Consider the following 61,014-nt stretch of genomic DNA (forward strand, 5'->3'; position numbering starts at 1 on the left):
CCAGAAACAAACAGCACGGTGATAATTTCCTACAGGCTTAAAATGGATTAATGCAAAAATCTTTAAATTAAAAAAAAATCTGATGATGACCCCCTCCCCCAACTTCCCCACAAAGTTACAGAAACAAAACATGACCTGAAGGGGTGATGCCCCCGCCCGGGACCCACACAGCCCCTATCTCCACCTGCAGCTCTGCCCCAAAATCTACCACAGGCTCTTTCAGCAGATCACGTCATTTCACCAAAGACAGCAAGAGTCCCATGAGATACGTTTCCAAACTCAAAATCTAGCTCTGTGCTCTGCTAGAACGTAATTCTCAGAAACGCCCTACAAATAAGAGCTGGCGCTCGGGCAGGCATTCCCCCATGGACGTCAGCTCTGCAGACAACAGTCTCCACAGCCCTAAGGGCTCCTTGTATTCAGTCTTGGTTCTGACAGTTCCTGCTCATCAACCGTGGAGCACAGCTTATTTCATAACAGAATTCATTGTGAAACTCAGTTACAATTAGAGCCACTTTCTAGAACGTGTTTATTAAATAAGGTTGCCTGTTACACCATAAATTATTTTCTTTAATCGCCCTAAAGAGCTGCTTTCTTGTACGTTAGGCAGAAAAATGCAACATTCTCTTTACCTCAAGACAGTTGATGAAAAAGGAGACACCTGACTGATTGACACGTGAAGGGTGTGGATGAACCTGTCTTTTTAGGACGTTTCGGGCCCTGAAGACAGCAGAGAGGGGCTCACAGGGCACGCGGCGGGGAGGTGGGCCGCGCGTCTCGGGGGCTGCCAGGGAACAGCGCCAGGGTCTTCTTGAGCTCCTTGTAGCTCCAGTGCAGGTGCTCCACCTCCGCCTGGTGCTGCGCCCGCACCTGGTCCAGCTCCTGCAGCAGGCGCTCGTTGGTGCTGACCAGGGAGCTGGGGGCGGGGACAGCGCTCAGCCCGGAGCCACCCGGCCCCCTCGTGGCCCTGCCTCCCCTGCTGCTGCCCAGTGCCCCCCTGGGCGGGTCTCCTTGGCCCGGGGCTGGCGGGTGCCCCACTGGCCTGTGAGCTGAAGGGGTAGGGAGGGCCCTCAACACTGACAACTCTGTTCCATTTCTAAAAAAGGCTCAAAGACAGAGACCCTTCTAATTCCTGGTCAAACACAATTCTGATGTGGACACAGTAAACTCGAAGTCCTGATTCTGGGTCATTGGGGCCATCTTTAACTCTGGAGGGGTCTCAGGAGGAGGGTGGGGCTAGACACTGCCAACCCCGGCCCAACGCTGACTGAGGGCCTTCATGGCACCACGAGGAACTGATGGCACAGGGCCGTGTTCTCCACAGAGCTGCCCCCAGGGACAAACCCCGTCTGCTAGGACAGCAGAGGGCTGTGGTGCCCCGTTGGCCAGGACCTGCCTGGCCCTCCCCTCTGGGTCAGGGGCTGGGTGGGCACGGGGCCGTGGCCCTCCACCCCCACAGGGTCACGGCCTGGCTCCACTGGCCGCAGGGGAGCTGCGGAGACCTCAGCCCGACAGTGGGGAGGGGCAAGGGAGCAGAGGACGGGGGAGGGCGCCGCCCGTTTTACCCCCCGGCCGGGGTCCCCTCTCCAGACACCACCCACTCTCCCCACAGGTCTCTTCACAAAAACTGGGCCAGGGAGTGAGGTGGCATCTCCACTTTCCCAGAGAACAGTCGAGAACCACACCAGGGGCTGTGTGCAGGCTACCAGGCACCGCGCACCGCCCCAGAGGCTGCGGGGAGGGCCGCGGGCGGCACCTGTGGCTCTCCTGCAGCATCTGCGTGAGCTCCTGGATCTTGTCGTAGTGCTCCAGGTGCTGCCTGAGCTCCACAAGCTCGCCTGAGAGCCGCTTCATGCTCGCCTGGAGTCCTGATGGGACAAGGGTGGCTGTGCTCAGGGAAATCACTCACTCCTGTGCTGGGAGACGAGATGATTCTAGGGTGTCAGTGAGCCTGGGGAACGTGGGGCGAGGTCATTGGGATGGACAGCATGGCCCCCTCGTCCCACCCAGGCCCTGGGCCAGCCCTGCTGGGGGCGAAGCCCCGGACCCCACCCTCTGGACGCCCGTGAGGAGCGCATGTGCGAGGAGCAGAGGAGGGCAGAGGGGGCTGGATCTGCTGGACGGGCTGGCCTTCAGGGAGAGCCCAGAGCCAACACAGCTAGAGTGAAGGTCAGGGGGGTCGCTCACCGGGCAGGAGGGCCCAGGAGAGCCTCCGCAGTGGCCGTGCTCATGCCTGAGATGCATCTGCCCAGCGGGGCTCTGAGAGACCAGAACGGAGCAGGTGCTCAGGCAGAAGCCCCCGGGGGACCCTGCGATGCCTCACCTACCCCAGGGCAGGCTGCACCCCAACTCCAAGTCCCAAGGGCATGCCTGCAGAACTCCAAGAGAAGGAAGAGACGAAGACATCGACCTGGGTACGGATGGAGCCGTGAGCAAGGAGTGCCGGGGAGGGTCCTGCAGCCTCTAGGGGTCAGCGGGCTGGCCCCGTGCACGCCCGCCCAGATGCACTCACAGCTCCTGCCGAGCCTGGGCCCAGTGACACGGGGACGCACACACAGTGAGAGCCACGAGCTCACCGGAGATCTGCAGGTTCAATGCGGACGGAGCGTCAGCGGTCCTCACATCTTTCTTCATGCTCAACAAAAGCGACTTCAAGCTACTGCTCTCCTCCAGAGATCTGTCCAGATGCTGCCTCAGATAATCCTGGACAGAACAACGCATGCAAACAGGTCAAACTCTGCCCACCGCACTGGTACAAAGCCGGCACCCAGGTCCATTTGCCTGGATGCACAGGGGAAGGGGAAGGGGTGCCACCTGCTCATCCACCCAAGCCTCCAGATCTGTGGTCCTGCTTCCAGGCCGCTCTGCCCAGAGGGATGCCGCGGGAGCCGCCAGCGCTATATCACTGCCTTCACGCGTCCTCTAAAGCGAGGCTCTGTGTGGGGTCTCTCTTGATAAAACAGTGAGCACCAGACATTTCCAACACTTGTCTCCAGCAACCTCGTGGCTGCTGTCCCTCCTGTTCTACAAATGAGGGGACAGAGCAGAGGGTGCTCTCGCCCTGGAAGCCGCCCCCTTTAAGCGGGCAGCCCACTGCACACGCGACACACAGAAGCCATGACATGCACGCTCAGGGTGGCCTTCCGCCTGGGTACCCTTGTCAGCAGCTGTCGCGGTGTGACTCCCGGGATTGCCTGGAGTAAGTGCAGAGGACCCACACTCCCTTGAGCCTTGGAGGCGACCATAGCCCCAAGTTGCAGCCTGATGGCAACTTCAGGAGACCCCGAGTCAGCCGCGTTGGGCCCTGACCGGAGGCCACACGGGGAAGCATGTGTTGTCTGAGGTGTGGCCAGGTGGTAGCTCCCTGGGCAGCAACAGATAACCGAACACAGAGGGCTCGGCACCAGCTTCTGCCCCACAGCCCCTCCTCTCAACCACGGACAGAAACCAACAGCTGCTGCACAGCCAAGGAAACCAGCAATGAAATGCAAAGCCAGCTTATGAACTGGAAGCAAAATATCTGCAAACCATTTATCTAATAAGAGGTTAACATAAAAAATACATAAAGAACTCACACAACTCAACAGTGAAAAAACATGATTTAAAAATGGGCAGAGGATCTGAACAGACATCTTTCCAAAGCATACAGATGGCCAACACAAACATGAAAAGATGCTCAGCATCACTAATCACCAGGGAGACACAGGTCAAAACCACAGTGAGGTATCCCCACCCTTGTCAGGATGACCATCATCAAAAAGACAAGTGACAGCAAGTGTTGGTGAGGGTGTGGGGAAAGAGGCCCTCCTCTGCTGCTGGGGGGATGTAAGTTGGTACAGCTGCTATGTAAAATCGTATGGTGATTCCTCGAAAAGTTAAAAAAGAGCTACCAGAGAAAGCAATTTCATTTCTGGGTATTCATCTGAAGAAAACAAAAACACTAGTTTGAAAATATATGCACACCTCCATCTTCACAGAAGCATTACTCACTATTCCCAAGATATGGAACAACCTAAGTGCCCATTAACAGATGAATAGACAAAGATGTAGTATATAAATACAATGAAGAAAACAAACACCACGGGATCTCACTCGTATATGAAATCTAAAAGGACAAACAAACAAAAGAGCTGAAGCTCATGGGTGCAGAGAACTTGGTAACTGCCAGCGACAGAGGACAGGGCTGGGAGAAATGGGTCAATGGTTTTGGTTTTCTAGTTTAAATCAACTGAATTTTTAAAAAATGCTGCTGCAAAGAAAAGGAAGAGGTTGTTAATTAGATAAAAACAAAAGACCCAAGTGTATGCTGACTAAAAGGAACCCACCTTAAATATAAGCACTAAGGCAACACTAAGGTGGCTATGCTAACATCAGACAAAGCGGAATGAGACAGTAAGCACATGTGGGCACAGGGGGTAAGTGTGAGGGGAGCACGGCACACTCAGGGCCCTGACGGGAGTGACACAGCAGGCTGGAGTCAGGTGACAGCACCGCATGGAGGGAGAGGCAGAGAGGGGCCCGGAGGGGCGCACGCGGGACGGCAGCGCCCAGAGGACTCTCACTGCAGACCCCACGCTGAGCACACGGGTCACCACGGCAGCTTACCTGCACATGCGGGCACAGCCGCGGGCCCAGCCACATGGCGCAGGGTGACCAGACTCGCACCACCAGGCAGCCTAACTCCAGCGCCCACACACTCACCCTGACGACACCTGAGCCTGACCACAACAGCAATTATAGGATGTGAATCGAATCTTTCTTGTTATAAACCATAAATAAACCTGAACTAACAGGAGAACACTCTAGATAGTCCCCATGCCATTACACTGAACCGTAATCAGCGGAGGTGAAAGCCTCTCGCACTGACGCACGTTGGTCTCCCTTCCTACAGCACACGGTCGAGGCACCCGGTGACGTCACGTGACCTGCACGTGCACAGTGACGCCATGACCACAGTCAAGCCAGTGCACACGTCTCCTCACAGAGGAAGCATGTTTTGCTGATGAGAGCACCAGGACTCTGCTCTCAACACAGCTCCAGGGTCAACATGGTCCGACTAACGTGACCGTCAGCCATGCTCAGAGCCCTGGACTAACCCTACAGAACTGCCGCTCTGCCCACAGCGCCCACCTCCCACTGAGGGTGACCACCGGTCTACCCTCCGCTTCTGTAAACTCAACTCTTAGACCCCAGGTATGAGGTCACGGAGGTTTTTCTTGCCACGTCCGACTAACTTCACTTAGACAACGCCCTCGAGGTCCATCCAACAAGACCAACTCAATGGCCAGGAGTTTGAGCAAGCTCCGAGAGATGGTGAAAGACAGGGAAGCCTGGTGTGCTGCAATCCACGGGGTTGCAGAGTTGGACACAACTTAGTGACCGAACAGCAAGACCGCCCCACTGTAGGCTGTGTGAGGAGTCCCCATACTATTTTCCAGTGTCTGTGCCAAGTCACACTCCCGCCACAGAGCACAAGGGTTCCCCCGTCTCCACACCCTCCACGTGCTGTCTCCTTTGACGAAAGCCACTCTGCAGGTGTGCAGTGGTGTCTCGCTCTGGTTTTGACTTGCATTTCCTTGGTGATTAGTAATACTGAGCATCCTTTCCACGTGTCTGTTTGGCCACACCACGTGGCCTGTGGGATTACAGTCTCCAGCTGGGGACTGAATCCACACCCCGACAGCAGAAGCAGAGTCCTAACCACTGATTGCCAGGGAGCTCCCTCCCAGGAGTTTTATAGTTTCAAGTCTTATACTTAAATCTTTAGTCCATTCTGAGTTGGATTTTGTGCTGTTAAGACAAGGGTACAGGTTCATCTTCTGCATGTGAACATCAAGTTTTCCCAACACCATTTACCAAAGAGATCACTCTTTTACCACGGTGTGTTCCTGGTGCCTTTGCCAAAACTCAGTTGACATCTATGTGAGGGTGTATTTCTGGGCCCTCTATTCTGTTTCGGCAATCTATCCCTGTTTTTATGCCAGCACCATACTGTTTGATTACCAAAGCTTTGTAACATAATTTTAAACTAGGAAGTGTGATGCCTGAAAAATGATCTTTCTCAAGATTGCTTTGGTGATTTGGGGTCTTTGTAGAACCAGAAAACGAAGAATACAAATGATAAGAAACATACAAATTTTAGAATTGTTTTTTCTGTTTCTGTGGAAAATGCCATGGAATTTTTACAGGGATTACACTGCATCTGTAAATGTCTTTTGTTTAAGATCTTTAACCTTCTTGGTTAAGCTTATTCTTAACTGTTTTATTTTTTTGACACTATAAATGAATTGTTTCGGAATGCTCATTGCTATAAAGAAGTAAGAATGATCTCTGTTATGCTTTGTATCCTACAACTTCACTGAATTTATTCTAGTTTTCTCTCGTGGTATCTTTAATATACATCATCTATAAGCAGAGGTAACTGTACTTCTTCCTTTCCAATCTGGATGCCTTATATTTCCTTTTCTTGTCTGCTTGCCCTTGCTAGCATACCTGACCCCTGAACAATGGCGGGTGGAGAGGGTAGGGGTGCCAACTCTCCTTGCAGCCGAAAATCCACAAATAATTTATACTCAATTTATAGTCAACTTCCCTAATCTGCAGTTCCGTATCCAAAGATGCAGCCAACTCCCAACTGTACAGTATCCCTGTATCTACTGGGCTTCCCAGGGAGTGCAGTGGTGAAGGATCTGCCTGCTGATGCAGGAGACACAGGAGGCACAGGCGCTATCCCTGGGCTGGGAAGATCCCCTGGAGGAGGGAATGGCAACCCTCTCCAGTATTCTTGCCTGGACAGAGGAGCCTGGCAGGCTACAGTCCGTGGGGTCGCAAAGAGTCGGGACACAGCTGAGTGACTGAGCACAGCACATATACTATTTACTAATACAAAAAATCTGCATATAAATGAATCCATGTAGTTCAAACCCACATTGCTCAAGGGCCAACCGTCCTTCCAGCAGAAGAGACGATATAAGAGTGGACATCCTTGTCTCATACTGGATCTTAGAGGAAAAACTTTCAGTTTTCTCCACTGATCATGAGGCTGGCTGAGGGCTTCTCATAAACAGCCTTTATCATGCTGAGGAAATTTTCTTTTAAAACACCTATTTTGTTGAGCTTTTTTTAAAAATCATGAATGGATGTGGAACTCAGTCAGATGTTGCACCTGTATGAACTGGGCTGACAGTATTCTCTGTCTCTCTCTCCATGTGTTAATGTATCTGTGCACACAGCTCCCTCGGGGCGTACAGTCTTCTTGATATGCTGCTGCACGCAGGATGCCAGTCTTCTGCTGAGTCTCAGACAGCAGCAGTCTGTAGTTTCTCTTCTTGTGGAGTCTTTGCTTTGGTGTCCAGGAAATGCTGGTTTAATAAAACAGTGTGAAAGCAGGCTCCCTACTTCTATTTTTTGGGAGTTTGAGAAGGGTAAGTATTGATTTTTCTTTGAGTATCTGGTAGAATTCAGCCATGAAACCATCTGGTTCTTGCTTTCTTAAGAAGTTGGATACTGTTCCATCTTATCTGTTATTGACCTATTAAGCTTTATTTCTTCTTGACACAGCCTTAGTAGGTTGTACGATTCGAGGAATTTATCCATTTCTTCTAGGTTCTCCAAAATGCTTGTAAATAATCATTCCTTGACCTCATTTCTGAGGCATCCATTGTAATGTATCCACTTTCAATTCTGATTTTGAGTCTTCTCTCTTAGTCTACCTAAGAGTTTTTTGTGTCTTTTCAAAATCCAACTCAGTTTTGCTAATTTCTTCCTGTTGTTTTCTACTCTGCACTTATTTCTGCTCTGATCTTTATTATTTCCTTCCATTTACTTTGGGTTTAGCTTCCTCTAGTTCCTCGAGTTGTAAAGTTAGGTTGTTTATTTGCTATTTTGAGACCTTTTCTCCTCTTCAGCGTAGGCATTCATGAATGATGGTCTCATGGTGAAGTTACAGAGGACGAGGGAGTTGAGCTCCTCTGCCAGGTCCGTACCACACTGGCTCTGGCTGCCCAATGGTGCCACCTGGTGGTGGAGCTGTTGCAGGGCCAACAGGACAGCCCGGCCCCACACTGGCTGGGGCAGGCAGGACAGCAGCAGGGACCCAGGTCACCCAGGTCCCTGGAACCTCCTCACCAGGGGTCTCAGAGCCTGGGGCAGGGAACACCGAGACCAGAGAAACTCCCCCGCAAGCCCAGCCTCATCCTCCCGCCTCTCTCAGAACAGAACAAAGCCGCTTGGGGCAGGCAGAGCTGGGATTGGCAGCAATGCAGACATCTGCAGCCACTGTCATGAGGGGTCCTGGAGTGAGAGCCAGGCCGCGCTCCTCAAGGGCAGCTGGCATCCTGGATGGGGAAGCCTGGTGGAAGAGGGGGTTCATGCTCTGCAAAGGCAGGGGGGGCCCCAGGGTTGTACCCGACAGCTGTCAGGGGAAGCACAGTTGAGAAGCTACGCTCATTCTGTGATGTCAAGACTGTTTTTGCCCCTACTAGGAATAAACGGAACAAACCATCTCCTTCCGCGTATCGCTGAGTTCCAACACCACCTCAGTCATCTTCACGCCGTACTGTTGCTGCAGCTCAGTAAGGCGACTGTGCAAAGACTTATTTTCCAGAGTCAGGGAGCTAATTTCTTCATTCACAGTTGTCGAAGTGTCCTGAGTGGTTGTAAACTCTTGAACAGACGACAAAATGTGTCTTGCCTGAGCTAGAAGAGAGCATGTTAAGAGAATGAGTATAGACAAAACGTGTTCAATGCATTTTGAAAAATACAGGCTGCACACCTCAAAAACATTGACAGGTATGAAGACTAGAAAAGGGACATGTACGCCATTGAAATGGCCTTATCAGGCCTGTTTACCCCGAGGCGTGGATGGGGACGACAGGCAGACAGCAACAGCTCTAGGGACCTAGGGGAAGGAGCCAGCATTGCTGGCTGCCGATGCCTTCCAGGAAGCTGGGCACCAGGCAGGCGGGGAGGAGCAGCCACCGGCCACTGGCGCCTCCTGATCTGCTCCTCCTGAGCACCCTGACACTGTAAGCAGGGCCCTCGGGACGCCCCTGCAGCCCAGAGGGCAGTGAGGCCGGGAACGGGTCCAGCGAGGCCAGGGGACCAGGGCCCAGCAGCGGGCAGGTGCTGGCACGCAGCACCCTGGGCCAACTCACCAAGGAAGGCTTCGCTGCTGTGCAGGGACCTGCGGCCACTCCAGTGCCTGTCCACCAGGTCAAGGAGCGCTTCCAGGAGCAGCGCCTCCAGGGTGGCCTTCTTCCCGGGCAGCGCGGTGGAGTGCAGTTTGGGACATGCCTGCCCAGAGACAAACCCCCCTTGGCTCCTGTGCCCGACCCAGCAGGCGCGATGCAGTGTCAGACTGCTGCCTCGTCCGCTGCCTATGCCACGGAGGAGGGTCACACTGCACACACCTGCAGGCATGGTAGGTGGGACTCGCCTCCCTACCCCCTGCATGCCTGTCCATGTCTGTGAGGCGGGGAAACCATCCCTCAGTGGGAGGAACGGCTGAGCTGTGGCCTGTGTCAGTCAAGAGACCAGGCGGTTCTGAGCGCCGGCGTCCTGGGCCCTCCTGACCAGCCCCTGCCACTCTTGTGGGGTGGGGAAGAGACAGTCTCAGCTCAAACGCTCACTGGAGCCCGGTGGCCCGAAGTGTGACCAGCGCAAACAGGACCAGAGGGAGGGCTGGCTGGGCCGGTGCAGCAACCGGCTGCTAAGCAGAGCCTCACGGCCCCAACCATGCTGGGCCCACAGCCACTGGCATTTCCATCAGCGCTTACTTTTCTTCCCTTTAGAAATCATTTCATCAATTTTAAGGGATTACTGTAGAAAGGGAGCTGGCTCCTGCCCTCTGGCTCACTTTCTGAGTATCCAGGGAACATTTCCTGAGAAGCGGGGATTTAGCGAGTCAATACCAGGAGGGCCAGAGCTGGGATGAGGCCCGGTGTCCTCACTGTTAAGACAAAGCAAAAGTTTCCTCATAAAGAGCATCTGGTACAGCCAGCCAGACCTGGAAGGGGGTGCAGGAGCCACCGGGCCCCTCACTCCTGCCACCCCCCACCCACGGGAGCCCAGGGCACGGGGATGCACAGGCCCACGAGGGGTCATAGGGCTGGGGCAGCCGTCCCCTGGGGCTGGTTGGCGTGGGGACACTGAGGCCAACAGCTGGCCACAAGCAGCGGAGAGTGAGAGAGTCCAGGGGCACCAGCATCAGCACTTGCGTCAGAAGCTGCACCGACGCGGCCTCAGGCGCAGGAGCAGAGCCCAGTGGGGTCAGGCTTCTGCCTCCCACTTGAGGAGCTGGGGTCAAGCCCTCTCCAAGACAACCACCTGGGGCCACAGTGCTGGGAGGAGGGGCGCTGCAGGCAGCATTCCCTCGTGCAAAGTCCCAGCCCCGCAGTGAGGGGGCCCATCAGGGCGGCTCTGCCCACAGTTAACATCCTTTCGGGGACAAGAAAGCCCCAGCACAGTCCCGCAAATCTCCATTTTCACGCCTTCCCTCAGTCCAGTAAGAGACTGAAGATGCAGCCAGACCAGCCGTGGAAGCAGACCTCGGCCCATGGCCTGAGGCAGCCACCCCAGGAGCCACCCAGCACCTACGACTCCAGCGTCCCTGGTTCTGCTGGTCTCCATTCAGGACCAACCACAGGGGCTCAGCACTCCCCTGGCCCACTTTGAGCTGGTGGAACCCCCCAGGCCCTCTCAGCTGGGGTGCTCTCCCCTCCTCTGCCCACGTGGGGCGCTGTGGCAGGGCTGCCTGCTGCCCCCTGTCCGCACAGTGGTCTTTACTCGAACCCCAAACCTTTGAGAACATCTCAGTCTCCAACTTGGCCATAACAATGGCCTACGACCACTGTCTACGACCACTGTGGGACAATCTGGGGAGAACCTCCTCTTGTGAACCCGGAGAATCACAGCACACACAGCTGGGACCGCGTTCACGACAGCCCTGGGGGAGCACCAACCACGGGACGAGAGGCAGTGTGGCTGGAAGGCCCGAGCGGACACCTCAAGGCGCCCCACACCAGAAGACAGCTGGAAGTGCATTTTCTAATGGCAGCGGTGACCACACTACGGAGATGTGCACGTGAGGGCCGTGTCCACCCCAAGCACCCCCACCCCTGCTCACCTCGCTGGCGCTGGGCGGTCTTGGCTGCTCAGGCCCCGGGGTGGCTGAGAGGGAAGAGGTGGCCTGGCCCCAGCCCTCCGAACTGCTCCTCCGGCTCACACTCAGGCTCCCCTCCAGACAGCTGAGACAGGCCTCGTCCGCAGGCGCCTGGAACCTCCCACCAGGCATCCTCCGCTTCCTGTACTTCTCAGGAGCAGGTAAGGGGTTTAACATTTTTTGTGTCGACACGCTGGACTTCTGAGAAGAAGCACCTGAGTCCTCAGTCTCCGTGGAGTCTGTAACAGAGAAGCGGGCAGAGCCCTCACCATCAGGCTCCGGGGCTCAGGGACCAAGGCCGCAGTTGTGTGCACACAAATACGGGAAATTGACCAGAAAGTGAAAGACTGACCAATTACTGTGTCTTCCTGCAAAACTATGTATAACCAACTGGGTCAACTGCGTCTGTGAGCAGATGAACCACTGCTGTCTGGCTGCCTGGGTCAGAGACCACCTGGACACCAATGCCCCCGGCTCCGCGTCCGTCACCAAGTTCACCTGACCAGTGTCAGCAGGCCACCAGGACCCCCTTGCCAGGACTGGTCTGACTCACAGACTCAGAGGGACCCAGCACCCGCCTTCCACAACCCAAATGCACACCAGTCACTCTCCATGCTGCACCCCCCACTATGTGACACTGCCCCATTTCCCCCTGACCTGCAACAGCCTGGGGCTTCTGCACGAGCCCACACCCCCACAACACCCCCGCCGAGTCTGGCCACAAGGAGCCAGCAGAACAAGCCACCTGGAACTGAGGGTGACCCCACAGAAGTACAGTCTGAATGCTTCAAAGCTCCGGGAGAGAGACTACGGAAACCGAGAACGTGTTCCTGCTCACAAGCATCTGAGACGTAACATTAAGATACTCCATGTGGACTGGATGGATCCTGGACCAGAACACGCACACATGCACCCCCACGTGAATCCATGTAAAGGGACACGTGTGAGATCTCACGACACAACGTACATGCAGCGCGAGGCCGTGACTGCGGGCCATGGGCACTGGGCAGGCGCCACCACGACCTGCCCTGCCTCCAAGGCCCCACAAGCTCACCTGGATACAACTCAGGGACTAGGTTTGCTCACACTCGGGAGGTTTCTGACGCTTTTTCCACCTTCATGCAAACAACACTCTCAATTAACTTATTTATTTCCGTTGTCTTTGTGTTATTCAGTTGCAAAGTTGTATCTGACTCTTTGTGACCCAAAGGATCGCAGCATGCCAGGTTCTTCTGTCCTCCAGAGCAATCTCCCAGACATTGCTCAAATTCAGGTGCATTGAGTCAGTGATGCTATCTAATCATCTCATCCTCTGCTGCCCCCTTCTCCTTGTGGCTTCAATTTTCCCAGCATCAGGGTCTTCTCCAATGAGTCAGTTCTTCACATCAGGTGGCCAAACTACTGGAGCTTCAGCTTCAGTTCTTCCAATGAATATTTAGGGTTGATTTCCTTTAGAATGGACTGGTTTGATCTCCATACAGTCAAAGGGACTCTCAAGGGTCTTCTCCAGCAACACCATTCAAAGGTATCAATTCTTTGGTATTCACCCTTCTTTATGGGTCATACCTGAATGGTCTAATGGTTTTCCCTACTTTCTTCAATTTAAGTCCGATTTTGGCAATAAGGAGTTCATGATCTGAGCCACAGTCAGCTCCTGGTCTTATTTTTGCTGACTGTATAAAACTTCTCCATCTTTGGCTGCAAAAAATATAATCAATCTGATTTCGGTGTTGACCATCTGGTGATGTCCATGTGTACAGACTTCTCTTCTGTTGTTGGATGAGGGTATTTGCTATGACCAGTGTGTTCTCTTGGCAAAACTCTATTAGCCTTTGCCCTGCTTCATTCTGTACTCCAAGGCCAAATTTGCCTGCTACTCCAGGTATTTCTTGACTTCCTACTTTTGCATTCCAATCCCCTATAATGAAAAGGACATCTTTTTGGGTGTTAGTTCTAGAAGGTCTTCTAGGTCTTTATAGAACCGTTCAACTTCAGCTTCTTCAGTGTTACTGGTCGGAGCACAGACTTGGATTACCGGGATATTGAATGGTTTGCCTTGGAAACGAACAGAGATCATTCTGTCATTTTTGAGATTGCTTCCAAGTACTGCATTTCGTACTCTTTTGTTGACTATGAGGGCTACTCCACTTCTTCTGAGGGATTCTTGCCCACAGCAGTAGATATAATGGTCATCTAAGTTAAATTCACCCATTCCAGTCCATTTTAGTTCACTGATTCCTAAAATGTCGACATTCACTCTTGCCATCTCCTGTTTGACCACTTCCAATTTGCCTTGATTCATGGCCCTAACATTCCAGGTTCCTATGCAATACTGCTCTTTACAGCATGGGACTTTGCTTCCATCAGCAGTCACATCCACAACTGGGCACTGTTTTCACTTTGGCTCAGCCTCTTCATTCTTTCTGGAGTTATTTCTCTACTCTTCTCTAGTAGCATATTGGGCACCAACTGACTTGAGCAGTTCATCTTTCAGTGTCACATCTTTTGCCTTTTCATACTGTTCATGGGGTTCTCAAGGTGAGAATACTTAAGTGGCTTGCCATTCCCTTCTCCAGTGGACATTTTGTCAGAACTCTCCACCATGACCTGTCTGTCTTGGGTGGCACTATACAGCACGGTTCACAGTTTCACTGAGTTAGACAAGGCTGTGGTCCATGTGATCAGATTGCCTAGTTTTCTGTGACTGTGGTTTTCAGTCTGTCTGCCCTCTGATGGAGAAGGATAAGAGGCTTATGGAAGCTTCCTGATGAGAGACTAACTGAGGGGAAAACTGGGTCTTGTTCTGATGAGCATGGCCATGCTCGGTAAATCTTTAATCCAATTTTCTCTTGATGGGTAGGGCCATGTACCCTCCCTGTTATTTACCTGGGGCCAAACTAAGAAGAGGTGGCAAAAATACACAGAAGAACTGTACAAAAAAGATCTTCACGACCCAGATAATCACGATGGTGTGATCACTGACCTAGAGCCAGACATCCTAGAATGTGAAGTCAAGTGGGCCTTAGAAAGCATCACTATGAACAAAGCTAGTGGAGGTGATGGAATCCCAGTTGAGCTATTTCAAATCCTGAAAGATGATGCTGTGAAAGTGCTGCGCTCAATATGCCAATAAATTTGGAAAACTCAGCAGTGGCCACAGCACTGGAAAAGGTCAGTTTTCATTCCAATGCCAAAGAATGCTCAAACTACAGCACAATTGCACTCATCTCGCATGCTAGTAAAGTAATGCTCAAAATTCTCCAAGCCAGGCTTCAGCAATACGTGAACCGTGAACTTCCTGATGTTCAAGCTGGTTTTAGGAAAGGCAGAGGAACCAGAGATCAAATTGCCAACATCTGCTGGATGATTGAAAAACAAGAGTTCCAGAAAAACACCTATTTCTGCTTTATTGACTATGCCAAAGCCTTTGACTGTGTGGATCACAATAAACTGTGGAAAATTCTGAAAGAGATGGGAATACCAGATCACCTGACCTGCCTCTTGAGAAATTTGTATGCAGGTCAGGAAGCAACAGTTAGAACTGGACATGGAACAACAGACTGGTTCCAAATAGGAAAAGGAGTACGTCAAGGCTGTATATTGTAACCCTACTTATTTAACTTATATGCAGCGTACATCATGAGAAACGCTGGACTGGAAGAAGCACAAGCTGGAATCAAGATTGCCAAGAGAAATATCAATAGCCTCAGATATGCAGATGACACCACCCTTATGGCAGAAAGTGAAGAGGAACTAAAAAGCCTCTTGATGAAAGTGAAAGAGGAGAGTGAAAAAGTTGGCTTAAAGCTCAACATTCAGAAAACGAAGATCATGGTATCCGGTCCCATCACTTCATGGGAAATAGATGGGGAAACAGTGGAAACAGTGTCAGACTTTATTTTTTGGGGCTCCAAAATCACTGCAGATGGTGACTGCAGCCATGAAATTAAAAGACGCTTACTCCTTGGAAGGAAAGTTATGACCAACCTAGATAGCATATTCAAAAGCAGAGATACTACTTTGTCAACGAAGGTCCATCTAGTCATGGTTACGGTTTTTCCAGTGGTCATGTATGGATGTGAGAGTTGGACTGTGAAGAAAGCTGAAGGCCGAAGAATTGACGCTTTTAAACTGTGGTGTTGGAGAAGACTCTTTTGAGTTCCTTGGACTGCAAGGAGATTCAACCAGTCCATCCTAAAGGAGACCAGTCCTGGGTGTTCATTGGAAGGAATGATGCTGAGGCTGAAACTCCAATACTTTGGCCACCTCATACAAAGAGTTGACTCATTGGAAAAGACCCTGATGCTTGGAGGCATTGGGAGCAGGAGGAGAAGGGGATGACAGAAGATGAGATGGCTGGATGGCATCACTGACTCGATGCACATGAGTTTGGGTGAACTCCGGGAGTTGGTGATGGACAGGGAGGCCTGGCGTGCTGCGATTTGTGGGGTCGCGAAGAGTCGGACACGACTGAGCGACTGAACTGAACTGAACCTACAGTGGAGGTAATGAAGATAACGGCAATCTCCTCCCATGTACGCACTGCTATACGCAGTGCCCCCAACCCAGGAGTAGGCCACCACTGACCCACACCTCTGCTGGAGACTCCTGGACACTCGAGGGCAAGTCTGGGTCAGTCTCATGTGGGGTCATTGCTCCTTTCTCCTGGATCCTGGTGCGCACAAGGTTCTGTTTGTGCCCTCCAAGAGTCTGTTTCCTCAGTCCTGTGTAAGTTCTGGCAGCTCTATGGTGGGGTTAATGGTGACCTCCTCCAAGAGGGCTTATGTCACATCCAGGTCTGCTGCTCCCAGAGTCCCTGCCCCTGCGGCAGCCCCCTGCTGACCCGTACCTCCACAGGAGACACCCAAACTCAGTTCTGTCTCAGTCTCTGTGGGGGCTCTGGGTCCTGGTGTGCACAAGGTTTGAGCCCTCTGAGCTTCCCTGGTGGGTATGGGGTTTGATTCTAAACGTGATTTCATCCCTTCTACCGTCTTGCTGGGGCTTCTCCTTTGTGTAGAGTTTCCTCCTGGATTATTGGAAAAGGATGTTTGCTATGACCAGCATGTTCTCTTGACAAAACTGTTAGCCTTTCCCCTGCTTCATTTTGTACTCCTAGGCCAAATTTGCCTGTTACTCCAGGTATCTCTTGACTTCCTACTTTGCATTCCAATCCCTTATGAGGAAGAGGATGTCTTTTCTCAGTGTTAGTCCTAGAAGGTCTTGTAGGTCATCACAGAATCGGTCAACTTCATCTTCTTGGACATTAGTGGTTGGGGCATAGACTTGGATTACTGTGATACTGAATGGTTGGCTTTGGAAATGAACAGAGATCATTCTGTCATTTTTGAGACCGCACCTAAGTACTCAATTTTTTATTCTTTTGTTGACTATGAGGGCTCCTCAATTTCTTCTAAGGGATTCTTGCCCACAGTAATAGATAAGATGGTCATCTGAATTAAAATCTCCCATTCCCATCCATTTTAGTTCACTGATTCCTAAGATGGTAACGTTCAATTTTGCCATTTCCTGCTGAACACATCCAATTTACCTTGATTCATGGACCTAACATTCAAGGTTGCAATGCAATACTGTTCTTTACAGCATCGGACTTTACTTTCACGACCAGACACATCCACACCTGAGTGCTGCTTCCAATTTTGCCCGGCTGCTTCATTCTTTGTGGGGCTATTAGTAATTGCCCCCCACCTTTCCCCATAGCATACTGAACACTTTACAACCTGCAGGGCTCATCTTCTGGGGTCATGTCTTTTTGCCTTTTCATACTGTTTGTTCATGGGGTTCTCGCAGCAAGAACACTGGGGTGGGTTGTCACTTCCTCCTCCAGTAGACCACGTTTTTCACAACTCTTCACTATGACCCGTTCATTTTGGGTGACTCTGCATGTCATGGCTCATAGCTTCATTGAGTTATGCAAATCCCTTTCCACGACAAGGCTGTGATCCATGAAGGGATTTCTAAATTGTAGCTATTGTCATAGGCCCATGATGTATTCAGAAGAGAATGTGTATGCGAGTCCAAGTGTATCAAGAAAGCACCAAAGTACTCACAGAGCAGGTACCTACACCACGTATGTTTTACAAATGTTAGCTTTCATTTGTAAAGGAGCGTATTCCCTTAACACATCTCAGGGTCACACACACACACAGTCGAGAGAAGAGGAGCACAGCACACCGGGGGGCTCACCTGGGGTGAAGCGCTGTGGGGGGAGCTCGCCACAGCACTGGTCCTGCAGCCTCGGCTCCACACAGCCCGCCCTGGAGCTGCTCCTGCGCCGCTCAGGGCCCTTCCACAGAGAGTCCCCGCACTGGTGCTGGACTGACTGAGGGCTCAGTCGGTGCCGAGACTCTGCTGTGTTCAAAACATTTAAAAAGTTTATTCCATTAAAACTTACACTTCCGGTTTCTGACAGCGTAGCATATCTGTCAAGCACACTCCTATGTGGGGTAAACAGGAAAGAAAAGCTGAGTGGATAACACAGCGCCAGCCACCCTGCAGGCGTCACTGCCCACAGCACCCCAGGCGAGGGGACCCCGCCCGACCTCCAGCGGGAAGCACCATCCAGCCGATGAGTTGGGACAGACACAGCAGTCAGCGGATCCAGAGACTCCGGCCACTGAATGAACAACCTTGCAAGGTTGTCTTTGCAATAAATGGCACTGGTACAGCTGGATACACGTTGGGACAGACGGACAACCTGAGCCACTACCTCACACCACAGCCAGAAATTGACTCTAGAGAGCAGCTCTCAGATCTAAGTGCAGGTCCCCAGGAGGTGGACAGGGGAGGAAGCCTCCACAAGCACAGCCAGCACACTGAAAAGCACCACCACGGAGGAAAACAGGGTGGAGCGACCTCACTCAGATAGAACCGCTCCTGGAAGCACTGCTTAGGAAATGAAAGGCAGGCCACAGGGTGGGCAGAAATCTGAGACAGGCTGTGTTCTACCAGCATAATGGAGTCCGGGGCATCAATACCAAGAAAGGAATAGGGGAGGGGGGCAGCAGGAACAGAAACGGCTCACAAGATGACATGAGCGCATGAGCAGGCTGCTGGGACTCATCTCCAGGAAACGAGAACTAAACCCCTCAGTAGACATTGCCGCACGCTCAGGACGGGCGCCACACTGGAGGGCCCGACAGGCCCGGGAGGTGGCGGGGAGGCCGAGGCAGGGTGCTACTGCAGCAGGAAGACCCAGATGCTGTGACTTCACGAAAAGCTCCTGGGACCCATGAGAGAAGCAGCAGCAAAGCAGCTGAAGCTCATACACGAGTCCTGGCGGAAAAGCCAGCACGGGCGTGAAGGAGCTCACATGCCCGCCCTCGTCAGGTGTCAACCCCTCACTCAGATGCAGCTGGAGCCAGAGAGGAGCCCCCTTGAGGCCAGCGGGGACTCAGCCCGTCCAGCACAGGACGCCCCACATCTTCGCTACCCCCGCAACTGACCTGAGAGGGACCTGAGGTGACAGACTTGCAGTGACTACATCCACCTAAACACACTGACTTCTCCTGCAATTCCACGACCAAATTACTGATATTTCCAGGTGCACAAGACTTCCTGAAGGGTCTACATTTAAAGGTAAATTCTCTTAAAAAGGCGGCGTGGATCCTGAGGCAGCAGACATCAGCCCCCCAGCCGGGCTTGCACCCACCCTCTCGGCAAGGAGCAGCCTACCTTGGGAGGTCTGGAGGCTGGCCTCTGACTCCTTCTGGCTGGAACTCATGCCCCCAGGAGGGTTGCTCAGGTCCCACTCGCACTCGGCAATGAGGCTCAGGACCGCCTCGTCATCCGCATCCATGACCAAGCACTTCTTGGCGGAGGAGTCAGTGCACTTGACTCTGGAGTGATGAGGTCTACAAAGACAAGCAAACCTGGCTCTGTGCTCCCACCCCCACCCAGCGCGTGAAGACCCCGGGACACAGCCGCCCGCACTGCTGACCCTGCCTCAAGGTCTCAGGAGGAGCAGCGGGGGCTTCTGCCACAGGGAAGGCGGAGTGAACTCGGCCAGGATGACTGGTCACCACACCCGGCTTCATTAAAGGGTGGCAGTTCCAGGAAGCCCCCCGTGCAAGGATCTCCTAGCACTGTGGTACACGTGACCAGCAAAATTCAAGGAGGGACTTGTCTGGCAGTCCAGTGGTTAAGATCCCATGCTTCCAATTCAGGAGGCACGAATTCTATCCCTGGTTGGGGAAGCGAAGATCCATATGGACCAACCAAAAAACAAAACAAAAAGAAAGTTCAATAACATGGTGTTCCAAATTTCTATTTTCACATTAAGTGAATATATCTCTCTAGCAACTGAAACATGAGGCTGTAGAATAGGATGTCCCTCCATACAAAGGCAAACATTCACAGGAGACCTAATTCTAACAAAGGCAGCTTAAGAATCACTCTTCAAAACAGAACTCAGTCACACACTACGAACATTGGCTTTATGACCCTGATCACACTTTGAGAAGTCAATGACACTCTATTTTCTAGAGCTGAGAGTCTTCCAGGTCCCTGCAGAAAGAAGGGGACTGGGTTCTCCTTCAAGGTCTGCCCACAGACACCTGATGGTGGACACATACAGCCTATCGGGGTCTCTACTGTCACCTCTGGATAATAAGGTCACTGTACCAGATCATCTAAACTCTGTGATAACTTAGTCTTGAGATAATCAAGGATAGGTCAACTGAAAACACGTTCCCCAGGTGGCTCAGTGGTAAAGAATCCATCTGCTAATGCAGGAGATGCAGGAGACACGGGTTTGTTGCCTGGGCTGGGAAGATCCCCTGGAGGAGGGAATGGCAACCCACTCCAGGATTCTTGCCTGGAGAATCTGGTGGACAGAGGAGCCCGGCGGGCTACAGTCCATGGGGTCGCACAGCGTTGGACATTACTGAGAACACACAGACTGCAAAACATCGCTGAAACAAAGTAAAGATGACATAAGTAAGTGGAAACACACCACATATGCATAGACTGGAAGACTCAACACTGTTAAAATATTCATTGCCCAAAGAAATCCACAGAATCCGTGCGATCCTATCAAAATCCCAATGATATTTTCCCCAGAAATAGAAAAGCCATCCTAAAATGCATCTGGAATCTCATGGAGCTCCAAACAGCCATAACAACATTGAGAAGAGTAAGCACTAGAACCAGGTTCAGAAACGCTGGATGAAATCAGGCTTTGATTTTAGACAACTGTGAGTAATAATACTACAAGGTCTAATAGAAAAAAGAGACAATGTGAAAGAACGGACGGGAAACCCAAGCAGAGATGGGGAAATTCTAAGAAAGACCCTAATAGAAACGTTAGTTGAAGACACTGTAACAGATGAAAAGTGCCTCTAATGAGCTCAACAGTAAACTGGATGTGGCTGAGGAAAGAACCTCTGAACTTGATAACATAATAACAGAAACTCTAAAATTGAAAAGCAAAGATTAAAAAAGAATGGAAAAAAAAGAAAAACCAGAATAGAATACCTAGAATCGTGGGCCAACACCAAAAGGCCTAATATTCACACATGAGCCTGCCAACAGGAGAGAAGGGAACTGAAGACGACTAAGAATCCCTTAAGGGAATGTCAGACACCAAATCACACAAACAGGAAGCTCTGAGAACAGTGGTAGAATAAATGCTGGGAAAAATTACATCAAGGAATATATCCAAACTGGAGAAAAGCTAAGACAAAGAAAAAAATCTTCAAACAAGTCAGAAGGGAAAGTTCTTTATGTACATTATTGTTGTTCAGTTGCTAAGTCGTGTCTGGCTCTTTGTGACCCCATGGACCTCAGCATGCCAGGCTCCCCTGTCCTTCATCATCTCCTGGTGTTTGCTCAAAATCACCATCATTGAGTCCATGATGCCAATCCAACTATCTCATCCTCTGCCGCCCCCTTCTCCTCCTGCCTTCAATCTTTCCCAGCATCAGGATCTTTTCCAATGAGTCGATTCTTCACATCAGGTGGCCAAAGTATTTACTGGAGCTTCAGCATCAGTCCTTCCAATCAATATTCAGGATTGATTTCCTTTAGGAATGACTGATTTGATTTCCCTGCAGTCCAAGGGATTCACAAGAGTCTTCTCCTGCACCACAATTCAAAAGCATCAGTTCTTCAGCATTTAGCCTTCTTTATGGTCCAACCCTCATATCCATACATGACTACTGGAAAAACCATAGCTTTGATTTTGTGGACCTCTGTCAGCAAAGTGGTGTCTCGTCATAGCTTTTCCTCCAAGGAGCAAGCGTCTTTTCGTTCCATGGCTACAGTCAAGCCCACAGTGATTCTGGAGTCCAAGGTGAGAAGAATCTGTCACTGCTCCCACGTTTCCCCCTTCTGTCCGCCATGAAGTGACAGGACCAGATGCCATGATCTTAGCTTTCTTACTGTTTACACTGTACTTAGTCTATTAAGTGAGCAACAATATTATGTTAAAAAACAATGTATACACTTTAATTTTAAAACGTTTTATTGCTAAAAAGTGCTAACCATCATCTGAGGCTTTTGCAAGTCATGGCAGCAATGGGATCACAGATCACTGTAATATAAAAAGCTGAAAAAGTCTGAAATACTGCAAGAATTACCAAAATGTGACACAGAGACATGAAGTGAATAAGGAACAAATGCCATTCAGAAAATGGCACGACAGACTCGCCTGACTCGAGGTTAACACAAACCTTCAATCTATGAAAACACAGAATCTGCAAAGCACAATAAAGCAAAGCACAGAAAACGAGGTCTGCCTGTCCTGTGTGCTCAGGGCGACCACCAAAGTGAAAACATGCCCATAACTGATGTGTTAACGGGGAAATGGAATCACTGGATGATCACGTAAAACCACGAAAGGAAGGGAAAGATCAGAAGACAAAGTAAGAACAAGGGCATCAGACAGAAACAGCGAACACAGCAGCTGTTAACCCAGCTGCATCAAGAATCACTTCAGACATCAGGGTCTAAACGCACCAAGTGGAGGGCAGAGACGGTTAGCGCGGATCAAAATACAAGGCCGACTACATGTTACCTACAGAAGCCCCCTTCAAATATAAAGATGCACAGGTTAAAAGTAAATGGACAGAGAAAGAAAAACAGACTATGCTAACACCAATCAGAACAAAGTGGAAGTAGCTACATCACTTTCAGACAGAGCTGACTTTGGGTGCTGAGTGCAACCTGGGATAAAGAGGGGTCAGGACTCAGGGCAGCTCTGCAGGAAGACGCAGCAGCCCTGGACGGGCTTGCACCAATAAGACAGCATCAGGTTACCCAACACAGCCACTGAGGGAGCTCAGGAGGATGGATCCACTTCCCTACCCCGCGTCAGAAAGGGGTGGATCCCGCAGGCAGACAGTCACCAAGGACACAGCTGGGCCCGACACCACCACCTGGAGGAGCCGGCGTCCACTGTGTCCAGACAGCAGGACACTCGTCCCACAGTCACACGGAACACTCACCAACACAGATTCGTCCTGGGCCACAAAACATGCCTCTACACGTTAAAAAGAAAACAAATCACACGATATTTGTTCTCAGGGCACAATGAAATTAAACTTGTAATAAAATAAGTAACAGAAAGATAACTGGAAAATCTCAAAAAAAGGAAGATTAAACAACATATTCCCAAATAACATGAGTCAAAGAAACCTCAAAGTATTCTGAAGTAAAGTACTTCAAAATAAAAATATTTTCAACCAAATTAAAAAGAATATACACCTCACTGAAATTTGTGGGATGCAGTGAAAGCAATGTGTAGAAGGAAATACATAATACTGAATGCATAGTAGACACAGTACAATCCAAAATCAGTGACCTAAGCTTCCATCTTAGGAAACTAAGAAAATAAATCCAAAGCAGGAAGAACAAAAGTAATAGTAAAATTTAGAGTAAAAATCAATAAAGTTGAAAACAGGAAAAAAAGAAAATCAACAAATCCAAAAGCTAGTTCTAAATTTAAACACATAAATAAAATGGAAAAACCTCTATCTATAACAGGTTAACTAGGGAAAAAAGACGCATCACTAACACAGGAAGTAAAAGCAGCAGCACCACTGGAGATCCTGTGGAGCAAGAGGGTAACAGAGAGCACCCTGCCCACAAACGGGATAACCCGGATGAAACGGAACCGTCCTGGAAACGCACAATCTTCCAAAACCCACACCAGGAAAAGTAGATAGTAAGAACAGACTTGTATGGATTACAGACCTTGAATCAATCATTGATAGCCTCCTAAAATACCAGGTCCAGATACATTCACTGGTAAATTCTACCAACATTTAAGAAAGAAATTATACCAATTTTCTATAAGACAGAAGAGGAAACAGAGGGAATACAGACTAACTTATTCTATGAGGCCAGCATTACCTTAATGCCAGAACCAGCAAAGACAATGCAAGGAAAATACAGACCCTTTATCTCCCATGAACACGGATGCAAAAAATCCCCAACAAATACCAGCAACTTGAGGCCATGAAGGTATGAAAAGAAGTCTACACCACAAGAGAGTGGGGTTTATTCCAGGTGCACAGCTGGTTCAACATTCGGAAAAAAGTCAGTGTAATGCATCACATCAACAGGCTCAAGAAGAAGAGTCACGTGACAATATCAGTAAATACAGAAAAAGTATTCGACAAAGTCTAATACCCATCCGTGATAAAATGGTCAGTAAACTGGGCATGGATGGGAACCTGCTGCACTGGATAAAGAACACCAAGGGAAGCCCGCAGGTGGCAGCAGACCTGGTGGGAAACACCCGCTGCCACCCCGCCAAGACCAGGAGTGAGGCGAGCACGGCCCCACTGCCCACGGCCTTCACACCATACTGGATGTCCCAGAGAGACCTGCTGCCACCCTGCCAAGACCAGGAGCGAGGCGAGCAAGCCCCGCTGCCCATGGCCTTCACACCATACTGGATGTCCCAGCCAAGGCAGTAAGATGAGAAAAGGAAATTAACAGCATACAGATTGGGAAGGAAGACATATACAACTATAGATGGCATGTTCAAAGATGACATGCCATCTACAGAAAATCAAAAAATCAGTCTTACAGCAAACTCATAAAATTCAAGATGTGTGGGTTACACTGTGTCCCCTAAAAAGGGATGCTGAAGTCCTAACACCCTACACCTCAGAGCACGACCTTATTTGGAAATAAGAGTCTTTACAGAGGTAATTGAGTTAAAATGAGGAAATTATGGGGAGCCCTCGGAGAAGGCAATGGCATCCCACTTCAGTACTCTTGCCTGGAAAATCCCATGCATGGAGGAGCCTGGTGGGCTGCAGTCCATGGGGTCGCTAAGAGTCGGACATGACTGAGCGACTTCCCTTTCACTTTTCACTTTCATGCATCGGAGAAGGAAATGGCAACCCACTCCAGTGTTCTTGCCTGGAGAGTCCCAGGGATGGGGGAGCCTGGTGGGCTGCCGTCTCTGGGGTTGCACAGAGTCGGACATGACTGAAGTGACTTAGCAGTAACCAATATGACTGATGTCCTTAAGAACGGGGAAATCTGGACACAGGACAGACGGGCACAATGGGGAGCTCTGTGAAAAGACGCAGGGAGAAGACAGCCACAGTGAGAAGACTGGAGAGAATGCTGGAGATGGTCAGCAAACCGTTGAAGCTGGAGTCACGGAATGGATTCCCTCTTAGAGCCTCCAGGAGGAAGCAGGGCTGACAACACCTTGATTTCAGATTTCCAGCCTAAGAACTGTAAGGCAATAAATTTCTGTTATTTTAAGCCACCCTGTTTGTGGTACTTCGTCACCAGCAGCTGCATACAAGCCAAATGCTTTCATATATTGTCAGCAATGAACAACTGGAATTTTAAATTAAAAAGCCTAAATTAGCCTCAAAAGACCAACATACTAAAGCATAAGTCTAACAAAATAGGTACAGCATCAAATCAGGAAAACTACAAATCTCTGATAAATGAAATCAAAGAAGAACTAAATAAATGGATATTCCATGTCCATGGATATGAAGACTCAATAGTGTTAAGATGTCAGTTTCTTCTCATCTGTAATTCAACACAATCCCAATCAAAATTCCAGCAAGGTATTTGGTGGATATTGACAGATTAATTCTAAAAGTTATATGGAAAGTAACTGGCAACTCAATGTTGAAGGAGGACAAAGTCACAAGACTGACACTGCGTAACTCATAAATGCACATGGATGTGGACGGAGCTAGAGAGCTCTGCGGGGTCTTTTCTGTAGGAAGGCACCAACTCCATCACGAGGGCTCCACCCGCAGGACCTCATCGCCCCTAACAGGCCCTGTCCCCTAAAGCCACTGAGTTGGGGGTTGGGGCTCCAGCGTGTAAATCTGGGGCACACAATACTCAGACCATTCTGCAGGGTTAGTTAGCTGGGTTTGAAATGGGGATGTGAGGGGAGGGGAACTCCAAGCGAGACAGCTGAGGGAAGAGGAGATTCCCGGAATTTGGAACTGATCTTAAGATGTTAGAACAAAGTATGGCCCACGAGTCAAATCCAACCCACACCTGTGTTGTAAAAGGTTTATTGGAACACAGTCTTTAGTTTATGTACTGTCTACAGTTGCTTTCATCTACAAAGTCAGGGTTGAGAAGTTAAAACACAGATCATACAGTCCACGGAGCTGAAAACACTCTTTCCAGCCCTTTACAAAAAAAGTCAGCTGACCTCTACGTTAGAGAAATTTACAGATGAACTAAGGTGTGTAATGGAAGAGAAAGAAAACTATTAAAAGCTTCAGACAAAACAAAATGGTATTTAAGAAGGAATATATAATCCTCACACATTACAAGCTAGGTAAACACCATGGACTGACTTACACCTTTAGAATCAACCAAACACACGAAGACTGTGCTTTCAGAACACACGTGCTACCACCCCGACATCTCAAGTCAGACATAAAGATGCAGACGGCAGGCGCTGGGAGGCGCTGAGAAGCCAGGCACAGGCGGCACAAGCTCCCACAGCCCGGCACAGCGAGCGGGAGCCCTGCCCGCAGAGCAGAGAAAGGAAGGGGGATGCCGGAGGGAGCAAAGCCCAAGAACCGACACGGCCAGGTGGGAAGAGGGGGCTCCAGAGCTGCCAGGTCTGTCAGAGTGCTCCCGTCCACAAACAGCAGTGTCTGCACCATCTGAGATCAGAAAGGAACAAACAGAGCCTGGAAGCAGCAACCATTAGAGACGGGCAGGCGGCTGCCTGAGGGGTGGGCGGGCGCTGGTAGGTGGGACCGAGGCTTCTTGCCACAGGCCTTTCGAGCTACGTTTCCGACATCAATTACTTTAACAACGTTTTCAGTATTGGGTTGGCCAGAAAGTTCTTACCATCTTACAGAAAAACTCAAACATTTTGGCCAAACTAATATTGAAAAGTAACCTACAGAAGATGTGATGGACAGGAAGAGAGGCTGTCCTACGGTATCCTTTATCGCCAGCTGGTGGGGGGCGTCTCTCCCACCCCCACCACACCTCCCGCAGGCCTGCCCTCTAAGTGGCAATCCGCATGCAGAGTTTGTATCTTCAGTTAATACAGAGGCTGGCATTTTTCTATCAACAGTGAACACTCCTCAAGAAGTTCAAACACCACTTCTGTTCATGGGCTTCCTTGATAGCTCAGCTGGTAAAGAATCCACCGGCAGTGCAGGAGACCTGGGTCAGGAAGACCCCCTGGAGAAGGGCAAGGCTACCCACTCCTGTATTCTCGCTTGGAGAATTGTACTATACAGTTCATGGGGTCACAGAGAGTTGGACATGACTGAGCAACTTTCACTCTCGCTTTTTCTGTTCATACCTTTCTTCTCTGAAAACAGATGGGAAGCTCTGCTCTGAGTCCAGCGATTCCTCCGAACCAAAATGCAGCCGGGACGCTCTCCGCTCACTCTCCCTCACGGGGCGGTCATCTACAGAGAAGACACCATGGGAAAGTAGCGACCAGAGGCAGGTGCCAGGCCCCGCCGTGGCGCACCTGCCGGCCTCCCATGGGGAGCAAAGGTGTCCTGCCGCCCACTCAGCCTCACACGCACCTGACCAGAGGCACTGCCCTGTTCTGGGGCCCCTCCCTCCCCCGAGGGCCAACCCACCACAGGAGCCCGTGGAGGTGCTGAGCGTGATCCCCGGAGGCGGCAGCTTACACCAGGCTTGAGCCTCAGACAGGAAGGGAAACACACACTCAAGTTCACGTGCAGGCACACCCTTCTTGTCTCCTCTTGACACATATCAGGGATGCTGGGCAAGGTCCCCAAACACCCCTAACAAGTGTCCACGGGCGAGGAGCCCAACACACTGGAGAGAAGAGGCCCAGGCCACGTGCTGGCACCCAGGGCTCACCTCTCAGATCCTGGGACTGGAACAGGGGGCAGAGCCAAGCCTGTTTCCACACGTGCCCACAGCCACACCTCCTCGGGAGTGCCCAAGGGAGGCTGCCCTCCCAAACGCTGGTGGCCAGCCCTCAGGAACTTGTCAGGACCACCCCAGACTTGCTCAGGAAGCTGAGCCCACAGCGCCCAGAGGCACATGTCCCAGTGAGAAACAAGGACCAAGGTGTGGACTCTGCATGGCAGCCCTGGCCCCACGCGGGGTGCCCCCGGGAGCCCCCTCCATCCCCTCGGGGACTCCGTCCACCACACGCTGGTCTGAGGCCTCCTGGGCTCTGCACTCTCATGGCCTGGACGTGGCCTTCATGCCAGCAACTCACGACTCTACTTGCTCAGCCTGAACTTCACTGAGTCAGCGCCATGCCCCTCACTCTGAACTCAAGCTCCATGTGGCTAAGACCAGCGCAAACCTGTCTCACCCAGGCCACACCCTCTCTGCACGGCAGCGGCCCCCAGGCCCGGCGAGGGCCTCCTCTGCTCCCGGCCAGAGCGCTTGGGTTACTCCCTCGGAGCTCCCACGGCGCCCGGCGGGAGAGCGGGCCTTCCAAGAGCTCCAGGGCTCCCGCAGCACGGACTCCAGTGACTCTCCTTTCTCATGTCTGAGTACCTTTCAGACTGGAACAACTCTATAAGACCGAATCGAAAACTTTTATCACAAGTAGAAACTAATCATTTAAGACTGAAGACTGCACAACTTTCAAGAAGGATTGTAATGCTTCAATAGTTTACAGAATACTTATACAGTCAACTAAGGAGACCTGTGTTCGATCCCTGGGTCGGGAAGATCCCCTGGAGAAGGAAATGGCAACCCACTCCAGTACTGTTGCCTGGAGAATCCCATGGACGGAGGAATCTGATGGGCTACAGTCCACAGGGTCGCAAAGAGTTGGACACGGCTGAGCAACTTAACTAACTAAGGACACAAGCATTTAATCCTCCCAAATATCTAAAAACCAACAAAACGTTGAAACCCTAAGTAGGTCTGAACAAACAGTGCGCCTCTGGGGGTCAGTGCCCCAGGCCCAGGCTGGTGTGGCCTAACCACGCAGCCAGGCTCCCTAGAGCCAGGGCCACCAGCCCGGGGACAAGGAGGTGAGCCAAGGCAGGCACAGCTGGGGTGCTTGTGAGAGACGCTCTGTGCAGCTGAGGGGGCAGAACCCGGAGTGTCTGCAGGTCCTGTGGACACTGAACGGGCAGGAGCCATGGTCTGCCCGCTGCCCAGCATCTACCTGACAAGCACTGCCGTGTGGGTCTCATTTCATTATCTCAGCACCTGGGAGGTGGAGACACCCTGGAATCCCTCCAGCCTCCCCAAGCGGTCAAAGGCCCTCTGAGTGGACAACACGCACTGATCACTGGGGGCACAGAAGGACCACCACCCTCCAATCAGACAGTCTTAACTGCCCTCAAGCGGCACTTCCACAGGAGGATCAGGTCTAAGACTCTACGCCCTCCTTCCCCAGGGCCTCCCGACTGGCACACCCTCGGCTCCCACCGCTTGTCCTGCAAGCCCCAGAGATTCGGTTCTTCCTGGGCCATGGCGGCAGCTGCACCTGCCAAGAGGCTCTCCTGCGGAGGCCCTCCCACTCTCTCACGCTGTTGCCCGGGGCGTGCGCAGCACAGTAACCTCTCATTCCTGTGCTCTAGGCGCATGCAAAACCAGGCTGAATCCAGCCGTCCGACTGAGCCTGGGACAACACCCAGGAGGCCATGCGAGGAAATAGACAACAGAGCTTGAGAACAGCTGGAGAGCCGAGCCAGCCCACACCTGTGCCCCGGCCAGCCCAGCAGGCACTTGTGGTCTCAGGAAGTGGCTCCCGGCCGCCTTCCCAGGCGGCTTTTCTGTGAGAGGAGGAAACCAGCTCCCCTCTCCAGAAGGGGCAGCAGCGTGATCGCCCCAAGAACACGAGCAGGGCACTGAGAGAGGCTGGGAGCGCAGCCGGCCTACCCAGCTGCTGGAGCCCTGGGAGCATGTGCACCACGAAGAGGCGGTAGTCAGGCTCGCTCTTCACCACGGGGTTCAGCCGCAGGTCCACGTCCAAGAGCCCCGCCAGGGAGTGGAGCCGGAAGACCTCTGCCAGCGAGGAGATGCGGTTGTAGTAGAGGTTGAGGCTCTCCAGCGCCGTCAGGCACTCAATGCCCTGCCGGGACAAATGCACGGTGAGACGGGCGTCGACACACACTCACTCCACACCCCCCGCCCCCCATCACTGGACAGCAGAGCAAAGGTGAGCTCTGCCGGGAGCTGCTCCTGGGCGCGAGGCGGCCGAGCCGGTCAATCCCTGCGGGGCCTCACGCACCAGCTGAGCGACGCATCCAACGCCAAGCTCTCACACCCAGCCCCGTTGGTGGAACCACCGCTGCCCCCGCTTCACAGATGAGAAGACTGAGTATAGCCGGGACGAGATCTTGCGGCAGACGCTGATGCGAGGGGCAGGGCTCCCAACCAGGTCGGGGCGCTGACAGACTCGCGCTCCAGGCAGGGGCGTCCTGCCTCCCTTTCTCCCCACCGCAGGCCCTGGCAGTTCACACGGCGTTCCCATTCGTCATTGCCTGGGGACTTCTTGCGTCCTCTCTGTCACCAGCGCCTGCTGCGACAGGCACACAAGCCATTCAAGGGCCCAAGGCCACTAACAGTCAGACACACATGGATGAGAAGTGCAGCGTGGGTGCAGAGGACAGCTGATGCAGGATGAAGGCGGGCACACACACGCTCGTCTTTCGGGCCTTTTTTCCTTTACAGACACAACCATCTTCGTCAGAGTGGGGTGATTTCATGTTATAGTTGGAATACAACGCGATGCATAGCAAATCCAGCTCACAGCAAACACAGAGAATGCGGCACAGCACTCACAGTCACTTTAGGTGCACAGTTTACAAGTTTTAGAAGCAGTCGTGAAACACAGTGCTTTTTTTTTTTTTTTTTTAAAACCATAAATGTACTTCCCCCTGCTATTATAACAATAAATTTTCTTTTAAGAAACAAACCTAAAACTTACCTCTAGACTAACCAAGGAGTTTCGTGAGAGATCTAGAGATTTTAGACTTGTTAAATTCATCAAAGAATTTCCCAGGTGAGTAATCTTTTCTTGGTAAGTTCCAGGAATAGATAATGACTGAAGTTCAGCTAAGAATAGAAAATTAAGAGATTTTAAGTTTATTATTTTACTGAAAATTAATTATTACAGTAATTTAGTCTCCCTCCAAAACCCACTCACCAGGAAGCCCTAAGGGGGCTGCCAGCCCACTGCCTCTAAGCTTCCACGCAGGGATCACATCTGAAACCCTCTCAGGGGCTGACCTGAGGTCACGCCATTACGGGTGATGGCCAGTGGCCCTTGGGGGGAACCATACACTTCTCTGGGACACACCCGGTAAGCACTCATAAGACAAATGTCACTACAAATATAAGTTTCCCCTCCAGGATTTGGTGATGGACAGGGAGGCCGGACGTGTTGCAATTCATGGGGTTGCAAAGAGTCGGTCACGACTGAGAGACTGAACTGAACTGAGCTGAAACTGAATGAAACAGACACTCTGTGTTTGGATGCACCAAATATTTCCCTGGAAACTTTTGTTTTAAAACACATTTTGATTAAATACAAAACTGGTTTTTGGCTTTCCAGTTTCAGACAAGACAGAGCAGACACATTTCACCCTATTCCTCCCATTAGACCTAACAACCCTGGACAACAACACAGGAAGCAAGTGCCTGGCAACTGAAGGGTGGGGGCAGAAGGCCAACCGTCTAGGGACCTAAAAAAAGGGTCAAGCACTGCGGGCTGGTTTTGTTGTCTCCTATGCATCCCAATCTGAATGCAAGAGAAGCTGGCCGCCCACAAACACCCACGGACATCTACCAAAAGATACGGGTAAGCCTGCTGTCCACTGTCAAAGATGGTCAGTGATGGCCTTGCAGGAGAGATGGCCTTGCAGGACAGACTCCTGACAACCCCAGCCCCACTCCCACCCAACACCAAGGGAAAACCATGGACCTCGTACCCTTGGCCTTGCACAGTGGGCAGCACTGGGACCGCGAGAGTGGACCCAACTACTGTCCTGGGCTGTCTGTAATGAGGCATCTGTAGAGGCTGTGTGTATGACAGGGGCCTGGCCACCACCTCAGCAACAAGGCAGCATCCAGGCAGTGACAGAACCGAGTAACAAGATTTAAACAGGAAGCAGAATCCCAATCAAAACGATCAATCAAAAATGATGAAGAACTAGGAAAATCTCAATCTGGATGAGAGAAAACAATAGACACCAATAATGAGATGAGAGAAACCAGAATTATCTAACGAGGATTTTAAAGCAACTGATACAAAAATAGTTCAATGAGCAATTATGAACATGCTTTAAAAAATGAGAAAGTAGGGATTCTTGGCAAAAAACGAGAAGATATAAAGAAGAAACAAATAGAAATTTGAGAAGTGAAAAATAACTGAAAGAAACAAACAAAAACCATGGGAGCAGCTTAATAACAGAATGGAGATGACAGGGAAAAATTCAAAGAGAGTAAATGCAAAGATAAATTAAACAAAATTGTCCTATCTGACCAAGAGAGAAAACAGACTAAAAAAACGAACAGAGCTTCAAGGTTCTGTAGAAATAGAAAAAGCAATCTAACATTCATGTCCTTGGGAACCCATGGAGTTCCAATGAGAGTTTCAAGAAGAGAAAAACAGCATGGCTTAAAAAAAAAAAAAAAAAATTAAAGAAGTAACAGCTGAAAACTTTCCAAATTTGGCACAAAAACAAAACCCTACATATTCAAGAAGCTGAAAAAACACCAAACAGAATAAAGGCAAAAGCTAACACATCAGAATCAAAACCACTGATGGCAATGAAAGAATCTCGAGAGCAACCAGAGAGAAAGGCATCACCCAGAGGGAGACACAACTCCCGTGGTAGGGAGTGACTCTTCAGAAACCATGGTGGCCTAAAGGAAGTGCTCTCACATTTTTCAATTGCTGAAAAAAAGAACTTTCATCTTAGAAATCTATATTCTCCAATAACAGTCTTTACGACTGAAGGTAAAATACAGGTATTCTTAAATGAAGAAACGCTAAGAGAACTTTTCACCAGCACGCCTGCCAGTAGATAACTGCTTAAGAAAAATCTTTAAACATCAAGGAAAGATAAAAGAAGGAAACCTGGGACATCAGGCATGAAGAAATGAAACAGGTAAACACTTGGGTTAATGCTTCCTCCTAAGCTATTTAAACTGTCAGATGATTGTAAAAAGCAAAAATCTCACCATTACTGTGGCTCTCAGGTATGCAAATGAAATATCTAGACAAATCATATAGTGGGAGAAAAATGAAACCTAAATGGTGGTACACTTGCAGAGTACATCATGTGAAACGCTGGGCTGGATGAAGCACAAGCTGGAATCAAGATTGCCAGGAGAAATATCAATAACCTCAGATATGCAGATGATATTTGCATATATCATACAGGTGGCTGCATTCCCTGGTGGCTCAGATGGTAAAGCATCTGCCTGTGAGGCGGGAGACCGGGGTTCGATCGCTAGGTTGGGAAGATCCCCTGGAGAAGAAAATGGCCACCCACTCCAGTATTCTTGCCTGGAGAATCCCATGGACAGAGGAGCCTCATGGGCTACAGTCCAAGGGGTTGCAAAGAGTTGGACATGACTGAGCGACTTCATTTTCACACAGATGACACCACCCTAATGGAACACAGTGAAGAGAAACTAAAGAGCCTCTTGATGAGGGTGAAAGAGGAGAGTGAAAAAGCTGGCTTAAAACTCAACATTCAAAAAATGAAGATCATGGCATCTAGTCCCATCACTTCACAGTAAACAGATGGGGAAAAAATGCAAACAGTGACAGACTTTATTTCCTTGGGCTTCAAAATCACTGAGGACGGTGACTGTAGCCATGAGATTAAAAGACACTTGCTCCTTGGAAGAAAAGCTATGACAAACTTAAGACAGCGTTTTAAAAAGCAAAGACATCACTGTGCCGACAAAGGTTCATATAGTCAGGCTATGGTTTTTCTAGTAGTCACGTAGAGATGTGAGAGTTGAACCATAAAGGCTGAGCGCCAAAGAACTGATGCTTTTACACTGTGGTGCTGGAGACTCTTGGAGAGTCCCTTGGACTGCAAGGAGATCAAACCAGTCAATCCTAAAGGAAATCAACCCCAGATATTCACTAGAAAGACCTATGTTAAAGCCCCAATACTTTGGCCACCTGATGCGAACAGCTGACTCACTGGAAAAGACCCTAATGCTGGGAAAGATTGAAGGCAGGAGGAGGGGGCAGGAGAGGATGAAATGGTTGGATGGCATCACTGACTCAATGGGCATGAATTTGAGCAAAGTCCAGGAGACAGTGAAGGACAGGGAAGCCTGGCGTGCTGCAGTCCACTGGATCTCAGAGTTGTATACAACTGAACAGCTGAACGACAACAACAAAAAATGGTGGTAAAATTTCTATTTTCACTTGACATGGTAAACCATCCACACAAGTAAACTGTGTTAAATCACATAAACACTGTACACTGTAATATGTAGAGCAATGACTAAAAAAGGTATATGAAGAGATATGCTCAGAAATATAATAGATAAATCAAAATCAAATAATAAAAAATACTCAAGTAAGGAAGGGGCTTCCCTTGTGGCTCACCTGGTAAAGAATCTGCCTGCAATGCAGGAGACTTGGGTTCGACTCCTGGGTTGGGAAGATCCCCTGGAGAAGGAAAAGTCTACCCACTCCAGTATTCTGGCCTGTAAATTCCATGGACTGTATAGTCCATGGGGTCGCAAAGAGTCAGACATGACTAAGGAAAAGGAAGGAAAGAGGAAACACGGAAAGGAAGGAAATAGGAAACAAAAGAAGAAAAAACAAAGGGAGTAAACAGAAAAATAATAAATGGCACACATAAGCCATATTAATATTAATAAATGGTCTAAATATGCTATAAAAGGGAAGCTTCCCTGACGAGTTAGACAGTAAAGAACCTGCCTGCAATGCAGGAGATGAGGAACCAATGCAGGGCTCGATCCCTGGATCAGGAAGATCCCCTGGAGAAGGAAATGGCTACCCACTCCAACATTCTTGCCTGGAGAATTCCATGGACAGAGGAGACTAGCAGACTACAGTCCATGGGGTCACAAAGAGTCAGATACAACTGAGCAACTAACATTTTTACATTGTAAAAGACAGAGGTTAGCAGAGTAGATTAGAAATTACATATAGTATATACTGATTCCCCTGTTAATTCAGTCAGTAAAGAATCCAGCTACTACGCAGGAGACCCGGGTTCGATTCCTGAGTGGGAAAGATCCCCTGGAGAAGGAAATGGCAACTCATTATAGTATGCCTGCCTGGAGAATCCCATGGAGAGAGAGCCCAGAGGGCTAGTCCAATGGGGTCACAAGAGTTGGACACAACTTAGCGACTAAACCACCATATACCATCTACAAGAAATTTATTTCAAATATTACGATATATGTACACTTACAGATGAAATAGTAAACAAATAGATAAAGACATACCCTGCAAATACTAGACAAAAGAAAGCTGGAGAGGCTACACTCAGTCAGTTCAGTCGCTCAGTCCTGTTGAACTCTTTGCAACTCCATGGACTGCAGCACGCCAGGCCTCCCTGTCCATCACCAACTCCTGGAGCTTGCTCAAACTCATGTCCATTGAGTCAGTGATGCTATTCAACCATCTCATCCTCTGTCATCTCCTTCTCTTTCTGCCTTCAAACTTTCCCAGCTTCAGGGTCTTTTCCAGTGAGTCAGCTCTTTTCATCAAATATTCAGGACTGATTTCCTTTAGGATGGACTGGTTGGATCTCCTTGCAGTCCAAGGGACTCTCAAGAGTCTTCTCCAACACCACAGTTCAAAAGCATCAATTCTTTGGCGCTCAGCTTTCTTTATGGTTCAACTCAAACATCCATACATGACTACACTAATTAGGCTACAGTGTTGGAGAAGACTCTTGAGAGTCCCTTGGACTGCAAGGAGATCCAACCAGTCCATCCTAAAGGAGATCAGTCCTAGGTGTTCATTGGAAGGACTGATGCTGAAGCTGAAACTCCAAAACTTTGGCCACCTCATGCGAAGAGTTGACTCATTGGAAAAGACGCTGATGCTGGGAGGGATTGGGGGCAGGAGGAGAAGGGGATGACAGAGGATGAGATGGCTGGATGGCATCACTGACTCAATGGACATGAGTTTGAGTAAACTCCAGGAGTTCGTGATGGACAGGGAGGCCTGGCGTGCTGTGATTCATGGGGTCACAAAGAGTCGGACACAACTGAGGGACTGAACTGAACTGAATATTAGATAAAGTAGATGTCTCACTGTAGAAAATTATCAGGGATAAGGAGGAATACTACATATGTTACAAAGGTCACTCCAATATGAAGACATAAAAATCCTAAATATGTATGCACCAAATAGCAGTTTCAAGACCCATGAAGTGGAAAGAGAAATAGATAAATCCACAATTATAGTTAGGGATCTCAATACCTATCTCCTGGTAATTTACCAGGAGACTCACTGGACAGAAAATCAGCAAGGATAAAAAAGAACTGAGCAACGTAAGTCAACAGAATCAAACTGATGTTTATACAACACTCCAGTCAGTGACAGAGTACACATTCCTTCCAACTGCACTTGGTACATATAGGCCAGATTGTGGGCCATAAAACTAACTTCAACAAATTTAAAACAATTAAGACCATACAGAGTATGTTTTCTGACCATAATGGAATCACATCAGAATAAATAACAGAAAGAAAAAAATACCAAACAAACTAGGAAAACCTCCAGTCACACAAAAATGAAAAAAAACATTTCTGAACAATCCGTAGGTCTAAGAGAAAGTCAAGGGAAATTTAAAAAACGCAGTGAACTAAATGAAAATGAAAATACAACAAAACTTTTGGATGCAGCTAAAGTTGTGCTTAAAGGGAAACTTACAGCACTAAAATGAAAGTCTCAAATCAGAAATCTAAATTTTCATCTCAAGAATCAAGAAAAAGAGCAAAATAAATGCAAAGCAGCAGGAAGAAGAAAATAATACAGAATCAATGAAATTCAAAACCAAAAAACCTATGAAGAAAACCCAAAAGCTGGCTCACTGACAAGTGTAATAAAATCCATAAACCTCAAGAAAGACCAAAAAAGACAGAAATGACCAATATCAGAAATGGAAGAAGGGTATCACTACAGACCACACAGACATTAACAAGCTAATAAGGAAATACCACAAACTCTATATACACAAATTTAACATGTTGGATGAAATCAGTTTTGCAAAACCCCACACAACCATAACTCACTTAAGATGAAGTCGATAATATGAATAGTTCTATAACAACTGCAGACATTGTATTTGTAATTTAAAAGCTTCAAATACAGAAAATTTCAGGCGCATAAGGTTTCGCTGGAAAGTTCTATCAAGCAAAAAAGAACTGGCACCAATTTTACAGAATCTCTTCTAGAAAACCGAAGAGGCACTTTGCCCACGATGTCATGAGCTCGGTGTTACCTTGATACCAGAACCAGACAAAAATAATAAAAAAAGAAAACTAGCGCCCAACATCCGTCTTGAACACGAGTCCAGAGATCGTCGGCCTGGGAGGGGCGAACGAGTACGTTTCAGAGATCCTCCAGAAACGAAGGTGCTTCAAGCTTTCGGAGAAAACCAGCCTAATCCAGCTGACTAACGGGTGAAAGGAAACCCAAGTGATCTTCCCAGATAACGCAAAAAACACCGCCGCAAAGGCTCCGCAGACGCGCCCCAGAGGAGCTCCCCTCAGACGGCGCGAGGGCCGGGCCGCCCCGGCCCCTCAAGGGCCTCCGCTCGGGACCCCAGCTCGCCCCGGGCCCCGCTCTTCGGGGGCCCCCAGGCCCGCGCTCTCAGCCCCACCGCCGCCCCGCCCCGCTTTGCGCTCCCCGCGCCCGCCCCTCAGGCCTGGGGCGGCTCGGAACCGAGCGGTCTCTTTCGGCACCTCTGGCCTGACCGGTCCTCCGACACGGCGGCGGGAAGCTCGCGCCCTCGGCCAGCGCCGCCCGCCGCCCGCCGCCCGCCGCCCGCCGCCTGGCGCGCACCCAGGTCGCAGTGAGGCGCCAGGCCGCTCTTCTCCCGGATCTTCTCCTCACACAGCACCACCCGCCCGCCCGGCGCCATAGTTTCAAACGGCGCGCACCTGCCCGCGCCTGCGCGCCGGGGACGCAAAGGGCCGGGGAGGGGCGGTGCTGAGGGCGGTGCCAAGGGGCGGTGCTGGAGGGAAAGGGCGGGGGTCGAGGGCGAAGTGGGCGTGGCCAAGGCTTGTAAGGGGCGGGGGGTGTGGGGGCTGAATGAAGGGGCGGGGCCGAGGGCGGGTGGGCGCAGCCAAGGCCGTAGGGCGCGGGGATGTGGGTCTGGCCGAGGCAGCCTGGAGGCGGGGTTAGGGTAAATTGGGGCCCGCCCCAGGGCATACCTGAGTTCCCGCCCCACTTGGGGACCTCGCCTCACCAGGGCACCTGCCCCAGCTGGGGCCCCTATCCACCCCCAGATTGGTCTGCATCCTGGGCTCCGGACCCGCGGATTCTGCCCGAGGTTGCGGCGGCCTACGTGGGTCACTCGGCCACGGCGGGTCCGGCTCTGCCCACGTCCGCAGTTCCTAGGTGACAAGCCTGAACCGCGGGGTTCACGGTGTGTCGGGCTCCCTGGGCCTTTTGTGGAGCGCCTCCAGGGAAGACCTGCATTCCCGTCTGCCTGACTCTGCCCCAGGCAGCCCGCGTCCTGGGGGTTCCCTTGCCCAGGTCTGGCTTGTTGGTAGCTTCCCCTGGCATGTCACAGCCTGGGTGGTGGCACCGGAGGTGTAGATAAGATTGTAGGGGCAGGTATAAGGCGCTGGTGTGGGACAGTATGGCAGAGTGTAGGAGAGGTGTAGACAGAGTGTAGGGCAAGGTGTAGACAGGGGCTGTGCTCAGGGGGCTGGGGTGTGGGTCCCCTGCAGGGTACCAGAATCTCTCCTGAGCAGGGCAGGGCTTCACGCCTGCTGGGCCAGGCCCCGTGGGGCCCTGTGCCAAGTCACCTATGGAGACCAGCAAACATTCAGTGATGCTTCATAACTGCCCAGTGTCCGCTTCCCACAAGACCATGGAGGGACTCTGGCAGCCAAGGGCATGTGGTCACCAGCCAGGGCTGCCTGAGCGGAGTTGGTGCAGCAAGGACGCTAGAAACAGAGCAAATATCCTGGCTTTCAGAAGTAAACAGGGGCAAACAAAAGGCTTCTGTCACTGACCGCCCCCCCCCCCCCAAAAAAAGCAGCTTGTCCGTCAGGGCACAGCCCACACTCCAAACACCACTGCTTCCTCCTGCTGCCAGTCACTTCAGGTTGGGCAGCCCAATCCTGAGTCCTCTACAGCTTTCTAGAGCATTCCAGGGAGGCTTCCAGGGCCCTCAGCCTTGAGCCCCAGACTGCAGGGTCAGAACATCCCCGGGAGAAGCTGGCCACAGAGATGGAGACCTGAGGGTGAGCCCACGGCAGTCATGCACTGGGCAGTCAGAGGGATCCTCCAGGGCGCTGGTGGCCTGGGACGTCTTGGACTTTTCCCGCACTTTATCTGGCCTTGGCTGGGCGGTGAGGGGCAGGAGGAGACAGGGCAAGCACCTGTGGCACTGGCTGTGGGCCCTGGGAACTGTGACCTTTTGTATCAGTGTCTCTCTACCCTGGGGTGGACGCCAGCATGGTCACTTCATCCCCGAGGAAACACCAGCCGGCTAGGGGCACCTGGACCGAGAATCAGACTTGAGCTCAGCCCAGGGGTGCTTCTGCACCAGGCCCTCCACACAGGAGGCAAGGAGCTGCACAACCCCGCCTCCATTCCACTGAACGCCTCTGGCAGCCCGAGCTCCAACTCAGGCGGCCATTCCCCTGCCAGATGGCAGGGAACCCCCCATCACATGCGAGGCACCGCCCAGCGGCCAGGGCTCTGGGGCCTCACCCATCAAGCGACAGGCATCTGGTCAAGGACAGCTGCTCACTGGTTCTTGTGCTCATTCGTTCATAAATGTTGAAGGAAAGAGCCCTTTCCCAGCGGTTTTTATATACAAGGTCAACACCAATATGTGTGAATTGTCAATGCATCATTTTGCCAACTAGCCTGTATCCAAAGTGTGGCATACAATGGGGTGTGATGATGCCTGCAGCTGTTTGGAAGGTGAACCGGATTGAGAGTGGGCAGGGGCTCATGTAAACATCTTACTATCATGACTACCTCAACTGAACACAGAATGGAGTCTGTGTTCACACATACGTGTAAATGCTTATATCCAACTGAGCTTTCAGTTAAGATGCAAGTAAAACCCACTGGACCCAGGAGCTATCAGGGGGACCTGACGTAAGGACGGCCGGCTAGAATCCCTAAAGTGGGCTGAGCTCAGCTTGGCTGGCTGGCAGCCAACCCTCTCTCCTGGACACTTGGCCACGCAGCTCGGTTCACAGGGGCAGGGCTCCTTCCTGGCTTTGTCCAGCTAGAGATCCTGCCCTGCCCACAGAGTCCACAGCCCCAAGAGTCCTCTGTTCTGCTGACCTGGGTGGACCGTCCCCAGAGCTCCTGAGCCACCTCTGTGCCCACCAGGGCTTCAGCTAGGTGAGGAGGTAACTGAAGCCAGCTTCTCCCTACAGTTGATGACACCTAAAAGCCTGAGTTCCGTTCAGTCGTTCAGTCGTGTCCAACTCTTTGGGACCCCATGGACTACAGCACTCCAGGCCTCCCTGTCCATCAACTCCCGGAGTTTACTCAAACTCATGTCCATTGAGTCAGTGATGCTATTCAACCATCTCATCCTCTGTCATCCCCTTTTCCTCCTGCCTTCAATCTTTCCCAGAATCAGGGTCTTTTCCAATGAGTCAGTTCTTCGCATCAGGTGGCCAAAGTATTGGAGTTTCAGCTTTAGAATCAGTCCTTCCAATGAATATTCAGGACTGTTTTCCTTTAGGATTGACTGGTTGGATCTCTTGGCAGTCCAAGGGACTCTCACGAGTCTTTTCCAACACCACAGTTCAAAAGCATCAATTCTTCAGTGCTCAGCTTTCTTTGTGGTTCAAAGAATCACGTCCATATATGACTACTGGAAAAACCATAGCCTTGACTATACGGACCTTTGTTGGCAAAGTAATGTCTCTGGTTTTTAATATGCTGTCTAGGTTGGTCATAGTTTTTCTTCCAGGGAGCAAGTGTCTTTTAGTTTCATGGCTGCAGTCACCATCTGCAGTGATTTTGGAGCCCAAGAAAATAAAGTCTGACACTGTTTCCATTGTTTCTGCATCTATTTGCCATAAAGTGATGGGACCAGATGCCATGATCTTAGTTTTCTGAATGTTGAGTTTTAAGCCAACTTTTTCACTCTCCTCTTTCACTTTCATGAAAAGACTCTTCTCTTTAGTTCCTCTTCACTTTCTTCCATTAGGGTGTTGTCTTCTGCATATCTGAGATTATTATTTCTCCCAGCAATCTTGATTCCACCTTGTGCTTCATCCAGTCCAGCATTTCTCATGATGTACTCTGCATAGAAGTTAAATAAGCAGGGTGACAATATACAGCCTTGACGTACTCCTTTCCCAATTTGTAACCAGGCTGTTGTTCCATGTCCGGTTCTAACTGTTGCTTCTTGACCCACATACAGATTTCTCAGGAGGCAGGTAAAGTGCTCTGGTATTCCCATCTCTTGAAGAATTTTCCACAGTTGGTTGTGATCCACAAAGTCAAAGGCTTTGGTGTAATCAATAAAGCAGAAGTAGATGGTTTTCTGGAATTCTCTTGCTTTTTCTATGACCGGATGTTGACAATTTGATCTCTGGTTCCTTCCTCTGCCTTTTCTAAATCCAGCTTGTACATCTGGAAGTTTTCTATTCATATACTGTTGAAGCCTAGCTTGGAGAATTTTGAGCAGTACTTTGCTAGCATGTAAAATGAATGCAATTGTGTGGTAGTTTGCACAGTCTTTGGCATTGTGTTTCTTTGGGACTGGAATGATAACTGACCTTTTCCAGTGCTGTGGCCACTGCTGAGTTTTCCAGATTTGCTGGCATATTGAGTGCAGCACTTTCACAGCATCACCTTTCAGGATTTGAAATAGCTCAGCTGGAATTCCATCACCTCCACTAGTTTTGTTCGTAAGTAATGGTTCCTAAGGCCCACTTAACTTCACATTCCAGGATGTCTGGCTCTAGGTGAGTGATCACACCATCATGATTATCTGGGTCATGAAGACCTTTTTTGTATAGTTCTTCTGTGTATTCTTGCCACCTCTGCTTAATATCTTCTGCTTTAGGTCCATACCATTTCTGTCCTTTATTGTGCCCATCTTTGCATGAAATGTTCAGTTGGTATCTATAATTTTCTTGAAGAGATCTCTAGTCTTTTCCATTCTATTGTTTTCCTCTATTTCTTTGCATTGATCGCTGAGGAAGGCTTTCTTATCTCTCCTTGCTATTCTTTGGAACTCTGCATTCGAATGGGTATATCTTTCCGTTTCTCCTTTGCCTTTTGCTTCTCTTCTCAGCTATTTGTAAGGCCTTACAAAAGCCTGAGACTTCTCAGGAAAATCAAAACTTCCAGTTCTTTCTGAAAGTACAGAGACAGGACACCTGGGCGTGAATTTCTGCATGGGCGCATGGGCGCGAGCAGCGGCCGCCCCGCAGGCAGGCCATGGCTCCATCTGGACAGCCCCTCAGGACTCTCACCCAGAGATGCGGGACTGGGTGCACCTAGCCTCTTCCAGGTGGGAGCTGCCCTGCCCACCCCTCCCCGCCACACACTCCTGCTCATCCCACCGGGGCAGACACAGGGATGAGGGCAGACCTCAGCTGAGACACCAGGGGCCCTGGCCCTCCCGAGGACCAGGCAGAGTATGACCTGGGGTCGGCAAGCCTCACAGGCCTGCTCCCACCCTGGTCCCTCACCACCAGCCTCGGTCAGCCGCTTTCACTCCTCCCCGAGAACCTGCCTGTGCTGACCCTGAAGATTCCAGCATTGCACTGCCTGCCCTGGAAGCACTGGTTCCCACTGGGCTTGGAGCCCTCACGTGGCAGAGCTTGGTGAGTGCCCAGCAAGGGGCCAGGCGCTGCAACGCTTTTGACAGTCACTGGTTACGTCTCCTTTACAGCGGGCAGCGTGGAGGGCCACAGGACTGAGAGCCAGGCACTCAGGTTGAACAGTACAGCTGGAAGAGGGGCCTGTTGTGGGGCGTAGGGGAGCCAGCCTATGACCAGCAGGGTGCCCTGGGCTGGCTTTCTGGCCTGTGTGGCTTGGGCAAGCTGCTCTCCAAACATAGTCTTCTCATCTCTATAAAAAAAATTAACAAGGTTCTCCAGGGGAGCAGTGGTTCCTAGCCCTCTTCAACCTTGTCTATTTATAATGTAGGGGGTGGAGACCCTCTCTACATCTCTTACAGCTGTGGTTGGCCACTTCTGACTGATAAGAACTAAGCAGGAGGCTGCAGTGGCACTTGGGGGTAAAGTTTTGATTTTCTGGAAAAAGGAATACGTATAGGTGACATATGCCAGGACCTTCTTTTTTTGCCTGGACACAGTTGTGATACCTGGAGCTGCAGCAGCCATCTTGGCACAATGCAGGAGGAAGGAAGTTGACATCACAGAGGTGCCCAGCCTGTGCTCCGAACCAGTGCCAGTCGCTGGCCTCCAGCCTCCTGGCCCAGAGAGAAGAGACTAATGCGGAGTGACCGGTGCTGCAGCTGAAGGCATGCCCACCTGATCCTGGGATCAGTTGAGGTGGGAGATGGAACGTGTGTGATACAGACTAGACCACTCAGTCAAGCATGTTCAGAGCACATGCAGCTGTAAGGCACATGTGCCACAGGAGGGCTCCCTTTCCACTCGGGGGAGACAAGACATGGTCCCCAAAGAGGAAGGGGAGGGGGTGTGGGGGTGGGTGCTCCTAGCAGAGGAGTGGGGAGTGAGAGGCCCCCAGGCTCAGTCAGGGGAGAGGAGACGGACCGGGTGGACCTGTCACTTCCTCTTCTCAGGGGCCCCGTGTGGCTCTGAGTGTGGGTCCAGCCTGGCCCAGTCCAAGCTTCTTGATGATGATGGAACAGATCAGGGCGAAGTACAAGCAGAACCTGAAAATTAGCCGACTGGTTTCCCAGCTACAGAGTGAGTGTGGATTCTGAAGCCATGCCCTCTGCCCTTTGTCACTTATAATGATCAGCAGTTGAAATGAATAGCCCATGATGAGGCTCCCAGAAAAGCAAACAAATGCAGAGGGAGATCTTTGCTCCGGGAGCTCACAGTTTCCTGCGTAGTGTGTTTCGTGAAACTGAAAATTGCTCCTTCCCCCCAAAGAGTCCGTGTGGAACCTGTGGTGCTCCTGACTGTTGCCTGTGTGTCAGAAGACGAGATTAACCTCAGGGTCTTGGGGGGATTTTCTCCTGGGTTTCTGGGTGGGCCCATGCGCCATCACAGGTGTCCCGGTAAGAGGAGGGCAAACGCAGACACACACACACACCGAGGACCACACGCTGACGGAGGCGGAGCGGGCGCGACGCTGCCACAGCCCCAGGGGCGTCCGGAGCCCCCAGGAGCTGGGGGAGGCAGGGAGGCCCTTCCCCGAGGCCCTGTGTAGGCGGGCACGGCCCTGTGACACGGGCAGCTGTCCACGTGGTCACCGTGACCCTACACATGAGCCTCTGCGAAGAGGCTCCCTGGGGTTCTGTACCCTCTCACATCTCAGGGGCACCTGGAGGGACCCGGAGGCCCAGGCAGGTGTCCAGAGAGGAGCTTTGCCAGCCACGGGATCTCAACCGACAGCCACAGGACCCCCAGGGTGAGGGGCATCGCTCGGCACTCACCTGAGCTCCGCTCTCCAGCAGTGATGGAGACCACCCCCCACGAGACCCCGGGCACCAGAAAGGAGGGGCGGCCACATGGCCAGCCTGCCACAGAGGGCCAGGCACAGGCTTCCTGGGGTGGGTCCCCCTGGAGCCGTATCACCTGAGGTGCACCTTCTTCGGGACCCCACGGGAAAGACTGAGGTGTCTCCTGACCTCTGCGCTTGTGTGAGTGCCCGGTCGGGTCGGACTCTTTGTGAGCCCGTGGACTGCAGCCCTCCAGGCGTCCCCGGGATTTCCCAGGCAAGAGCGCTGGAGTGGGTTGCCATTTCCTCCTCAGGGGACCTTCCACCTGGGAAGCCCCTTTCTGTACTTAGTTAACCCCAAGCAACCGTTTTCAGAACTCAGTCTCTGTTAATGGGTTTGTTCAAAGGGCTCTTTTCAGTCTCAGGGAGCAGGAAGCAATATCCTTTCAAAAACCAATTAGCTCCATATTTTGGCTCATTAAATAAAGAGTTTTCCTTTGGACTCCATTGATTTTTGAGATAGTGAACAATGGGCTGACTCACCTGTTTGCAGCCCCTTTCCTCTGGGACCTTTGAAGTCCTGGGAGGCACCTGCTCTGCACAGGGTGGGGCCCGGTCATGTCCCGCAGACACACACCTGAATTCTCACCAGCTTCATGGACGTGAAAAAGTAGGCTTTGATTTGCTGACATCTCCCTGCAGGGAAAATGCCAAGAGGACTCAAAGGGCCTCAAAGGGGCAGGACAGAGACGTGGCTCTGGGCCAGGTCCAGCTTTCCATGTGGGTGTCTGAACTGACCGCGAGGTCAGCTGTGATTCCCTGCGCGGGGGCACAGAGAAAAGCCAGTGGCGGTCGCCTTGATGCAGAAACGAGACAGCTCCCTCACCCGAAAACTTCCTTTGAGCCTCCCTTTTGTAGTCAAACCCTTCCTCCAGCCCAAACCCCTGGAAAACCGTCACCTGTTTCCCCACCTCTGAAGTGTGGTCTTTTCCGGAAGGTCATGTGGATTTACCTTTTGAGACCGCTGTCTTCACTCAGCAGCGTGTGTTTGGAGTCACCCGCGTTGTCATGGCATTCAGTAGTTTGTGCCTTTTAACTACTCCCTGGTATTCCATCCACGGACATCCACTCACCTGTTGAGAGACATGAAGTTGTTTCCAGATTTTGATTGTGGATTAAAATGACTAAAAAGAGTGAGGTATAGATTCTACTGGCGAAGGCAATGGCACCCCACTCCAGTACTCTTGCCTGGAAAATCCCAGGGGCGGAGGAGCCTGGTGGGCTGCAGTCCATGGGGTTGCGAAGAGTTGGACACGACTGAGCGACTTCACTTTCACTTTTCACTTTCACTCATTGGAGAAGGAAATGGCAACCCACTCCCGTGTTCTTGCCTGGAGAATCCCGGGGACGGGGGAGCCTGGTGGGCTGCCGTCTATAGGGTCGCACAGAGTCGGGCACGACTGAAGCGACTTAGCGGCAGCAGCAGCATGACTAACAATGTTGAACGTCTTCTTATGTGCTCATATGCCACCTAAAAGTCTTTAGTGAAGCGTCTGATGAAGTCCTTCACCTTTATCAACAGGGTTGTCTCGTTGTCTGTTTGACACCTGCTTCCCAGGAGGCACAGCGGTAAATAATCTGCCTGCCGAAGCCGGAGATGCAAGAGATGCCGGTTCCCTCGTTGGGTCAGGAAACTCCTCTGGAGGAGGATACTGGCAACCCACTCCAGTATCCTTGCCTGGAAAATTCCATGGACAGAGGAGCCTCATGGTCTACAGTCCGTAGGATCGCAGAGAGCTGGACATGACTGAATGACTAACACTTTATCTAGAAACATTTGCTGAGATTTTTATTGGAATTGCATAAAATACATAGATCAATTTGGGGAGAACTGCCCTTTTACCTTATTGAGTCTTCCAGTCCACACACGCTTTATGTCTTCTTTGATTTCTTTCATCAGCTTATTGTCCCTTTCAGCTTACAAGCCCTGTCGCACTTTGTTAAATGCGTGTAGTGACTGCTAGGTCGCTCAGTCGAGTCCGACTCTTTGCGACCCCGTGGACTGCAGCCCGCCAGGTTCCTCTGTCCATGAAGTTCTTCAGGCAAGAACACTGGAGTGGGTAGCCATTCCCTTCTCCAGGGGATCTTCCTGACCCAGGGATCAACCCCGAGTCTCCTGCCCCTCTTTCATTGCAGGCAGACTCTTTACCGCTGAGCCACCAGGGAATGTATATGTTATGTATACATATGTATCCATTAAATCTGTACATATTTTATTTTGGAGCAATTATGAATGGCTCAGAGCTGTAAATTTTGGTCTCTGTGTGTCTGTTGTTAGGATATAAAAATGTGATTGATTTTTGTGTGTTGAGCTTATATTCTGTGACAAATTCTGTGACAAATTAATTCTAATTTGTTTGGTAGCCCTAGTTGTTCTTTTTTGTAAATTCCTTCATTTTTTACATAAACAATTGTAACACCTACCAACAGATGTGGTTTTATTCCTTCCTTTCCAATCTGCAAGTCTTTGTGGCTTTATCTTCTTTTGCACTACGGTTTCCAGCATGATGTTGAAAGGAGTGGTGAGAGCAGACACACTTTCCTTAATCCAAATTTTGGCAAGAAATTATTCAGTTTTTAGCCATTGAGTGTGGTGTTAGGTGTACATTTTTAAATAGACAACATTCATCAGGTTAAGGGTACTCCCTTCTAGTCCTAGTTCGCTGAGACTTTTTGTCATGGATGGATCTTACATTTTATCTTCTTTTTTTTTGTATCATCTGAAATGATCACATAGTTTTTCTTTTTTATCTGATGAATATGGTAGACTATACTGGCTGAATTTCAAGTGTTTATCCAGCCTTAACATCCCCCTCAGTCACAGCGCATCATCATTTTTACACCTTCTTTAGTCTGACCTCCTAATATACTGTTGGGCATTTTTGCATCTCGGTTTATGAAGTGTGTTTCCATGCAGTTTCATTTCTCAGCTGTTGCTTGCCTAGTTTTGCTCTCAGGGCGATGCGGGCCTCAGAGCGTCAGGTAGGAAGAGCTGGTCTTCTGTCTTCCAGGGGCGATTGTGTAGAGCTGGTTGTTTCTTCTTTAAATATTTGTAAGATTCACTAATGGAACAATCTGTATCTGGAGTTTTCACCAGGTTTTCCACTGCGAATTCAATTATTTTACTACAAGAAGGATTATTTGAGCTGTTTATTTTTTCTTGGATGAGTTCTGGTGATCTGTGTTTAAAGTAATTGGTCTGCTGCCTCTGATTGCCAAGCGCACGCACTGGAGCAGCTCTCAATGGTCCGTACAACGCCTTAACATCTGTGGGGTCGCCAGGCGCCTCCTCTCCACTTTCTTTGTGTCTCCTCTCTCCCTCTCTCATCCGTTTGGTTAAACGTTTGTCAGTCTTATTGATATTTTCAGAGAACCAGCTTTTAGCTTCATTGATTTTTTTTTTCTGAATTATCTTTCTGCTTTCAATTTCATTGATTCCTCTTATCTTTATTCTTTCTTTCCTTCTGCTTGCTTTCAGTTTAACTTGGTCTTCATTTTCTAATTTCTTGGTAGAAGCTTACATTGTTAATTTCTAATTTTCTTCTGTCTTTAATATTTCTTTATTACTTCAAGTTAAATGCTTATAATATAAGCAGTTATTTCTATAAATTTTCCTCTAAACACTCTTTAGTTTTGATATGTTGCATCTTTATTTTCACTCCGTTCAAATAATTTCGTTTTGCTGAAATATCCTCCCTGGTACGTAAATTATCCAGAGGCATATTGTTTAATTTCCACATATTCGGGGAATTTTCCAGATGTTTGTCTGTTATTGATTTCTTCATTAATTCCTTTGAGAATTTTGTTTTTAAGCTTATTAAGTGTGTTCTGAAGGCAGAAGGAGAAGAGGGCATCAGAGGGTGAGATGGCTGGACGGCATCGCTGACGCAAAGGTGAACTTGGGCAAAACTTCAGGAGACGGTGAGGACCAGGAGGCCCGGTGTGCTGCAGTCCACGGGTCACAAAGGGCTGTGTCGTATGGCCGAAGGCGTGTCTATCGTGGTGAATGTTCCATTGGCGCTTAAAGAGAATGCGCGTTTTGGCCTTGTTTGGTGTGTTCACTAAATGTCGATTAGATCCAGTTGGTTCATGGCCCTGGTGGGTTCTTATATGACCTTGCTAATTTTCTGCCAACTGTTTTGTCAGTTACTGAGAGAGGAGTTGTTATGGACAGAATTGTGCTTCCCCCAAACGTATTTTGAAGCCCTAACCTCCGGTGTTTCTGTATCTGGAGAGGGGATCGCTAGGCGGTAATTAAGGTTACCTGAGGTCATGAAGATAGGGCTGTAAGCCACAGGACCAGAGAGGGAAATGTCAGATCTCTCTCTGTGTCTCTCTGTCTCTGTCTCTCTCTCTGTGTCTCTGTCTCTCTGACTCTGTATCTCTCTGTCTCTGTCTCTCCATGTCTCTGTCTCTGTCATTGTCTGTCTCTGTCTCTCTGTGTCTCTCTCTCTGTCTGTCTCTCTGTGTCTCTGTCCCTCCATGTCTCTGTCTCTCTGTCTCTGTCTCTCCATGTCTCTGTCTCTCTGTGTCTCTGTCTCTGTGTCTCTGTCTCTCTGTGTCTCTGTCTCTGTGTCTCTGTCCCTCTGTGTCTGTGTCCCTGTCTTCCTCTCTCTCTGTCTCAGTCTCTGTCTCTGTCTCTCTGTGTCTCTCTCTCTGTGTCTCTCTCTCTCTGTGTCTCTGTCTCTCCATGTCTCTGTCTCTGTCATTGTCTGTCTCTGTCTCTCTGTGTCTCTCTCTCTGTGTCTCTGTCTCTGTCTCTCTCTCTGTCTCTCTGTCTCTCCATGTCTCTGTCTCTGTGTCTCTCTCTCTCTGTCTCAGCCTCTGTCTCTGTCTCTCTCTGTGTCTCTCTCTTTCTGACTCTGTATCTCTCTGTCTCTCCATGTCCCTGTCTCACTCTCTGTCTCTCCATGTCTCTGTCTCTGTCATTGTCTGTCTCTGTCTCTCTGTGTCTCTCTCTCTGTGTCTCTCTCTCTCTCTGTGTCTCTGTCTCTCCATGTCTCTGTCTCTGTGTCTCTGTCCCTCCATGTCTCTGTCTGCCTCTGTGTCTGTGTCCCTGTCTTCCTCTCTCTCTGTCTCAGCCTCTGTCTCAGCCTCTGTCTCTGTCTCTCTCTCTCTGTGTCTCTGTCTCTCCATGTCTCTGTGTCTGTGTCCCTGTCTTCCTCTCTCTCTCTGTCTCAGCCTCTGTCTCTGTCTCTCTCTGTGTCTCTGTCTCTCTGACTCTGTATCTCTCTGTCTCTCCATGTCCCTGTCTCACTCTCTGTCCCTCCATGTTTCTGTCTGTCTCTGTATCTCTGTCTCTGTGTCTCTGTCCCTATCTCCTTCTTTCTCTGTCTCACTCTCTGTCTCTCTCCCCCACAAGCACAGAGCAAGGTCACATGGGGTTGCAGCAGGAAGGTGACTGTCCATCCGCCTGGGAGAGGACTCTGGCTGGGACCAGCCCTGCCAGCTCCGTGATCTTGGACTCGAAGCTCCAGGATGTGGGAAGGTCATGTGGCTCTGGCCACTCAGGCCCCACGGAGCCGTGCCGGCCGAGGGCTGGCTGAGACTGGCGGGTGGAGCCCCACTTACAGCGGTGGGGCCACCACCCCCCTCAAGTCTATCACGCTGGGCTCCTGTGATTTGAAGCTCTGCTGTCAGATGCCCATGCATTCAGGATTGTCACGTCTTGGTGACTTGGTTATTTTGTTGTTACGTAATCTTCTTTACTCTAAAGTTCACTATGTAACCTCAGCTTTTTAAGTTGGCATGTGCTCAGTGTCTTTTTCTATCCTTTTATCTTCAACGTCTGTATCTTCATATCACAGCAGCTTCTGTAGGTGGCTGTGGAGAGCTCTTGTTACCTGTGTCCAGGCTGACCGTTTCTGTCTTCATTGGATTCTTAGGTCATTTGCCCTTATTCTAATTGTTGATACCTCGAATTTAGAGCCACTGTTTTAATACATGTTCTCTATTTGTCTCCGCCTCTTCTCCCCCATTTCCTGTCTTCTCTTGGATTACTGGAATATTTGTCAGTATTTCATTTTGATCTGCCTGCTGGTTTTCTAACTAAATCCATTTGCACAGGGATTACTATATACACACAAACTTCTCCCTCTACTATCAGTCTAGTAGAATTGGTATCTCACCATTTCAGGTGGGATGTAAGAGGCGCATCTGTCACTTCCTTCCCGTGTGTGTTGTGGTTGTCATGCACATCGCATCAGCATCCACCGAAACTCCAGTGTCGTGTTACAATCGCTGCTTGTAACAGTCGTATCTTAAAGACACATCTACAAGCTACCTGCAACTTAAAATATAATAGTGTAGGTAGGTTATAAAGGAATGGAAGAGCTTATATCAGACAAACATCAATTAAATAAAACTCCTCCCATGGCCCTGTCACTGCCAACAAATGGACTTCAGGACCAGGAACATGCGCAGGAGTGACGAGGAAGAGCCATGTGCTGAGCCTGCCCCCCTCCCCTCCCTTCCCTCATTTTGACGATGCTCTGATGAACACACAACTCTGACTACATGGCCCTTTGGGTTTGCCTTAAGTGTTTTTTTTTTTTTTAAGTAAAATTGATTTACAATGTTGTGGTGGTTTCATGTGTACAGCACAGTGATGTAGCTTTATGTACACACACACCTATATTCTTCTTCAGACTCTTTGCCCATCTAGGTTATTATACACTATTGAGTATAGTCCCCTGTGCTGCTTATCTATTTTATATATAGTAGTGTGCATGTCTCTTGACTTCCCACTTTTGCATTCCAGTCCCCTGTGGTGAAAAGGACATCTTTTTTGGTGTTAGCTCTAGAAGGTCTTGTAGTCTCATAGAACCATTCAACTTCAGCTTCTTTGGCGTTAGTGGTTGGGGCATAGACTTGGATTACTGTGATATTGAATGGTTTGTCTTGGAAACAAATTGAGATCATTCTGAGATTGCACCCAACTACTGAATTTTGAATAAAGATCTTTACGACCCAGATAATCACGATGATGTGCTCACTGACCTAGAGCCAGACATCTTGGAATGTGAAGTCAAGTGGGCCTTAGAAAGCATCACTATGAACAAAGCTAGTGGAGGTGATGGAATTCCAACTGAGCTACTTAAAATCCTAAAAGATGATGTTGTTAAAATGCTACACTCAATATGCCAGCAAGTTTGGAAAACTCATCAGTGGCCACAGCACTGGAAAAGGTCAGTTTTCATTCCAATCCCAAAGAAAGGCAATGCCAAAGAATGCTCAAACTACCGCACAATTGCACTCATCTCACACGCTAGTAAAGTAATGCTCAAAATCCTCCAAGCCAGGCTTCAGCAATATGTGAACTGTGAACTTCCTGATGTTCAAGCTGGTTTTAGGAAAGGCAGAGGAACCAGAGATCAAATTGCCAACATCCACTGGATCATTGAAAAAGCAAGAGAGTTCCAGAAAAACATCTATTTCTGTTTTATTGACTATGCCAAAGCCTTTGACTGTGTGGGTCACAATAACCTGTGGAAAATTCTGAAAGAGATGGGAATACCAGACCATCTGACCTGCCTATTGAGAAATTTGTATGCAGGTCAGGAAGCAACACTTAGAACTGGACGTGGAACAACAGACTGGCTCCAAATAGGAAAAGGAGTATGTCAAGGCTGTATATTGTCACCCTACTTATTTAACTTATATGCAGAGTACATCATGAGAAACGCTGGACTGGAAGAAGCACAAAATGGAATCAAGATTGCCAGGAGAAATATCAATCACCTCAGATATGCAGATGGCACCACCCTTATGGCAGAAAGTGAAGAGGAACTAAAAAGCCTCTTGATGAAAGTGAAAGAGGAGAGTGAAAAAGTTGGCTTAAAGCTCAACATTCAGAAAATGAAGATCATGGCATCCGGTCTCATCACTTCATGGGAAATAGATGGGGAAACAGTGGAAACAGTGGAAACAGTGTCAGACTTTATTTTCTGGGCTCCAAAATCACTGCAGATGGTGACTGCAGCCATGAAATTAAAAGACGCTTACTCCTTGGAAGGAAAGTTATGACCAACCTAGATAGCATATTCAAAAGCAGAGACATTACTTTGCCAACAAAGGTCCATCTAGTCCAGGCTATGGTTTTTCCTGTGGTCATGTACGGATGTGAGAGTTGGATTGTGAAGAAGGCTGATGCCAAAGAATTGATGCTTTTGAACTGTGGTGTTGGAGAAGACTCTTGAGAGTCCCTTGGACTGCAAGGAGATCCAACAAGTCCATTCTGAAGGAGATCAGCCCTGGGATTTCTTTGGAAGGAATGATGCTAAAGCTGAAACTCCAGTACTTTGGCCACCTCATGCAAAGAGTTGACTCATTGGAAAAGACTCTGATGCTGGGAGGGATTGGGGGCAGGTGGAGAAGGGGACGACAGAGGATGAGATGGCTGGATGGCATCACTGACTCAATGGACTTGAGTCTAAGTGAACTCCAGAAGTTGGTGATGGACACGGAGGCCTGGCGTGCTGTGATTCATCGGGTCGCAAAGAGTCAGACACGAATGAGCCACTGAACTGACTGAATTTTGGACTCTTTTGCTGACTATGAGGGCTACTCCATTTCTTCGAAGGGATTCTTGCCCACTGTAGCAGATATAATGGTCATCTGAGTTAAAATCACCCATTCCCACCCATTTTAGTTCGCTCTTTCCTAAAATGTTCATTCTTGCCATCTCCTGTTTGACTGCTTCCAATTTATCTTGATTCATGGACCTAACGTTCCAGGTTCCTATGCAATGTTGTTCTTTACAGCATCAGCCATCTGATGAGAAGAGCCAGTTCATGGGAAAAGACCTGATGCTGGGAAAGATTGAAAACAGGAGGAGAAGGGGACAACAGAGGACGAGATGGTTGGATGGTGTCACCAACTCAATGCACATGAGTTTGAGCAAGCTCCAGGAGATGGTAAAGGACAAGGAAGGCTGGCGTGCGCAGTCCGTGGGGCCGAAAGAGTCAGATGCAACTGAACTGAACTGAACCGAGTGTGACTATATTAATCCCAGACTCCTAATTGATCCCTTCCTCCTTTTCCTCTTTGGTAACCATGAGTTTGTTTTCTTTCTTCCCCCTTTATTTTGTAGCTTTATTGAACTATAGTTGATTGCCAATATTATATTAGTTTCAGGGGTACAGCATAGCGATTCAGTATTGTTACAGTTTATTTAAATGTGATTACAAGATAATGGCGGGACTTCCCTGGTGGCTCAGAGGTTAACGCGTCTGCCTGGAATTCAGGAGACCTGGGTTTGATCCCTGGGTCGGGAAGATCCCCTGGAGAAGGAAATGGAACCCCACTCCAGTACTCTTGCCTGGAGAATCCCATGGAGGGAGGAGCCTGGTGGGCTGCAGTTCATGGGGTCACAAAGAGTCAGACATGACTGAGCGACGTTACTTCACGAGATAATGGCACCAGTTCCCTGTTCTCTTCGCATCATGTGGCCCAAGTATTGGAGCTTCAGCTTCAGCATCAGTCCTTCCAATGAATATTCAGGACTGACTTCCTTTAGGATGGACTGGTTGGATCTCCTTGCAGTCCAAGGGACTCTCAAGAGTCTTCTCCAACACCACAGTTCAAAAGCATCATTTCTTTGGCGCTCAGCTTTCTTTATGGTCCAACTCTCACATCCATACGTGACCACTGGGAAAACCATAGACTTGACTAGACAGGCCTTTGTCAGCGAAGTGATGTCTCTGCTTTTTAGTCTGGTTTTGTCTTAGCTTTGCTTCCAAGGAGCAAGCGTCTTTTAATCTCATGGCCGCCGTCAGCATCCTCAGTGATTTTGGAGCCAAAAAAGTAGTCTTTAGATAGTGGCGCTCACTGTGCTCCAGAAGACAGATGTAAGAATGAAATTACAACAGAAGGTTGGAAACTATCAAAATATGACACAGCAGATTAGAACAAGAGCCAAATAGAAATTCTAGAACTTTACTACAATAACTAAAAATTAAGAACCCACAAAAAATAAGTTTAACAGAAGATTAGCAAGAATGAAAGCAATTCAGTAACTTGGAAGATAGTTAGGAAGAAATGATCCACAGTGAAGTCAGGAAAAGAGAGGAGGGCAAAGAGGACAGGGCCCATTCACAGGGAGGTACCTGACCTGTGCGTGATCAGAGCTGCTCGAGAAAAGAGGGAGAATCCACATGGAAGGAGATGGCAGTCGAGACGTTTCCAAAAGTGGGCAAAGACACCAATCTACATGCTCAGAAATTCCAAAGAACTCGAAAAGAAATGACTTAGAAGTGAATCCAGGAGTGGATTCACGGTGCTTCCACCAGCAGGGTCCTGGGTTCAGTTCCTGGTCAGGGCACTAAGACCTTGCAAGCTGTGTAACACAGCCAAAAGAAAATTTATGAATGTTTTAAAAAGCCACAGCTTAGGCACGTTATAGTAAAACTGCAGAAAATAAAAAGGAAATCATAAAAGCAGCTGGAGGGCAAAGTAAGTTACGTTAAGAGGAGCGACGCTTCCCCGGTGGTCCAGTGGTTAAGAATCCGCCTATCAACCCAGGGGACCTGGGTGAGACCCCTGGTCCAGGAGGATCCCACATGCTGCGGGGCAACCAAGCCCGTGAGCCACAAATACTGAGCACATTCTCTAGCATCTGCAAGCTGCAATTACGGAAACGTGCATGCTCTGGAGCCTGTGCCCTGCAACAAGAGACGCCACCGCAATGAGAAGCCTGTGTACAAGAGAGAGTGGCCCCGCTCACTGCAGCCAGAGAAAGCCCGCGCACAGCAATGAAGAACCAGTGCAGCCAATAACAAGTGCAATAATTAATAATTAATTAAAAAATAAAGACAAAAAAGGATGACACTTGCTAGACATCTAACTTCTCGACAGAAGTAATGAAAACTAAGGACTTCCCTGGTGGCGCGGTGGATAAGAATCTGCCTGCCAGTGCAGGGGACGTGGGTTTGAGCCCTGATCCGGGAAGATTCCACACGCTGTGGAGCAGCTGAGCCCGTGAGCTGCAGCCACAGAGCCTGGTGCTCCCGCTCCCGAGGCCTGCAGACCTAGAAGCTGTGTTCTGCACCGGGAGAAGCCACCACAACGAGAAGCCCTCGCTCCACAAGGAAGGTTAGCCCCTGATCCCTGGAACTAGAGAAGCCCACGCAGAGCAGTGAAGACGCAGCACAGTCCGAAATAAAAATGGATCGATTTTAAGAATAATGGAAGCCAAGGGCAAGAGCATCATGCCTTTAGCGCTCTGAGAAAGAGAGAAGAGCTCCCAGCCTAGAAGAGTGTAGCCAGTAAAGACGTATTCAAGAACGGAGTTTAAACATGACTATTTTCATACTAAAGATAAAAGAAAACAGAAGTGTGGGAGATCAACAAAGGGGCTGCAAAAACACGATCTTTTCCGGGAAGAGCGCGGGGTCAGTTTCGCGTCTTCGGGGGAAACACTGAGACGTGCCTGACACAGGGCATCTCCCCTGAGCCCTGAGAGCCCAATCCTGACAGCAGGTGCCCCTCTCAGAAGTCTGAGCTTTAAAATTTTAATAACTGTAGTAATTTAAACTTTTAATAATTCCAATCTTCCCCCTCCCCCTCATCCACAAACACAGTAGCTGCTTTTGGAAGTTTCTACTTATTGATACAAGACACCCTTCAGAAAATCCCCTAGTGGTCCAGTGGCTAAGACCTTGAGCTCCCCATGCAGGGGCTGGGGTTTGATCCCTGGTTGGGGAATTAGATCCCACATACCACAACTAAGGCCCAGTGCAGCCAAACAAATTAAGAAAATAAAAGATACCCTTCAGTTACCTGATAAACGTCATATCCAGTTAACAACACTTTCTATTCAACTCCCTGTGTAAATGCGACGGTGGGAAATTGCGGAATAAAATCTGCACCTCTAGTGTGAGAGTCAGACCATAAAGAAGGCTGAGCGCCGAAGAATTGATGCTTCTGAACTGTGGTGCTGGAGAAGACTCTTGAGAGTCCTTGGACTGCAAGGAGATCCAACCAGTTCATCCTAAAGGAAATCAGACCTGAATATTCATTGGAAGAACTGATGCTGAAGCTGAAACCCCAATACTTTGGCCACCTGATCCGAAAAGCTGACTCATTGGAAAAGACCCTGATGCTGGGAAAGATTGAAGACAGGAGGAGAAGGGGACAACAGAAGATGAGATGGTTGGATGGCATCACCAAATCGATGGACATGGGTTTGGGTAGACTCCAGGAGTTGGCGATGGACAGGGAGGCCTGGCGTGCTGCAGTCCATGGGGTCACAAAAAGCTGGACATGACTGAGCGACTGAACTGAATATCTTCAAATAATTGAGGTTCTGCTTCCTGCCTGTGCCCTCATTCACTGATACACAAGGTATATGACTTGTTATCATTGACTAAAAAGGTAATTATATTTTAAAATAGATAGTGAAATATCATTATAATACATCATTGACAGTGAATATTCTTAATAAGAAAATTATACCTTTAGGTTGTCAAAGGAACCCATCTAATTATACCTAAGGCCTTCTCTCTGGTCGCAAGAGACCCTGATGCGGTCTCTCTTCTACCCTGGCTGCTGTGTTTCTGTTTGGTCATCTCTTGTACCCCTGAATCAGCTTGCTTTCTTGATTATTCCAAACTACGCCTTCACACGCTGAGATCCCGATTTTTCTCTTACTTTCACTGTGGACCAATAACTTCATCTACAGTTTATGGAAAATATTGTGTCTGTGATTATTCATTCATTCATTAGAAAGTATTTCTCTTCCAAGAAATATAATAATCTTCCTTTTTTCCAGATTCTTCCTCAAGGCAAAAGTTGTGCTTTTCTCTTAGAAATTGTGTGGAGTAGAATAGAAATGGAAATTATCTCTATCACCAGCTAATTATGCCTTTGTATCTGAGGCAGTTTCTGCATCTCTCTGCAAGGCCAATTCCCTCTGCAGAAAAACATGAAGATTAAACAGTGTGACTGTTAAGTTCTTGTCAGATGTATGATCTTTTGCTACAAAATGTAGCACAACATTAGAGACACACCAGGCAGCCAATAAATGTTCATTTAAAGTAAAGGAAATCCACCTCAATGTGTTCCCGTGCTGTGGCCACCCCGCAGAGCCCGTGATCCTCCTGGCCTCACCCCTTGTGCAGTCGCCTCCCTCACGCACCAGGGAGGCTGGGGAAACGGCAGGTGTGAAGGGGCGTCACGGTGAGCTGGGCCGTGTTCCTCCCTGAGAGCTGTTCCTCTGGCTCTGGGTGTTGCCCTGGCAGCCTCTGGGGCGAAACTGATGCCTCCTGCCAACCCCTGTGCATGAGCTTGGGTGGGCATCCACCTCCCCCAGTGAGCCTCCAGGTGGGAGTGCAGCTCCCCTGAGACCCCCTGATTCAGAGCAGCTGGCCAACCCCCAAACCTTCATCCAGGAGCCAGGGCTGCGAGTGTTCGTTCTTTCCAGCTGCTACAGTCTTAGGGCAGTTAGTTATGGTACAACAGGTAACTTCTCTGTAGACAGTTTGGGTGGAGATGTGGAACTCAGGGGTTTGAACCCTGGATGGTGCTCCCTTCAAGCATGAGCCATGACTTGGTAGTTGTCTTTCTTTGGAGAAAAAAAAACAACATGTTCCCAATTGCATCATTTATGACTAAGCAAAGCAGTGGCATGACTGCAAAACAAGGCTATAGATCACAGTGTCCTAAGGATTAGCTGTCAAAGTGCCTGGGTCAGCAGGCTCAGCCTGGGCTTCTGGAGATGCTTCCTGCAGGACCAGGTGGCACGAAACAATCCCTCTCCTCTGAAGGTGGGAACCTCTGAGCCATGAACAGCAAGGTGGGCCCCCAGGCCCTGGCACATTAACTGAGGTCCTGAGGGGGTGCCCAGAACAACACAGACCTCCACCTGCCATCCTGGAAGAGCTCTGGGTCTGTGGCCACTCCTGTGGGTATTGCTGAGAGCTGAGCCCCAGTGCTCAGGGAAAATCTCACTGGGAAAAGGCAAATAGACAGGAAAGATAGGAAACCAACCACATATACTAAACGTTCCTACCGGTTAGCAGGAAGGTTAAAAGACAAAAGTGGTCAAGTCATCTATACCCATGATAAGCAATTAAGAGACACCACAAAACAAAAAGATACAAAATATAATGTCAAAACAGTAATCACGAAGGAGGGATAAAGTGTAGAGTTGTTAAAATGCATTGAGCTTAAGAGATCAAGTTAAAAGCAACTTAAAATAATCACGTATAAATACAGATTGCTATATAAAAACCTCATAATAGCTGCCAACCAAAAATTTATAACAGGTGCACAAAAAAGAGAAAGGAATGCAAACACACACTAAAGCCAGTCATCAAATCACAGGGAAAGCAAGAGAGAAAACGAAAGGAGCAGAAGCGACCCACAAAAACAGCCCCAAACAAGTAACAGGTGGCAATAGGGGGACTTCTCTGGTGGAGAAGGCAATGGCACCCCACTCCAGTACTCTTGCCTGGAAAAGCCCAGGGACAGGGGAGCCTGGTGGGCTGCCATCTATGGGGTCACACAGAGTCAGACACAACTGAAGCGACTTAGCAGCAGCAGCAGCTGGTGGTCCAACGCTTAGGACTTTGCCTTCCAATGAGGGGGTGTGGGCTTGATCCCTGGCTGGGGAGCTAAAGATCCCATATACCTTGTGGGCAAAAAACCAAAGCATAAAACAGAAGCAATATTGTAACAAATTCAATCAATATTTTTTAAATGGTCCACATAAAAACATTATTTTAAAAATGGCAATAAGTACATACCTATCAATAATTCTTTTAAATGTAAATAGACTAAACGGTCCATTTAGAGTAGCTGCATGGATATAAAGACAAGACTCATATATATACTATCTACAAGGGACTCACTTCAGAGCTAAAGACACTCAAACTAAAATTGAGGGGATGGAAAAATACATTCCATGCAAATGGAAATCGATAGAAAGCTGGAGTTGCAATACTCATATCAGGCTAAATAGACTTTAAGACAAAGACTGTTACCAGAGACAAAGGACTCTACGTATGATCAAGGGATCAATCCAAGAGAAGCTATAACAGTTGCAAGTGTATACGCACGCAATGCAGGAGCGCCTCGATACGTGAGGCGAGTACCAACAGCCGTCAAAGGGGACGCGGCAGCGACACGGTGACAGCGGGGAACTCCAACACCCCACGCACACCAGTGGGCAGCTCTCCCAAAAAATCAGTGAGGAACACTGACAGTAAACGACACCTTAGATCAGATGGACTTACATGGTTTTTTGCTGAACATTCCATCCCAAAGCAGCAGGATACACATGCTTTTCAACTGCACATGGAAGACTCTCCAGTACAGACCACGTGCTAGGCCACAAAACCAGTCTCAGTGAATTTAAGGAAACATTCAAAAATGAAATATAAAATGCCTAAATGTGTTTCATCCCAACGCCACCCACTGCACTAAAAGCCTGCCCTGAAGCACTTTGCTGTCTCAACAGCTTAGTTATTTCTTGGAGCCAATTCATGTCCCCTGTGCCACATGCAGCGATCCTGCTTTTTTTTTTTTATGACCAAAACCCCTTGAATCTGTAGCCAGGAACCCTCAGCAGACACGTACTGTCCTGTGTGGGGGCGTGCAGGCAGGGTTTAAATGCATCTGTCATCTCAATGATTAAGCAGGTGCAGGAAAGACTATTTTTCTTATCCCTTTATCTTCACACCCTATTAAATGCAGTGTGGTATCTGTGACAGGCTTTCTGTTTCATGATATGTCTGAAGAATGTTTGAGTTATTGCTTCTATAAAAAAGAAATAATTTTTCAAAGTTGAGAAAACAATGATTACCATTAGGAGGCATTAGAAGGCAGTGGGAACACCTAACACCCAGCTTTGAACTTGAAGCACCACAACCTGATCTTGGGTGAACTTCCCAAATATATAATGTTCATATAGTGTTCACCCTTGCTTTTCACAGAGCTGGGATTAGGTGAGATCAAAACCGGTCTGCCAGCTGTGTGATAATGCTTCCTTTCCTTTCGCAACTCAGGCAACCTTGGAGGTACTGTGGGTTTGGTTCCAGATACCAGTAAAGCTGGAGAAGGAAATGGCAACCCACTCCAGTATTCTTGTCTGGAGAATCCCATGGACAGAGGAGCCTGGTGGGCTATAGTCTACGGGGTCACAAGAGTCAGACACGACTAAGCACATAGCACACACCAACAAAGCAAGCGTCACAATAAAGAGTCACACAAACTCTGGGGTTTCCAACGCGAACGTGTGTATTAAAGTTGTTTACTTTGTACTACAGTCTATTAAGTGTGCAAAAGCATTATATAAAAAAATGTATACAGCTAAATTAAAAGTAGTTTACTTCTGAAACATGCTAACCATCTTCTGAGTCTTCAGAGAGTCATACTCTTTTTGCCGGGAAGAACTTAAAATATTTTAAGAATCACCAAAATGTGACAGACAGTAAGTGAGCAAATGCTGTTGGAAAACGATACTGATGGGCTTGTTTAACACAGGGTTGTCACAAACCTTCAATCTGTAACAAACAAACAAACAAACAAAAAACTCAGTGTCTGTGAAGTGCAATAAAGCGAGGTCTGCCTGTGT

General features: G+C 49.3%; 1 protein-coding gene across 13 annotated transcripts; it reads right to left on the reverse strand.

Moving 5' to 3' along the window:
* Nucleotides 1-512: 512 nt before the first annotated feature.
* CEP72 (centrosomal protein 72) lies at nucleotides 513-38,009 on the reverse strand. Of its 13 annotated transcripts, none has more exons than XM_061393956.1 (12): nucleotides 37,724-38,009; nucleotides 30,531-30,658; nucleotides 29,480-29,672; nucleotides 26,949-27,057; nucleotides 18,854-19,032; nucleotides 17,366-17,530; nucleotides 11,126-11,400; nucleotides 9,156-9,294; nucleotides 8,501-8,697; nucleotides 2,577-2,703; nucleotides 1,757-1,868; nucleotides 513-916 (listed from the first exon to the last, which is right to left on the reverse strand). In XM_061393956.1, exons 1-12 carry the CDS (start codon nucleotides 37,992-37,994, stop codon nucleotides 742-744), a joined length of 2,070 nt encoding a protein of 689 aa, XP_061249940.1. In that variant the 5' UTR covers nucleotides 37,995-38,009; the 3' UTR covers nucleotides 513-741. The 13 variants fall into 13 exon arrangements, with proteins under 13 accessions (XP_061249940.1, XP_061249943.1, XP_061249950.1 ...); XM_061393959.1 differs by having other exon boundaries at nucleotides 37,626-37,726; XM_061393966.1 differs by lacking the exon at nucleotides 37,724-38,009 and adding an exon at nucleotides 37,626-37,717 and having other exon boundaries at nucleotides 17,366-17,527.
* Between the last annotated feature and the right edge of the window lie 23,005 nt (nucleotides 38,010-61,014).

This window comes from Bos javanicus, chromosome 20, assembly GCF_032452875.1.
Source record: "Bos javanicus breed banteng chromosome 20, ARS-OSU_banteng_1.0, whole genome shotgun sequence".
Taxonomy (NCBI): domain Eukaryota; kingdom Metazoa; phylum Chordata; class Mammalia; order Artiodactyla; family Bovidae; genus Bos; species Bos javanicus.

Excerpts from the sequence above, each read along its gene's own strand:
- CEP72 (XM_061393952.1), bottom strand. The coding sequence starts at position 37,994 with ATGCCCTGGGGCGGGCCCCAATTTACCCTAACCCCGCCTCCAGGCTGC. Across the intron at positions 27,058-29,479 it reads CCCAGGGCTCCAGCAGCTGG|ATGACCGCCCCGTGAGGGAG; the intron begins GTAGGCCGGCTG and ends TCTTCTCTGTAG. Across the intron at positions 1,869-2,576 it reads ATTGAACCTGCAGATCTCCG|GACTCCAGGCGAGCATGAAG; the intron begins GTGAGCTCGTGG and ends TTGTCCCATCAG.